The 56818-nt window shown below is 59.2% G+C and overlaps 5 protein-coding genes across 7 annotated transcripts in view; 4 read left to right on the forward strand and 1 right to left on the reverse strand.

Annotated features, from left to right (window-relative positions):
- Positions 1–3349, forward strand: part of ABCD1 (ATP binding cassette subfamily D member 1) — a 16289-nt gene extending 12940 nt beyond the window's left edge. Inside the window, exons 7-11 of one of the 2 annotated variants that reach the window (XM_032846297.1) lie at positions 355–500; positions 1655–1801; positions 2515–2599; positions 2821–2946; positions 3092–3349. In XM_032846297.1, the coding sequence (XP_032702188.1) occupies positions 355–500; positions 1655–1801; positions 2515–2599; positions 2821–2946; positions 3092–3302 (715 nt within the window). In that variant the 3' untranslated portion in view covers positions 3303–3349. The remainder of the gene's footprint in view (positions 1–354; positions 501–1654; positions 1802–2514; positions 2600–2820; positions 2947–3091) is intronic. The other variant, XM_032846298.1, reaches the window with a different exon arrangement.
- Positions 3350–19170: 15821 nt separating this feature from the next.
- On the forward strand, positions 19171–34785 carry PLXNB3 (plexin B3). The gene is made up of 36 exons (XM_032846342.1): positions 19171–19260; positions 20711–20814; positions 22304–23349; positions 23748–23927; positions 24549–24677; positions 24766–24866; positions 25356–25485; positions 25670–25826; positions 25922–26030; positions 26110–26224; positions 26324–26449; positions 26528–26644; positions 26951–27044; positions 27128–27297; positions 27490–27641; positions 27929–28034; positions 28612–28742; positions 29002–29178; positions 29287–29482; positions 29629–29868; positions 29954–30115; positions 30203–30354; positions 30514–30614; positions 30694–30917; positions 31044–31222; positions 31439–31505; positions 31711–32038; positions 32249–32352; positions 32439–32532; positions 32861–33039; positions 33224–33384; positions 33581–33728; positions 33921–33985; positions 34060–34135; positions 34244–34318; positions 34602–34785. The coding sequence occupies exons 3-36, from the start codon at positions 22315–22317 to the stop codon at positions 34704–34706; spliced, it is 5685 nt and encodes a 1894-aa protein (XP_032702233.1). The 5' UTR covers positions 19171–19260; positions 20711–20814; positions 22304–22314; the 3' UTR covers positions 34707–34785.
- Positions 34786–36541: 1756 nt separating this feature from the next.
- SRPK3 (SRSF protein kinase 3) lies at positions 36542–41220 on the forward strand. The gene is made up of 15 exons (XM_032846286.1): positions 36542–36597; positions 36685–36815; positions 36990–37098; positions 37233–37320; positions 37500–37587; positions 37966–38072; positions 38152–38317; positions 38419–38444; positions 39158–39287; positions 39407–39646; positions 39758–39858; positions 40232–40339; positions 40408–40477; positions 40558–40650; positions 40759–41220. Exons 1-15 carry the CDS (start codon positions 36542–36544, stop codon positions 40941–40943), a joined length of 1698 nt encoding a protein of 565 aa, XP_032702177.1. The 3' UTR covers positions 40944–41220.
- Positions 41221–41259: 39 nt separating this feature from the next.
- On the reverse strand, positions 41260–50988 carry IDH3G (isocitrate dehydrogenase (NAD(+)) 3 non-catalytic subunit gamma). Its single transcript, XM_032846287.1, has 13 exons — positions 50839–50988; positions 46533–46571; positions 46177–46188; positions 45850–45947; positions 45283–45395; positions 43964–44024; positions 43737–43869; positions 43465–43598; positions 43026–43128; positions 42790–42936; positions 41866–41960; positions 41723–41783; positions 41260–41458 (listed from the first exon to the last, which is right to left on the reverse strand). Exons 1-13 carry the CDS (start codon positions 50917–50919, stop codon positions 41357–41359), a joined length of 1179 nt encoding a protein of 392 aa, XP_032702178.1. The 5' UTR covers positions 50920–50988; the 3' UTR covers positions 41260–41356.
- Positions 50989–51222: 234 nt separating this feature from the next.
- Positions 51223–55083, forward strand: SSR4 (signal sequence receptor subunit 4). 2 transcript variants are annotated; one of them, XM_032846288.1, is made up of 6 exons: positions 51223–51357; positions 53243–53361; positions 54081–54155; positions 54314–54403; positions 54674–54739; positions 54908–55083. In XM_032846288.1, exons 1-6 carry the CDS (start codon positions 51291–51293, stop codon positions 55010–55012), a joined length of 522 nt encoding a protein of 173 aa, XP_032702179.1. In that variant the 5' UTR covers positions 51223–51290; the 3' UTR covers positions 55013–55083. The 2 variants fall into 2 exon arrangements, with proteins under 2 accessions (XP_032702179.1, XP_032702180.1); XM_032846289.1 differs by having other exon boundaries at positions 51226–51357; positions 53246–53361.
- Positions 55084–56818: the final 1735 nt, after the last annotated feature.

A 56818-nucleotide genomic window follows, 5' to 3' on the forward strand; every position in this document is an offset into this window, starting at 1 on the left:
CCGGAGGGGCCACGCAGCCTCCCCCTGCCCCCGAGCCGTGGCCCTACTTGCCCGTGTGGTGCGTGTGCGCGCAGAAAGGCAGTGTGGTGCGCATGCGCCCGCGGTGGAGCGGTGTGGGTGTGTGTTGGTGCACGTGCGTGTGTCTGAGGTGTGCACACGCCCATACGTGCGGGGATGGGGGGCGTAGCGTGTGCGCAGTGCGTGGTGTGTGTGCAGGGGGGCCGGTGGCGGGGATCGGCGGGCCTTGAGCGGGCCCCACGCCGGGCTCCCGGCCGGTAACCGAGCCCGCCCAGGCGCAAGGGGTCGGGAGGCAGGGCCAGGCCTGCCCTGTCCTGACAGGCGGTGCGCCCGCAGGCCCTACATGCCCGTGGGCTCCTTGCGGGACCAGGTCATCTACCCAGACTCTGTGGAGGACATGCGAAGGAAAGGCTATTCAGAGCGGCACCTGGAAGCCATCCTGGACATTGTGCACCTGAACCACATCCTGCAGCGGGAAGGAGGTAGGGGAGGACGTGGCCCATGTCACTGGTCAGCGCCAGGGAGGGAGCCGTCCCTTGGTTGCCTTCGGTTCCGAGAATGCTGGGGAGCCTGCTGCCACCCCCACCCCCGCCTCCCTCTTGGTCCCCGAGCGATGACGAGAACTCCGACATCCAGGAGTCCAGAGAGCTAGGCGCCCTGGAAAGCACCACCCATTAGGGTGCCCCAGAGCTCACTGGACAAGGCAGGCCCGGCACAGCAGGAGGCATCCAGCAGGGGACGGGGTGGGCGCTCACTTTCCGCTCTGGACGCGCTCTCCAGGCTCGGACTCAGTGGCTGGGAGGGCCCTGTGGGCCAGGCGGGGAGCCCTGGCTTTCCCTGACCGTGAAGGAAGCCTTTGGAAGGCTCTAGGCAGGGAAGTGACGGGTTGGTGTCACATTTTAGCAAGAGGACAGACCCTGGCGTGAGCCAGTCAGCTGCGGAGAAGGTGAGCCCAGGGTGTGTGTGCAGAGGGCCTCTAACACAGGAGGCAGGAGAGAGCTGGAGGGGACGCTTGGGTTTCTGGCTTGAGCCTGGGAGGTGCCATCCCCTGGGAAGGAGACTGCAGGACTGGAGGGACAGGCTGGTAGCAAGAGAAGGCATTGGTCAGGACTTGTCAGCTGTGTCCGCAAATGCTTGCTGTGCCCAGAATGGGGGAGGAGGAGAGGGCAGCCCCGGTGCAGGGGGGAACCAAGGTGGGGCTGCACTCAATTTTTTTAGTGAGATCTGAAAAGCAGGGTTCAGCTTCCTGCCTCCATCACTAGGGGACACTTGACCAGGCACCCTGAGCCCAGGAGCGCACAGCACCCCCCCCCCCAACGCCTGTCTTCACGGGCACCCTGAGTGCCTGTTAGCACTGAGTTCAGCTGGGAGTAACAGAACCCCTTCCCCCCAACACTGGCTCAAATCATTCACGAGTTTATCTTCCTGTGACATCGAAGTCGTGAGGAAAGCAGGCGACAATCGATGGAGGCAGCCCAGCTCTGTGAAGGCCCCTCAGGTTGCTCAGCTCTCTGTGGCCTCCTTTCCTGAAGTCACCTCATGATCTAAAATGGCTCCTTGGGCTGTCACATCGCATGCCAGGCCATGGGATGGAGAAAGGGGGAAAGGCCAAGGGTACCTGCCATCTGTCTTGAAGAAAGTTCCAGAAGCTGGCGCATGTGTAATGTACTTAAACCGTATTGGCCAGAATTCGGTTCCATGGTGACACCTCACCTCAAGACAAGCTACAGAGTAGAGCCTTTTTTGTGGAGAACTTCCAGTCCCGTGGGAAGACAGAGTGGAGGTAGGACCCAAGGAGTCATCTCTGCTCAGACCAAGCCGTGACACAAACACCTGGTCCCTGCGGGCCAGAAGCCTTCTGGGAGACATCAGCCATCCCTGGGGCTCTGCCACACCCGCCGCTGCCCGTGGGTGGAGGCACTGGCTGGCTCTCAGGTCTGGCAAGCATCTGTGAGGCTGCCGCAGCAGGGTAGTGAGCAGCTTAGCCACCTGAAGCGTGCTGCGTCCCCGTGGGAGGAGTCAGCAGGGTCAGTCCCCTCTGACGGCCGTGAGGGATGGAGCCATCCCAGGCCTGGCTGTCTTCTCCCTGTGTCTTCCTGTGGCCTTCCCTCTGTGCGTGTCTGTTTCCAGTTTTCCCCTTTACGTGGGGACGTGGTCCTGGGGGACGGGGACCCCCTCATGACCTTGTGACAACTGTCCCTTTTGTAAAGCCCATGTCTGCAAGTAAGGCTATGTTCTGTGGTCCCAGGCCTCAGGATGCCCATGTGTCTTTTTTTGGAGGGGCCACAATTCTGCTCGCAAGTCAAGATTAAGATCACCTCCAGATAGATAAGTGTCCAGGGTGCGTGGACCCAGCCTTCTCCAGGGTCCCATAGGCCCCCGTGTCCCGTTCTCACTGGTCTCTTCGGGCCCTCCTGCCGGCCCTGGGTCTGGGCCCTGTGCAGGTGCAGCCGCAGCCCTTGCTGAAGCCCACCGAAGCCCTTTGCCCCTGCCTAGGTTGGGAGGCCGAGTGTGACTGGAAGGACGTGCTGTCAGGGGGGGAGAAGCAGAGAATCGGCATGGCCCGCATGTTCTACCACAGGTGAGCTGGGGGCTCCCAGGAAGCCGAGTGGTGGGACAGCCAGGTGCCCTATGGCCCTTAGGGGGCCTCACCCTGGCTTGGGCCCAGCCAGCACTGGGCACAAAAAGCAGAATCAGTGCGCAGATCGGGGTTCCCACAGTGGGCAGTGGCGGGGGGGCAGGCCAAGGCTTCTGTGAAGGAGGGTACACAACCCTAGAGCCTTTGCCCCCACATGCGCCCAGGCCCAAGTATGCCCTCCTGGATGAGTGCACCAGCGCTGTGAGCATTGACGTAGAAGGCGAGATCTTCCAGGCGGCCAAGGATGCCGGCATCGCCCTGCTGTCCATCACCCACCGGCCCTCCCTATGGTAGGTGCCCTCCCTTCCCACCCGGAGTTGAGAGGAGGGAGCACCCCACCTGCTGGGCTGCTGGGGCGCGACGGGAGTAGGGGAGGCCGGGCTGAGTCTCCAGGTCTCCATCTGAGCAGCCTCCGCTCCTCTACCCCCGGCTCAGGAAGTACCACACGCACTTGCTGCAGTTTGACGGGGAGGGCGGCTGGAAGTTCGAGAAGCTGGACTCCGCTGCCCGCCTGAGCCTGACTGAGGAGAAGCAGCGGCTCGAGCAGCAGCTGGCGGGCGTTCCCAAGACGCAGCGGCGCCTCCGCGAGCTCTGCCAGATCCTGGGCCAAGGCCCTGGAGTCCTCCAGGGTGCTCCCCTCCCTTGAGCCCCGGGATCACATGAAGGAAACGGCCTCACTCACCCACCCACCCCTGCGCCCGGCACGCCACTGCCGCGGGCCTACCCCGCATGCCTTTCCCTCTCGGGCCTTCTGGCGGTGGGCCTGCCCTGCCTAGAGGACTGCCAGCAAAACTACGTGCCTCTCGGGGGGCAGGGGGGCTTCCCTGGGTGGGGCAGGTGGTCCTTTCTTGTCTTCCAGGAGGGGCGAGGGGTGGAGTGGAGCCCCCCAGCTCGCACCACCAGCCCAGTCTGTGTGGAGCCTTGCATGGGGAGCTCTGCTGCCCTGACGCCGTAGTCCCCCTTATTCCCTTCAGTCCCTGGAGACCCCACGTGGCTACCACCCAAATGGCCCACCAAGGCTCCCACTCTGTGGGACCCCCTTCCCACTGTAGAAACAGCCAGGCAGGACCTGCAGGCAGGCCGCTTGCGTGCCCCCCTCTTCCCGCCGGTTGTCTCCAGGAGCCCGCGGGAGAAAGGGCGGCACAGCATTTCTGAGCCAGCCATGGTAAGAATGTAGCCCCTGCCCATCTTGGCCCCTAGCCTTCTCTCCTTCCACAAGCTAATTTATTCGGTTCCTGTTTGGAGCCATCTCGATTGCCAATAGGAGCACCCTGCCAGCAAGGGAGAGGCGGCCTGGGCCCTGGTCCTCCCACAGGCGGCCTCGCCCTTGAGCCAATCCCTGGCAGCCTGTGGCCCCGCCAGCCTACACTGCCAGCGCCTCCGTGGGGTGGGGGAGGTACAGGTCCACCAAAGGGGGAAACGGGCGCTGGGGCTGCCGGGCATGAGGGCACCCGTGTGCCCAGCTCAATGCCAAAGAGGGGTCAGTCAGGGGAGCTGTCTCTGCAAAGCCAGCCCCCACCCACGAGGGAGACCCCACCACAGCCACCGCATGTGCCTTTCCAGGTCCTCAGCCCCCTGGCTGGGGAGTGCCCCTCGATCCCTCAGTAAAAGCGTCCTGTGGAAAGTGCAGTCCTGCCTCCTAGCCTCTTTGGTGGGGCTGGGGGGAGGACGGGGAGGGGCGGCAGGTGGCCTGGGGTGGAAGGAGCAACCTCAGCCCCTAACCCCCCCAAAGACAACTCCGCATATTCTCCAGCCCGGTGGGGAGGCGGATTTAACATCTCACGAAAACCTTGGCTGAGTGCCATTAGGACTCAGGACCAATCCCGGGCCCGGTCCCTGCCTGCGGAGAGCCGCCGTGGGGTGAGCAGCAGAGTGGGCTGGGGGACAGGCCCAGAGGAGCAGGAGTCCCAACCCCATGGGGCAAAGGGAAGCAGGGAAGGAGGAGTTGTAGACCTTCTTGGAAGAGGGACTGCTGGCACAAAAGCCCAGCGGCCCCTCAGGAGCAAGACACGAGTCGTCAGTGTGGTGCAGAAGGCAGAGGAAGGGAAGGGCCGGAGCTGTGCCAGGGAGCCAGGACTGACTTAAGAGGCAAGAAGAAGCCGCCGAAGGATGTCGGGCAGGATGGCAACAGCACGCAGTCACGCCTGTGGCCAGCGGTGTGGAGAAGGGTTTGGAGGGAGGCAAGAGCGCACAGTTCGGTCCTCAGTCGGCTGCTGGTGGGAAGGGAGACAGAGCAGCCACGTGAAAGCTAAGCGTGCGGACAGGGAAGGAAGGCCACACACACCGACTTCCCTGGGAGGAAACATCCAGAATAGGCAAATCTATACAGACGTAAAGCAGAGCACTTGTTGCCACGGGCTGGAACTGTAGAGGTGATGCTCACACAACACTGGGAATGTAGTAAATGTCACCGAATTGTGCCCTTTAAAAGGGTTAATTTCATGTTATGTGAATTTCACCTCAAAGAAACAGAGCTATAGATAATCGATGACAGGTACATTGATTGAGTGATTGATTGATGATAGCTAGATGACACATGATTGCTAGATAATAGAGAGATGATACACACAGAGAGGATAGGCGATAGACGCGCAGACGAGAGAACAGCCGCTTAAGGCAGCCCAGGCAAGGTGTGCTGAGGCTTGAAATCCCAGGCATATTAGAAACAAAAAGAAAGGAGGTGTGGGAAGGGGATCAGACTCGGGGGGGATGGAGAGGGATAGTCAGGGTGACCCTCGGGCTCTGGCTTAGGTGGCCAGGTGGGCAATGCAGCGTTAGCTGGAGGAGGGGCCGGTGGTTGTTGAAGTCACAGGGAGACAACCTGGGGAGGACGTGCCCGGTGTTCCATCCGGGGGAAAGACAGTAGCCTACGTTCTACTTGAATTCGGGGTTTAGGATTTGTTTTTGATTCCAGGAGAGGTGGCGAATTCAGAGGGCTAGAAGCTGTTCCTTCTTTTCTTCCCAAGATTGTTGACGTTGTTCTTACCTGATAATAAATCCTTTTTTTTTAACTTACACAGTTAGAGGGGTTCTGTGGTCTGCCACCAAACTGTAAGTGATACAGATGGAAAGACACAGTTGGCAGGTATTTTCCACAAGGAAGTTAGTGGAGAGAAATTAACCTCAGACGAAGTAGACCTCAGGGCACAAATCATTATTAGGAATAAAAGAGGTCACTGCATAATGATTAAAGAAATAATTCATTTGAAAGCATTAACCGTTAATGTGTGCACCTGCCTAATGGTAGAACCTTAAATGTGTGTCAAACAAAAAAGTAGCAGTAAAAAGAAAAATTAATTAATTAGTACATTTGCCGCAATTAGTGACACCGCTTCTCGCTACAGGAAAAACTGAACAAGCTTGATCACCGGACATCCCCGCACTAGAGTCCACACGTTCTTCGAAAGTTAACCTTGAGCATTTAGTAAAACTCACCGTGTCCCAGGCCATGGAACAAATCTCAACAAATACTAAAAGAATGGGTATTGTACAAAACATGTTCTCAAACTGTGATAGAAAAAAATCCGAATTTTAACTAAAATTAAGTCATCTTGTATGTTTGGAAGTTTTAACGTACAAATGTAAATTTTAAAATACACTTCCAAATAAGTGACTGGTGCAAGAGGAATTATAATGAAAATCTAACAACAAAGCTGAACAGTAATTAAAACACCCCATATGAAAATGAATAGGGGCGCCTGGGGGGCCCAGTCAGTGAAGCCTCTGCCTTCGGCTCAGATCATGATCCCAGGGTCTTGGGATCGAGCCCCACATCAGACTCCTTGCTCAACGGGGAGCCTGCTTCTCCCTTTCTCTCTGCCCCCCCAACTCATGCTGTCCCCCTCGTTCTCTCTCTCAAATAAATAAAATCTTTTTTTAAAAAAACCATATAGGATGGAGCTCAAGCAGTGCTTAGGAGGAAATGTATAGCTTTAAAAAGAATAAGACAAGCACCAACTCAGGAAGTTTGAAAACCCACAGCAGAATAAACAGAGAAAGTAGAAAAAAAGGAAATCACAGAGCAGGAAATTAATGAAATGGAAAAAAAAAAGATCAATAGCAGGGGAGCTCAAACACCCGTGTAGTCCTTGCTTCTAAGAGAATGTTTTAGAAGCTGGAAAACAGGTGGAAGAGTAACAAGTGATGTAGGAGACCAGAGCAGGGAGGAAGCGGCGGGGACCTGGGGCTGGCTTGCACCAGAGCTGGAAGTACCAGGTACCTTAGAAGAAAATATGTATGTCTGGCAGTGGTGGGAGGACAGGAGAATTAATTGAAAATCTGATCAAGAAGCTGCTAGATTATACACACACACACACACACACACAGAAGCTGCTAGATGTTCACATCTTGTCCCACGTCTTGCAGAAGACCAGACTGTACTCTCCATCAAGTGAGAACAGAAAGGCCTGTGGAAATGCAGGGACGACTGGGCGGCACAGTCGGTCAACCATCCGACTCTTGATTCTGGCTCAGGTTGTGATCTCAGGGTCGTGGGACTGAGCCCCGTGTCAGGTTCCACGCCCAGTGCAGAGTCTGCTTAAGCTGCTCCCTCTCCTTCTGCCCCTTTCTCTCTGTCGCTTTCTATATGTAACAAAGAAATCTTCAAAGAAAAAAAAAGGTCTGAGGAAATGCAAATCAAGTCGTGGTGAAATGTCCTTTTATTCCCACTGATTGGCAGAAATGAAAAAGTCTGACAATCCCGAGTATCGGCAGTGATATGGAGTCGCAGAAACCAGTACATTGTGGGGGAGGTGGGCACTGCTCTGGAAACTGGTATCACCACTTTGGAAAACAATTTGGCATTATCTAGTAGAGTCGAAGATGTACATGTTTACAACCTAATAGTGTCACTCCTGGGCACATCCTAGAGAAGGTCTTTTACAAATAAACCAGATCACGAGCACAAATAGTTCATGGCAGCATTATTTACAATACACCAAACCTAGAAACAGGCCATCTCCCCTGTATCATTCTGATTTTCGTACCCGGGCTGCCGAAGCAAGCTCTCCGCAGTAAGAGTGGGTCAAATACGTAATGTGGAATTAAAGCAGCAACTTAGAGAAACACACGTCTGGTATGACTCTATTTATACGAAGTTCAAAAGATGCAAAACTAATGTTGTTTAGGGACAATGCCTATTTGGTAAAAGTATAAAGAAAAACAAGGAAAGGGTAGAGTGGCCTCTGTTGACGGGGGAGGAGGGAACACAGAGGCCCCGGAGGCTCTGGAGTGCGGCCGCCCCGCCTACGGCGGGGACACAGGTGCAGTGCACCCAACCCTAGACAATTTGTGGGACTGTTGTGTGCTCTCGTGGATGCGTGTGGTTGAATAAAATGAACCTGCCATTTTTCTAGCTCAAAATAACTGACTATTAAGCAGTTTCACCCACCTTTTGACCTACCAAATTTCGTAATAATCAAATAAGACCAAAAGACTGTAGGCTAATAAATGTAAACTGTGATGAAGTGCGCATGCTCCTAAGAAAATACTGTTTATCAAAACTAACTCAACGGACGTCTGGAGGGCTCAGTGGGTTAAGCGTCTGCCTTAGGCTCAGGTCATGATCCCTGGGTCCTGGGATCAAATCCTGCATCGGGCTCTCTGCTCAGCAGGGAGCCTGCTTACCCCGCTCCCTCTTCCTGCCGCTCCCCCTGCTGTGCTCCCTCTCTCTCTCTCTCTAACAAATAATAAATGAAATCTTAAAAAAAAAACTACTCAAAATAGAAAAACTCATCCAAAAATTCATATGGAATCTCAAGGGACCCCAAATAGCCAAAACAATTCTGAACAGGAAGCACAAAGTTGGAGGAGTCACACTTCCGATTTCCAAACATGTTCCAAAGCTGCAGGAACCAAGACAGTGCAGTACTGGCATGAAGACAGACAAACAGGCCTATAAAACAGAGTAGAGACCCAGGAATAAATCCCGATGTATACAGTCAAATGACATTGGACCAGGATACCGAGACCATTCAATGGTCACATACAGAAGTCAACTCAACACCATTTAAAGGCCTAAACATAAGACTTAAAACTATAGGGGCGCCTGGGTGGCTCAGTCTTGCACGTCTGCCTTCGGCTCCGATCATGATCCCAGGGCCCTGGGATCAAGCCCCAAATTGGGATCCCTGCTCAGCGGGAAGCCTGCTTCTCCCTCTCCCACTCCCCCTGTTGTGTTCCCTCTCTCACTGTCTCTCTCTCTTTCTCTGTCAAATAAGTAAATAATTTAAAAAAAAAAAAGACTTAAAACTATAAAACTCCTAGAAGAAAACATGGGGTGAAGCATCATGACATTGAACTTGGCAATGAATTCCAGGAAAAGACACCAAAAGCCCAGGCAACAACAGCAAAAAGTAGACAAATGGGACCACACCAAACTGAGAAACTTTAGTGCAACCAAGAACTGTGTAACCAACAGAGTGCAAGGCCCCTGTGGAATGGGAGAAGACATCTGCGAATCATACACCTGAGAAGGGCTTAACATCCAGAATACGTAAAGGACTCCTACAACTCAACAACTAAAAAAATGAAATTGCCCAATTAAAAAATGAGCAAAGGACTTGAGTGGACATTATTACTCAGAGATGACTTACAAATGGCCAACAAGTATATGGAAAGATGCTCAATATCACTAATCATCAAGAAATGTACATCAAAACCACAATAAAATACCACTTCACGCCCATTAGGATGATTACTATCAAAAAAAAAAAAAACTGGGGCGCCTGGGTGGGTCAGTGGGTTAAGCCTCTGCCTTCTGCTCAGGTCATGATCCCAGGGTCCTGGGATGGAGCCCCGCATCAGGCTCTCCGCTCAGTGGGGAGCCTGCTTCCCCCAGCCCCCTGCCTGCCTCTCTGCCTACTTGTGATCTCTCTCTGTCAAATAAATAAATAAAATCTTAAAAAACAAAACAAAACAAAAAAAACAGAACGGGGGTGCGGGGGAGGCGCCTAGGGGGCACAGTCAGTTAAGCGTCCAACTCTTGCTTTCAGCTCAGGTCATGGTCTCAGGGTCGTGAGGGAGTCTGCTTGAGGATTCTCTCTCTCTCTGCCCCATGCCTGCTCACTCACTCTCAAATAAATAAATCTGTTTTTAAAAGATTTTTATTTATTTATTTGATAGGCAGAGATCACAAGTAGGCAGAGAGGCAGGCAGAGAGAGAGGAAGGGAAGCAGACTCCCCGATGAGCAGAGAGCCCCATACGCGGCTTGATCCCAAGACCCTGAGATCCTGACCTGAGCCGAAGGCAGAGGCTTTAATTCACTGAGCCACCCAGGCACCCCTCAAATAAATAAATCTTAAAAAAAAAAACACACACACACACACACAGAAAATATCAGGTGTAGGCAAGGATGTAAAGAAGCTGGAAACTTGGGCAGCGTTGGGAATGATAAAAAATGGTATGGGTGCCACAGAAACAGTGTGGAGGTTCCTGAAAAGATTTAAAATAGAACTATCATCTGATCCAGCAATCCTACTTATGGAGATATATTTATCCTAAAGAATTGAAAGCAGAGATATTTGTGGGGTTTTTGGTTTTTTAGATTTTTATTTAAATCCAATTAATTAACATATAGTGTATTATTAGTTTCAGGGGTAGAATTTAGTGATTCATTCATTGCGTATAGCACCAGTGACCATTTCATCAACTACCCTCCTTAATGCCTATCACCCAGTTGTCACTCCTCCCACCCACCTCCCCTCCAGCAACCCTCAGTTTGCTTCCTAGAGTTCAGAGTCTCTTATGGGGGATGCCTGGGTGGTTCCCTCAGTTAAGTGTCTGCCTTCAGCTCAAGTCATGATACCAGGGTCCTGGGAGGCAGCACCACATTGAAATCCTTGCTCAGCAGGAGCCTGCTTCCCCCTCTCCCTCTGCCTGCCATTCCCCCTGCTTGTGTTCTCTCTCTATCTGACAAACAAAATCTTACCCAAAAAAAGTTATCTTATGGTTTGTCTCCCTCTCTGATTTCATCTTGTTTTATTTTCCCCTCCCTTCCCTTATGATCCTCTGTCATGTTTCTTGAATTCCACATATGAGTGAGATCATATGATAATTGTCCTTCTCTGATTAACTTATTTCCCTTAGCGTAACACCTTCTAGTTCCAACCACGTTGTTGCAAATGGAAAGATTTCATTTTTCGATGGCTGAGTATCATATCCTCTTTATCCATTCATCTGTTGAAGGGCATCTTGGCTCTTTCCACGGTTTGGCTATCGTGGACATTGCTGCTATGAACATTGAGGTGCACGTGCCCCCTCACATCACTACATTTGTATGCTTTGGGGTAAATATCCAGTAGTGCGATTGCTAGGTCGTAGCGTAGCTCTATTTTCAACTTTTTCAGGAACCTCCATGCTGTTTTCCGGAGTGGCTGCACCAGCTTGCATCCCCACCAACAGTGCAGGAGGGTGCCCCTTTCTCCGCATCCTTGCCAGCATCTGTCACTTCCTGACTGGTTAATTTTAGCCCTTCTGACTGGTGTGAGGTAGTAGCTCCTTGTGGTTTTGATTTGTATTTCCCTGAAGCTGAGTGATGTTGAGCATTTTTTTCATGTGTCTGTTGGCCATCTGGATGTCTTCTTTGGAGAAGTGTGTCTTCTGTTCCTGTCTTCTGCCCATTTCTTGATTGGATTATTTGTTCTTTGGGTGTTGAGTTTGTTAAGTTCTTTATAGATCTTGGATACTAGCTCTTTAACTGATAAGACATTTGCAAATATCTTCTCCTATTCTGTAGGTTGTCTTTTTGGTTTTATCAACTGCTTTCTTTGTTGTGCAAAAGTTTTTATCTTGAAGTCCCAGTAGTTCCTTTTTGCCTTTGTTTCCCTTGCCTTTGAAGACTAGGCCAGCCAGAAGTTGCTGGGGCCAAGGTCAAAGACATCGCTGCCTGTGTTCTCCTCTAGGATTTTGATGGATTCCTGTCTCACATTGAAGTCTTTCACCTAGTTGGGTTTGTTTCTGTGTGCGGTGTAAGGAAATGATCCAGTTTCATTCTTCTCCATGTGGCTGTCCAATTTTCCCAACACCATTTGTTGAAGAGACTGTCGTTTTTTCATTAGGTACTCTTTCCTGCTTTGTCGAAGATTAGTTAACCATAGAGTTGAGGGTCCATTTCTAGGCTCTCTATTCTGTTCCATTGATCTATGTGTCTGTTTTTGTGTCAGTACCACACTGTCTTGAAAATTTACAGCTTTGTAATAGAGCTTGAAATCTGGCATGCGATGCCTCCAGATTCTGTTTTTTGTTTTGTTTTGTTTTGTTTTGTTTTTTCCAACATTCCTTTGGCTATTCGGGGTCTTTTCTAGTACCATACAAATTTTAGAATTGTTTCAGCTCTGTGAAACATGTTGATGGTGTTTCGATTGGGATGGCATTGAATGTGTAGCTTGAAAGCAGAAACACTTATATATCCAAGTTCACAGCAGTAATATTCGCAAGAGCCAACCTGAGCATCCATCAGTTGATGAATGGTGGAACAAAATGTGGTCTATCCACACAACAGGATGTTATTCTTTCTGAAAAAGGAAGGAAATCCTGCCATACACCCCTATAACATGGAAGAACCCCGAAGACATTATGCCAAGTGAAAAAAGCCAGTCACAAATGACAAATACTGTATGATTCCACTTCTCTGAGCTATCTAAAGTAGTCAAATTCATAAAAATGGAAAAAAAATGATAGGTGCCGAGGGCTGGAGGGAAGGCGCAAAGTAGAGTTGTTTGATGGGTATAGAGTTTCAGGTTTGCAAAATGAAAGTTCTGGAGATCTGTTTCATAACAGTGTAGGCATATTTAACACTACTGAACTGTACACTGAAAATGGTCAGGATGGGAAATTTTATGTGATGAATTTCTTACCACAAAAAAAAATTGACTCAAGAAAAAATAAAAAAAACCTGCACAGTCCTGTAATTATTAAAGAAATTGGATCAGTAGCTTAAAATGTATGGATAGAGGAGCAAGAGACTGCAAAACCACAGTCTGTAGATGAACTCGATCAGATCTTTAAGAAATAACCCCTCTGTCAGATAAATTGTTCCAGTAACAGAAAGGGAAAAAAACACTCTCCCAACACATTTTATGATGTCTCTATACCAAAACTCAGCAAGTGTAATACAAGGCAGAGAGAAAAGGGGGTGGGGGAGAAAGAAAGGAGGGAAGGAAGGAAGGAAAGGAAAGGAAGGACGGAAGGAGGGAGGAGGGAGAAAGAAAGAAAGAAAGCCAATCCAGAACTATATATGAAAAAAATACACCATGACAAGGTTAAGTTTAGCCCAGAAAATGCAAAGGTGGTTTAACATTAGAAAATCAATTAATGTAATTTGCCATATTAATGGATGAAAGGAAGAAATTCCTGTCACCATCTCAATGCACTGGGAAAATGCATTTGATAAAATTCCACACATAGCAAACTGGGACTGACAGGGAAAGTCAGTATCTCATAAAGGTATCTACCAAACACCCGCCCCCCAACAAACACTGTACTTAATGGTTAAACATTGAGAAGATTCCCTTTCCTTTTTTTTTAAAAGATTTTATTTATTTATTTAACAGAGAGAGAGTGAGATCACAAGCAGGCAGAGCAGCAGGCAGAGAGAGAGGGAAACGGGTTCCCCGCTGAGCAGAGAGCCCGATGCAGGGCTCAATCCCAGGACTCTGGGATCATGACCTGAGCCGAAGACACAGGCTTAACCACTGAGCCACCCAGGTGCCCCACCTTTACTTCTTTTTGAAGATTATTTCTGTATTTGTTTGATAAAGAGGAGAGAGAGCACACATGGGGGAAGGGGCAGGGGGAGAGGAAGAAGCAGACTCGCCACTGAGCAGGCCTCCATCCGACGCAGGACTCAAGCTCAGGACCCTGGGATCATGACCTGAGCTGAAAGCAGACACTTAACCCGCTGAGCCACCCAGGCTCCCCTCCCTTTGTTTTAATTCAGTGTTGCACTATCCAGGAAAGCAAAGTGAAAAAAAGAAACTCTAGCTAAGTTCATCAGGGATATTGGTCTGTAATTCTCCTTTTTTATGGGGTCTTTATCTGGTTTTGGGATCAGGGTAATGCTGGTCTCATAGAATGTGTTTGGAAGGGATGCCTGGGTGGCTCAGGCGGTTAAGCCTCTGCCTTCGGCTCAGGCCATGATCCCAGGATCCTGGGATCAAGTCCCACATTGGGTTCCTTGCCCCGCAGGGAGCCTGCTTCTCTCTCTGCCTCTGCCTGCTTATGTGTATTCCTTCTCTCTCTGACAAATAAATAAATCAAAAATCTTAAAAAAAAAAAAAGAATGCGTTTAGAAGCTTTCCTTCTATTTCTATTTTTTGGAATAGCTTCAGTAAAATAAGTTTGATTTCTTCTTTAAATGTTTGGTAGATGGGGCACCTGGGTGGCTCAGTGGGTTAAGCCTCAGCCTTCAGCTCAGGTCGAGATCTCAGGGTCCTGGGATCGAGTCCCACATCGGGCTCTCTGCTCTGCGGGGAGCCTGCTTCCTCCTCTCTCTCTCTCTCTCTCTCTCTTTGCCTGCCTCTCTGCCCACTTGTGATCTCTCTCTGTCAAATAAATAAAATCTTTAAAAAAAAAAAAAAAGTTTGGTAGAATTCCCCTGGGAAGCCGTCTGGTCCTGGATTCCTGTTTTTTGGGAGGTTTCTGAACACTGCTTCAATTTCCTTGCTAACTATTGATCTGTTCAGACTGTCTATTTCTTCCTGTTTCGGTCTTGGTAGTTTATAAGTTTCCAGGAATGCATCCATTTCTTCCAGATTGCCTGGTTTGTTGGCATATAGCTGTTGGTAATAAGTTCTAATAATTGCTGCTATTTCCTTGATATTGGTCATGATTTCTCCCCTTTCATTCATGATTTTATTAATTTGGGTCATTTCTCTTTTCTTTTGGATAAGTCTGGCCAGAGGCTTATTGATCTTATTAATTGTTTCAAAGAACCATCTTCTAGTTTCATTGATCTGTTCTACTGTTCTCCTAGTTTCTATTTCATTGATTTCTGCTCTAACCTTTATTATTTCTCTTCTCCTTCTTGGTTTAGGCTTTATTTGCTGTTTTTTCTCCAGATCCTTTAAGTGTAAGGTTAGCTTGTGCATTTGGGATTTTTCTAATTTTTTGAGAGAGGCTGGAATGACTATGTACTTCCCTCTAAGGACCAACTTTGCAGTATTCCATAAGTTCTGAACAGCTGTGTTTTCATTTTCATAGGTTTGTATGAACTCTTTAAGTTCCTCTTTAATTTCCTGGTTGACCCATTTATTCTTTAGCAGGATGATTTTTAACCTCCAAGTGTTCGCATTCCTTCCAAATTTTTCCTTGTTGTTGAGTTCCAGTTTCAATGCATTGTGGTCTGAAAATATGCAGGGAATAATCTCAGTTTTTTGGTATCAGTTGAGCCCTGATTTGTTACCCAGTATGTGGTCTATTCTGGAGAATGTTCTATGTATACTCAAGAAGAATGAGTATTCTGTTGTTTCAGGATGGAATGTTTTATTTTTATCTACAAAGTCTATCTGGTCCAATGTGTCCTTCAAAGCTCTTGTTTCTTTGTTGATCTTCTGCTTAGATGATCTGTCTATTGCTGTTAGTTGAGTATTGAAGTCTCCTACTATTAATGTTCTTTATCAATATGATTCTTTATTTTGGTTAATCGTTGGTTTATGTAGTTGGCTACTCCCTTGTTGGGAGCATAGACATTTACAATCATTAGATTTTTCTTGTTGGATAGACTCTTTAAGTATGATATAGTGTTCCTCTGCATCTCTTACTACATTCTTGTTTAAAATCTAATTTGTCAGGGCACCTCGGCAACTCAGTGGGCTAAAGCCTATGCCTTCGGCTCAGGTCGTGATCCCAGGGTCCTGGGATAGAGCCCCGCATCGGGCTCCCTGCTCAGTGGGGAGCCTGCTTCCCTTCCTCTCTCTCTGCCTGCCTCTCTGCCTGCTTGTGATCTTTGTCAAATAAATAATAAAATAAAAATCTTTTAAAAAATAAAATCTAATTTGTCTGATATGAGAGGTGCCACCCCAGTTTTCTTTTGAGGTTCATTGGTATGATAAATGGTTCTCCAACCCCTCACTTTCAATCTCGAAGTGACTTTAGGTTCAGAATGAGTCTCTTGTAAACAGCATATGGATGGGTCCTGCTTTTTTTTTAAGATTTTATTTATTTATTCAACAGAGAGAGATCACAAGTAGGCAGAGAGGTAGGCAGAGAGAGAGAGAGGAGGAAGCAGACTCCCCACCAAGGAAAGAGCCCGATGCGGGGCTTGATCCCTGGACCCTGGGATCATGACCTGAGCCGAAGGCAGAGGCTTTAACCCTCTGAGCCACCCAGGCGCCCCTGGGTCCTGCTTTTTTATCCAATCTGCGACCCTCTGCCTTTTGATGGGAGCATTTGGCCTATTCACATTGAGAGTAACTATACACAAAGATAAACTCAAAATGGATGAAAGACCTCAATGTGAGGCAGGAATCCATCAGAATCCTAGAGGAGAACATGGGCAGTAACCTCTTCAATTGGCCACAGTGACTTCTTTCAAGATATGTCTCTAAAGGCAAAGGAAAAAAAAGCAAAATGAACTTCTGAGACTTCATCAAGATAAAAAGCTTCTGCACAGCAAAGGAAACAGTCAACAAAACACTGAGACAACCCATGGAATGGGAGAAGATGTTTGCAAATGACCCTATGGATAAAGAGCTAGTATCCAAGATCTATAAAGAACTTCTCAAACTCAACACCCAAAAAACAAATAATCCAGTCAAGAAATGGGCAGAAGACATGAACAGACACTTCTCCAAAGAAGACATCCAAATGGCCAACAGACACATGAAAAATGTTCAACATCACTGGGCATCAGGGAAATACAAATGAAAGCCACAGTGAGATACTACCTCACACCAGTTAGAATGGCCAAAATGAACAAGACAGAAAGTAACAAGTATTGTTGGCAAGGATGTGGAGAAAGGGGAACCCTCCTGCACTGTTGGTGGGAATGCAAGCTGGTGCAGCCACTTTGGAAAACAGTGTGGAGATTCCTTAAGAAATTACAAATAGAGCTTCCCTATGACCTGGCAATTGCACTAACGGGTATTTGCCCCAAAGATACAGATATAGTGAAAAGAAGGACCATCTCTACCCTCAATGTTCATAGCAACAACGTCCACAATAGCCAAACCGTGGAAAGAGCCAAGATGCCCTTCAACAGACGAATGGATAAGGAAGATGTGGTCCATATACACTATGGAGTATGATGCCTCCATCAGAAAGGATGAAAACCCAACTTTTGTAGCAACATGGACGGGACTGGAGGAGATTATGCTGAGGGAAATAAGTCAAGCAGAGAAAGTCAATTATCTTACAGTTTCACTCATATATGGAACATAAGGAATAGAGCAGAGGACCACAGGGAAAGGCAAGGAAAACTGAATGGGAAGAAATCAGAGATGGCGATGAAGTATGAAAGACTCTGGACTCCAGGAAACAAACTGAAGGTTACAGAAGGGCGGGGGGGTGGGGGGATGGGATCAAGCCCCGCATCGGGCTCTCTGCTCAGCGGGGGGCCTGCTTCCTCCTCTCTCTGGCCTGCCTCTCTGCCTGCTTGTGATCTCTGTCTGTCAAATAAATAAATAAAATCTTAAAAAAAAAGAAGCCCCACCCGCTGGTAGCCCGGGGGATGCCCTTGAGATGCCCAGTGGGACGTCACCATCCCACACCCGCAAAACTGACGGGAAGGACTAAAAAGCCTGAAGCACGCGCGGCAGCCAGGATGGGGTGAACAGAAGTGTCTGTGCGGTGGTTGCTGTGGGACACCAGCTTGGAAAACAAGCCCCCTCCAGGCCCAGCAGACTCCAAGTGCACACGGCCTGGGGACCCCGTGAGCCTCCTTCCAGCGTCTAGGACCCTTGTGCTCGGCAGTCAGGGTCAGCACAGCACCCCGGGGGCTCAGACCAGCGGAGGCCGCCTCCCCGCCTTTCCCAGGGACCCTGATAAATGCGAGATCTGTGGGGATCGTCGCAAATACATCTCCACAGGGCCGTGGGGGAGGAGAAGGATTTCTTTTCTTCAAGGTAGGAAAAATGTTCTCACTGCTGAGCTTGAAGACGTCTGTCTTTCCTAAGGTCACCAGGGACACATGTGTGTTAGGTGTAGAGGTGGATGGACAGATGGGGCTGGGGAGAGAGGGCCAGCTGCCTATGGGGTTGCTGAGGGACAGTCCTTCCGGTCCTATTGTCCGGAGTCCCTCCCCCCGCCTCCCCCACAGCGGCCCTCCTCAACAGTCTGTCCCTCCAGGAGCTTCTAGATCCCTCCTGCGCCTCTTCTTGGCCCCTTGGAGCATGCATGGATGGAGGCAGTCACATCTATGTCCACATTTCCTGAGTCTTCAGGATCTGGGTCATTCACCTCCCTGGACACCCTTGGTCTCCCTTCCAGGTCCCCTCTAGCGACCCACTCTCGTCCCAGTGCTCCAGCCACCCCAGGATGTGCTTTTTATGCTAAGAACACAACAACTCCGTTGGCCATCTCCTCTTGCCTTAGGGACCCCTCGGTCCTCCTGTCCCTCCCTGCGCCACCCACCCCCGCCCCCACCAGCACCCCCACCCCCGCTGCCTCCACCCCACCCAACACTAGGTGTCCAGGATTCGGCCGCCTCCACCCAGGGCCACCAGCTTACACTTGTCCAAATTCAAAGCTATTTACAAGGTCATGGTGACATAAGTCCAGGTTCTCCCTCATTTGCTCACCTCCACACCCACTTCGACCAAGGCTGTGCTCCAGGCGGGGGACACACCCGTGGGCCCATCACCTGCAAGCCCTCTCCTCTCCTGCCCCGCGCCCGCCTTGGTTCATGGTTCAGGGCCACACCACCTGGTGGTTAACTGCAGGGGCCCTGCAGTCGACTCTTAGCCTGGCCACTAATAGGCCGTGCAACTTTGCGCAAGTTTCCCCCAACCTCCCGTGCGTCAGTTTCCCCACCTGCGAACTGGAGGAAATAACTGTACCCCCTCCGGGGTCATCAGAAGGCGTGAATGAGTTCACGTACACAGAACACTTAGACCAGCACTGGTTGTCAGGAAGACATCAGTAGGAGCAGAACTGTGTGGTTCAAGGTCAGCTTAAATCTCACTTCCTCTGTGAAGCTCTCCCTGAGACTTGGCTCCCCTCCTTGGGGCCCCCCTGTGTCCTCCCTCCACAGGTGGGTTCTTCTGGCCATGGAGCCTCATCTGTTGGCAAGCAGGGTTCTGAGACTCTTGGATCAGGTGGCGGTGGGCTGCATCTCTTTGCCACCGCAAGGCACTTAGTGGAAGGCTAGGGAGCGCCCTGCTACCCTACCCGCCCAGCTGGGGGGCGCGGCCCCACTCTCACCTGCCCCAGCCAGGTGCGCATGGCTGCCCCTGCGTCGTGCCCACCATGGCCGGCAGAGGGCAGCAGCGCCCTGCCCTGCACTGTCAGGCAAATGGGCGGGCGGGGAGGGGCTGGGCAGCCCGGCCGGCCCCGCCAGGATAAGTCGGGTTGGGCGCGATTGCATTGTGGGGACGGAGGCCGGGGCTCTGCAGGGACGCACTTCTGGCACTGCCAGCTGCTCTTCAGCCCCTGCCAGCGGCCCACCCAGGTAGGCAGGAGCTGGGGCCGGCGAGGGTGAGGGGTGTGAGGGCCGCTGGATCTTGTGGCGCCGCCTCGGGGCGTGCTGGGACCTGGGAGAAGCCCAGGGTCTGCAGAGCCCACTTGCCCAACTGGGCAAAGGCCCTTAGGCACCAGTCCAAGCCCTGAGACCCCAGCTCCTGATGCCTTAGGGACATGCTCCCCCCTGAGGCTGTGGCCCTGGAGGTGGGAGGGAGGACCCCCAGGCTTTTAACCCCAAATGGGAAAGCTGGCGGGGCTGGGGGCCAGGGGCCGGGCCCAGGGAAGGGAGGAGGCCCGCCTGGCTCCCCACCCCCACAGCCACCCAACCGGCCCAGCCAGGTGGCAGTGAACCCCACAGCTGCCACCACCTCACCCTGGAGCCCAGAGCCTACTGCTGGAGCCTGCTACCGCCATGCACCATGGAGAAAGAAGGGACCCCAACCCAAGTGCACCTGCCCCAGCACCCCAGGCCAGGGCCCCCAGCTCTGCCTGCATCATGTGCAGATGGTGCCCTGGGGGTGGGCAGGACAGCTAGCTGCCACTCGCCACTCCCTTCCCCACCGCCTTCAGCACCCCAGGCAGGGAGGGGAGCCTGAGGCCCATCCTGGGATGGTGTTTCCCCGGGGGCAGGGGGAAGGGAACAGCTGGCAGCCAGTTGCCATGCCTGAGCCAAGCGCAGGGTTTCTGGGGGCTACGCCCCCCATCCCGTCCAGTGCCTTGTCCAGCAGCATCCTCCGGAGCAGGGCCGTACCTGGCACGACTCTCCAAGTCCCCTGAGGTGGGACTGGATGGAGACAGGTCACTTGCTCTCTGGCCAGTCATATTCCGGGCCAAGGATGTGGGATGGGGGGAAGAAGGTCTCCTGGACCGGCTGCCTTTGTCAGCACCTCCCCGCCCCCAGCCCGGACAAAGGCAGGCATTGAGGGCCAGGCACCAAGGCTACTGAGGCTGAGGCTGGCGTTGCAGGGGCTCAGCATCCTGACCTTCCCGGCGGGGGGCCTCAGTGGCCTACCCTGTGCCCTTCACAGGGATGGGGCGGGGGGAGGGAGGGACACAGAGAGGAGCCCGCTGGCTGGCACCGGTTGGGAGTGGGGTGGGGCTGACTGTGTGGGTCTCATTTTTCTGGCTGGAAGAAACCGTGTCCTTTGTCCCCAGGTCCCAGGGGGTGTCTCTCTGGGGGTGGGGAGAGGCAAATAGCCCCCTGGCCAGAAGAGCCCGGGTGGGGTTAAGAGCACCAGATAGTGAGTCCGGGCCTGGGCCTGCGGACAGAGAGGACATTGTCGGGGTGGAGGCAGGGCTGCCTTGGCTCAGCCACCACGGACAAAGCTGCCAGCTGTGGGGGAGCCCAGCCACCCGGCCCTTGGCCCCCCTGGCCTCCCTCCTCCCCCGGGGCCAAGCCTCAGCAGTCTCCCTCCCACTCTGGACAATGCCCCCCACAGCCGTCCTGTGCCTGTCACCAGTGCCCTGGGCCCGCTGAACGGAGAAGCTCCTCTCTTGGTGCCACACTGCCCAGGAGACCCCTCCGTTGCTCCCCTCTGAGGCGGTAAGTGCCCGGGGCCCCTATCTGCAGAGACGCCCCTGGGAGGGGCCAGGCCAGGCCGGCCGGGCAGTCCCAGGGAGCCTGGGGCCCCTGGTGCTATGTACCTCTACCCCCTCAGCCACAACCCCCAGACACTGCCGCCGATATCCCGGGTTGAGAGGAAATGCCCCTGTCCCCAAGCTGGGCCTGACCTTCCTGTCTGTGTTCCCGAGATAAGGGGCCTTGGGGCCTCCGTCTGGGCCTCTGTCAGGGCTCTGCCTCCAGCTGGCACGCCTGCAAAGCTGCGGGGCACTGAGTGACAGCAGGCCTGCTCCTGGCTGGCACGTGCCCATGTGCCCAGCTGGGCAGGACCCTAGCTCTACTGAGGGCCTGGCTTCTGTCCCCTTCTCTGTGGTCCTGTACCCAGGGGCCCTGCCTGGTGTGGGGTGTCTTTCTGTGTTGGTCACCTCTGCAGCCAGCTGGGGCCCAAGGGTGCTGAGCAGGGGCCTTGGCTAATGGCTCCTGGCTGGGAGGTGGCCCACAGGGGCCCCGCTCAAGCCTTCTCAGGAGGTTTGGGGCCCCCACCTGGCCCTCAGCAGATACCTTTAGTCTGAGCTCTGAATGGCTCCACGTGGGGAAGCAGGGGTGCCCATGCCTTGCTCCCTCACCCTGACCGTCCTCTCCTCAGTCAGGCTTCCCCCTCTCTTTTCTCTCCTGCCACCCCATCAACACCCTCAGGGACTGGGGCCCAGGCTTGCCCCTCGCCCTGCACCTTGTGTTGCTTTTCCGTGGCCCCCCCCATTGTCTCCCCCTGCCCCCACTCCGCCTGGCCCTCAGGTCTCCCCCAGCCCCTGCTCTGACCGCCTCCCAGCCCTCTAGCCTACCGTTCTCTGGCTGCCTCAGTTTCTCCCTGGCTGTCTCTCCCTCCCCGGCACTTACTCTCCCCTGTGGCATCAGTCCCTCCTTACAGCTGGCCCTGCCTGCCCAGGGCAAGTTTTCTCTCCCTGCCCTTCACGTCCCTTGTGCTATGGGTGTCCCCCTCCCCTTGCATGGTGGCCTTGCGCTTCTTCATGGTTGTCCTCGTCCTTGTCCTTCCCCCGTCCCCCTCGCCTGGGGGCTGCCCACCCCTCTGTCTCCCCTGTCTCCCCCCATCAGAGCCTCCTGCTTCTCCCCTGTGCTGTCTTCCTCTCCTGCCCTTTCCCGTCTCTGGCACTGCCCCTCTGTCCCTCGGAGTCCTTCTGTTCGTGTTCCCACGGCTCTTCAGGATCTGCCCCCTCCAACAATCTAGACAAATAAAAAGGAGATGGAAGCAATTCTTTCCCTGGGCACCCGTGGGCCCCCCCCACCCCCCCATCCCTTGGACTCCCTCTCTCTGCTCCTTTTCTGTCTCCCTCGGTCTCTTTCTCCATCCTCTCCCTTCCCTTCGGATCTGTTACTCTTCCGGATCGTTCCCTCCCTCCCTCCCGCGTGCTCTCTCCACCCGCTCTTCCCTTGGCTCCGCTCTCCCCCGCAGGTGCCCGCGCGATGACTCCCTGGTGTCCCTTGGGGCCCCGCCTCCTGCGGGTGCTTCTGCTGTGCCTGCCGCTGCCGCCCCCGCCGCGGGCGCACCGCTTCTCGGCCCCCAACACCACGTTCAACCACCTGGCGCTGGCGCCGGGCCGCGGCACGCTCTACGTGGGCGCCGTGAACCGCCTCTTCCAGCTCAGCCCCGAGCTGCGGCTCCAGGCGGTGGCGGTCACCGGGCCGGTCTTCGACAGCCCCGACTGCGTGCCGTTCCGCGACCCGGCCGACTGCCCGCAGGCGCGGCTCACGGACAACACGAACCAGCTGCTGCTGGTGAGCGGCCGCGCGCAGGAGCTGGTGGCCTGCGGCCAGGCGCGCCAGGGCGTGTGCGAGAAGCGCGGCCTGGAGGACGTGGCGCAGGTGCTGTACCAGGCTGAGGACCCCGGCGACGGGCAGTTCGTGGCTGCCAACGCCCCGGGTGTCGCCACAGTGGGCCTGGTGGTGGCCGCACCGGGCCGGGACCTCCTGCTGGTGGCCAGGGGCCTGGCGGGCAAGCTGTCGGGCGGGGTGCCGCCCCTGACCGTGCGCCAGCTGGCCGGGCCGCAGCCGTTCTCCAGCGAGGGCCTGGGCCGCCTCGTGGTGGGCGACTTCTCCGACTACAACAACAGCTACGTGGCGGCCTTCGCTGACGCCCGCTCGGCCTACTTCGTCTTCCGCCGCCGCGGGGCCCGGGCGCAAGCCGAGTACCGCTCGTACGTGGCCCGCGTCTGCCTGGGGGACGCCAACCTCTACTCCTACGTGGAGGTGCCCCTCGCCTGCCGGGGTCAGGGCCTCATCCAGGCCGCCTCCCTCACGCCCGGCGTGCTGCTGGCGGCCTTTGCCGCAGGCCCCGGCGGGGCCCGGCCGGCGCTGTGCGCCTTCCCGCTGGCCGAGCTGGACAGCAGCATGGAGCGCGCGCGGCGCCTGTGCTACACGGCTGGCGGCCGTGGCCCCAGCGGCCTGGAGGAGGCCACGGTGGAGTACGGGGTCACGTCCCGCTGCGTCGCCCTGCCTGCCGTGAGTGGCCCCGCTCACCCTCGGCTCGGCTCCTGCTGTCTCTCTCGGCCTCGTCCAGCCTTGCTTGCCTCTCTGCCCCATCCCTCTGCACCGTGTCTCGCCCCGAGGCAGGGACTGCTATCTGTTAGTCTGGGCTGCAGGGGGCTGGGCACTGTCGGGTGACAATCCTGGTCAGAGGATGTCAAGGAGGAGTGGGCTCTTAGCGGCTCTTTTAGTCTTTCTGCCTCTGCAGTGTCCGCTTGTCCTGCTGTGAGGCTGGGACCCTGACCAATCTGCCCTGCCCCCCACAAGGCTCCCTGGCCCTACCCTCCGGCCTGGGCTTGCTCTGTGCCCCAGGGAAGGTACCTCCTGCCTCCTGCCTCTTGCCGGGATTGATCCTCCCCTCCCTGCCCATCCAGGACTCCCCGGAGTCATACCCCTGCGGCGATGAGCACACCCCCAGCCCCATCGCTGGCCGCCAGCCCCTGGAGGCCAAGCCCGTGCTGCAGCTCGAGCAGCCCATCAGCGCCGTGGCAGGCCTCCAGACAGACGGGCACACGATTGCTTTCCTGGGGGACACCCAGGGTCAGCTGCATAAGGTAAGGTGAGGGGCCTGCCCTGGTCCCAGACCCCAACACCAAGGCCTCTAGGCGCTGGGCAGGGCCCACCCTTGCTGCTTTAACCGGGTGTGCCCGGGCCCTGAGGCGGCTCGGGGAAGCCCCAGGTACCTTGACCTCTCAGGCTGTGTCCCGCCAGCTGGTCGAAAGGCCATGCCGCACATGGGTGGCTGGCTGGGTGCCACCTCCTGGGGCTCCTAGTTGCAGAACTTAGGAAGGCTGCCCGGGCTCCAGCCGATGGTGGGAGCCGACAGTCAAGGTGGGCGGGGATGCCACAGGGTGGGGGTGGACAGTGCCTGGTCCCAGAGCCAGTCTGGCCCCAGAAGTCTCTCTGAGGCCAAGCCTTGCCCCCTCCTGCCCTGCTTAGCTCCCTGCACCTGGCCTCCTGCCCCAGCACTGAGGTCCTTACCCAGAGTGGCTGGGTGATGGTGAATGGGGGAGGGGAGGGGAGCCATGCAGGAGGCCTAGGGGCCTGCCCCACCCTCCGTGGCCCAGCCTGGCCTCCCTGGTATAGCAGGAAGGAGAGCTGGCCCTGTGGCACATACCAAACAAGAGCAGGGCACATACCACAAATCTTAAGAGCAGGCCTTGTCGTCCCTCCAGGTCTTTCTCAATGGCTCCCAAGGCCAAGTGTACCACTCACAGCAAGTGGGGCCTCCAGGCTCAGCCATCAGCCCAGACCTGCTGGTGGACAGCAGTGGCCACCACCTCTATGTCCTGACTGCCCAGCAGGTGAGGCTTGTCCCTAGGGGTGGGGGTGGTGGGCACAGGAGGCCCGAGGCCCAGCGCCTACTACCTCTGCCCCTCGCTGCCCATCCAGGTGGACCGGGTGCCTGTGGCTGCCTGCCCCCAGTTCCCTGACTGTGCCAGCTGCCTGCAGGCTCGAGACCCACTGTGCGGCTGGTGTGTCCTCCAAGGCAGGTGAGCGCAGGGCCTGGGTCCGGACTTGGGCCAACAGGTGGTGTATGCGGGGAGGGCGCCCCTGGAAGCCTCAGGCCTGCCAGGAGGCCAGCTTGGCTTCCAGAGATGGAGGTACGGGGCCACGGCGGAATCCCTCCATCCTTCCCCACACGGCCCAAGCTGCTGTCTTCTCATTACCCAGCCCCACTCCCTGGTCAGGCCCCTGCTGCCTCTCCCAGGTGTTCCCGTCCCACTTCTGCTCCAGGAACCCCTTATGGCAACCCTCTCCTCCACAGCAGCGGCCCCCCTCTTACTCACGGTCAAGGCCAAAGCCTGCACTTTGGCTGCAAGGCCCTATCTGCTTGGCCCATCCCTCATGAGCACTGTCCCTTTCTGTCCCCCATACCTGGGTAACGTACTCCAGCTGGGCCATCCTCCAGGCCCTCTCGCCACCCATTGCCTGGGGAGCCTGAGACCCACATGCCGACCCAACGGCCCCTGGCCCTACAGGTGTACCCCCAAGGGCCAATGTGGGCGGGCAGCCCAGGCCAACCAGTGGCTGTGGAGCTATGAGGATGGCCGCTGCCCGCACGTCCAGAGCTTGCTGCCAGCCCACCGCCCCCGCCAGGAGCAGGGCCAGGTGAGCTGCCCGCCGCTGCCCACCTATGGAGGCTGCCCACAAACTGCCCCCGTTGTCTTCCTCCTCTCCCGCTGCCTCTGCTCCTACCCCTCTGTGCCCGAGCTCCCTCTCCTTTGCTGACACCCACCACATCCCCCTACCGAGGAGCCCCTGACTGCTCTGTTTTCCTTGACGTGTGTCCCAGATCACCTTGTCTGTCCCCCGGCTGCCCACCCTGGCCATGGATGAATACTTCCATTGTGCCTTTGGGGACTATGACAGCTTGGCTCATGTGGAAGGGCCCCACATAGCCTGCGTCACCCCTCCCGAAGACCAGCTGCCGCTGAACCCTCCAGGCACAGGTGAGGAGCCCCTGGGGCCGGGGGCCAGGGGCCGGGGCAGGAGCCAGAGGGGCAGGAGCCCCGTGACCCGCCCTGCCACCACCGTCCCCTCCCAGACCACGTCACCTTGCCCCTGGCTCTGATGTTTGAGGATGTGGCCGTGGCCACCACCAACTTCTCCTTCTACGACTGCAGCGCCGTCCAGGCCTTGGAGGCGGCAGCCCCGTGAGTGCTGGGCCTGGCGGTTGGGGAGGGGCGGCGAGCCCAGAGGGTGCCCCGCCTGAGCATCCCCCTGCCCCTCCAGGTGCCGTGCTTGTGTGGGCAGCCTCTGGCGCTGCCACTGGTGCTCCCAGAGCAGCCGCTGCGTGTACGGGGAGCACTGCCCCGAGGGCGAGGACACCATCTACAGTGTCCAGGAGGTGGGTGGGCCCCGCCCCGCTGCCGCTGCGCACCCACCCCACGTGTGCCCTGCCCAGCCCCCTCTCCTGCCAAAGGGCTAAAGTGTCTCCTTTCCGCAGGTGGACATCCAGGTGCGTGGCCCAGGGGCTTGTCCCTGTGTGGAGGGCCTGGCTGGTCCCCTCCTAGTGCCTGTGGGTTGGGAGAGCCGTTTGGCCCTGCGTGTGCGGAACCTTCAGCATTTCGGAGTGAGCGGGGGATGCAGATGGGGAGGGCTGGTGGGGGGCGCTGACTGTGTCCAGGGTCCTGACAGTGTCCACTCCCAGAGCCTGCCTGCCTCCTACCACTGCTGGCTGGAGCTGCCTGGGGAACTTCGAAGGCTGCCGGCCTCTCTGGAGGAGATGGCGGGGGACGTGGGCCTCATCCACTGCCAGGCCCAGCAGGTGTGTGGCCGCCCAGCAGCCTCTCCTGCCCCCGGCTGCTCTCTGCGGCCCTCATGCCCCCACATCTGTTGCCTCCCAGATTGTTCTTTGCCTTCCGCATCTTGTCGTCCCTCACAAGGCAGGCTCTGTGCAGGCCCTGGGCATGCAGCAGGAACCTGGCACCCCATCCTCTGCCCTAGGCTTGCAGTCCGGTGGGAGACGTGGGCACTGAACAAGGGCACCCATTCTGGGAGGAGTGTCCTGGAGGAGACAGGGGTCAGGGTTGTCCGGAGTTGGGCCCGGCCTGACCCCACACTCTGCCCATAGTTCCGCCCCTCCATGGCGCAGCGGGAGCTCCCGGTGCCCATCTATGTCACCCGGGACAAGGGCCAACGGCTGGACAATGCCCACACTCTCCATGGTGAGCTTGGAGGTGGCAGGGGCAGGTAGGACTTGGTGGGGGGCAGGGGGCGGTGCCTCAGCACCCTGCCTGACCTTCCTCAGTGACCCTGTACGACTGCGCCGTGGACCACCCTGACTGCAGCCGCTGCCAGGCAGCCAATGGGAGTCTGGGCTGCGTGTGGTGCAGCCACGGCCAGCCTGCCTGTCGCTATGGTCCTCTGTGCCCCCCTGGGGCCGTGGAGCTGCTGTGTCCCACTCCCAGCATTGACACAGTGAGCCCCCAGCCTCCTACCTCCTCCCCATCGGCCCCGCCCCTCCCCCTCCCACTGTACTAACCTCACCTGGGTCAGACCCACCCTGCTCAGGCCCCCAAGCCCCGGCAGCTCAGTCCTGCCCCAGGCTGGCTGGTGGGGTACCCCCACGGCAGAGCAGATGTGGGTTTGGGCCACCCTTCCCTGCTGCAGGTCGAGCCCCTAACCGGGCCCCCCGAGGGTGGCTTGGCCCTCACCATCCAGGGCTCCAACCTGGGCCGGGACTTTGCTGAGGTACAAGATGCTGTGAAGGTGGCTGGCCGCCCCTGTAGCCCGGAGCCCTCTCTCTACCGCACCTCTGCACGGTGAGCCATCCGAGCTGCCAGGGGCTGAGGGACGCCCTCCTGGGGAAGCCCTCAGAGGGCGGCTACCCAGAGAGAAGGGGAACTTGCAGCCAAGAAATGTGGGCCTGGGTCAGAAGCACCAAAGGAAGACGAGCGGGGGGAAGGAAGCGGGGGCTGGCAGTGAGAGGGGTGGCAGTGAGGTGGAGGTGGGAGTTCTGGGCGGTGGCTGGCGGGTGGCCCCCGGCTCCTGCTGAAGACGGGCCTGGTCCGTGGGAGCCCTGAGCAGCTCCCAGGCCTCCATTCCCCAGGATTGTGTGTGTGACGGCTCCTGCCCCCAATGGCACCACAGGGCCCATCCAAGTGGCCATTAAGAACCGGCCACCAGGCATCTCGACCCAGCATTTCACCTACCAGGTCAGCACCCACCCCAGGGGGGTTCCCACGCAGGATATAGTAGGAGAGAAGCCTAAGTGAGGATTTCAAAGTTGGCCCCGGGTAGCAGGAAGAGCTGGCATGTGTCCAGAAGGAAAACCAGGTGATCTGTCTGAGTGATCATCCCGGCCACCAAGTGGAGGACGGGCCAGGGACGCCAGTGGGACAGTGGAAGCAGCCAGTGTGGCAGGCGGGTGGGACCGAGGGAGAACGGGGACACCTTGAGGCACTAGCCGAAGCCAGGAAGGGCAGGGGGGAGCAGCGGGAGGCAGAGCAGAGCAGTATCAGGAGTCCGGCAGCACCCCAAGTTGGCGATTGGATCTCAGGATTTAGAGTTCGGGGGGGCCTGGGAAGAGTAAGTTGTGGCAGAGGAAGAGGCCGTCCTGAGGGGCAGAGATGCAGTGAGGAGAGACAAGCCCCTCTCAGGGCAGAGGAGAGCTGTGAGGCTTCTGGGAGGAGGGTATGGTCAACTATGGCCCACGGGAGAAAGCCCTGGCGCCTTGGGGCCCAGAGCCTAAGGGAGCAAGTGTCTGGCACCCCAGCTTGCTCTGTCCCTCAGGACCCCATCCTGCTGAGCCTGAGTCCACAGTGGGGCCCCCAGGCAGGGGGTACCCAGCTCACTATCCACGGGCAGCACCTCCAGACAGGGGGCGACATCAGTGCCTTTGTGGGTGAACAGCCCTGTCCCATGTGAGTATCTCTCCTCCCGGTCCCAAGCTGGGGGCTGTCAGCTGGGGGTATCCTTGGGGGCCTCATTACCCCCTTGTGTATATGGGGGCAGTGGGTTCAGGGCTCCCCAAGGCCCCCGTCAAAGTCCAAGAGGAATGGCCACTGTGCCCTAATGATCTCTGCCCTCACTGAGGGAGGCAATGTGGGTCTCTGGTGGGGTAGCCAGGCCCGGGCTAGAGCTCAAGATGCCAGAGCCGTTCCCCCTCCCCCGCCCCCGCAGCCAGGAGCCGGTGTGTCCTGAGTCCATCGTGTGCCACACCATGTCCCAGGCCAGCCCAGGAGAAGCTGTGGTTCGCGTGGTCTTCGGCCACGCCCAGCGCACGCTGGCCACCAGCCCCTTCCAGTACACGGCCAACCCCCAGCTCGTGGCTGCCGAGCCGAGCGTCAGCTTCCGGGGGTGAGGACGGGGTTGGCGCTCCAGGCGGCCTCTGCTCCTTCCCCGGGGAGGTGGGGCTGGGCCAGGCCGCTTGCCACCGGTGTGGCTGCTGACTGCGACCCGACGCAGGGGCGGGCGGCTGATCCGCGTCAGGGGTACCGGCCTGGACGTGGTGCAGCAGCCCCTGCTGTCCGTGTGGCTGGAGGCGACAGCAGAGGTGCAGGCGCGGGGAGCCCAGCCCCCGGAACCCAGCCCAAGGAGGAGCTGCAGGGCCCCTGCTGCGGCCCCCCAGGCTTGTATCCCGCTCGAGGGGGGCTTGCTGCAGGTGAGCACCCCACCGGCAGGCAGCGGGCCGGTCGCGCCTGGGGGGCGGGGGGGCGGGGTGTGGATGGGGGTCCATTTTGCCCCCCCGGGAGCGAGCGAGGAAGCCCCAGCTCACCCCTCCTCGTCCCGGGCCCCGCTGCCTCGCAGTGCTCCACGGTCTGTTCCATCAACTCGTCCAGCCTCCTGGTGTGCCACAGCCCCGCCGTGCCAGACGGGGCGCACCCGCGGCGGGTCTTCTTCGCCTTGGACAATGTGCACGTAGACTTTGCCAGCGCCAGCGGGGGCCAGGACTTCTTGTACCAGCCCAACCCGCGTCTGGCTCCCCTCAGCCGCGAGGAGCCCGCCCGCCCCTACCGTGTCAAGCCGGGCAACGTCCTGGATGTGGAGGTGAGCTCTTCCGCGGGCCGCCTCTGCGTGGGGACCACGGGCAGGGGACGGGCGCCCTGGCTCAGGCCCCTGCTCTCTGTCTCAGGGCCAGGGACTCAACCTGGGCATCAGCAAGGAGGAAGTGCGCGTGCACATCGGCGACGGCGAGTGCCTGGTGAAGACACTCACACTCACCCACCTGTACTGTGAGCCGCCGCCCCGGGCCCCGCAGCCCACTAACGGCTCGGGGACCCTGCCACAGTTCGTGGTGAGGGGGGGCTCCGGGCGCAGAGGTGGCTGGGCTAGGGCCCCAGAGGCCCTCTCACTCAGGAGCCCTGCCCGCCCCCCGCCCCAGGTTCAGATGGGCAACGTGCGCCTGGCCTTGGGCCCCATCCAGTACGAGACCGAGCCCGCCCTGTCTCCCTTCCCTGTAGAGGCCCAGGTGGGCCTGGGCATGGGCGCCGCAGTGCTCATCGCCGCCGTCCTGCTGCTCAGCCTCATGTACAGGTGAGAGGCTCCTTCCCGTCATGCCTGTGCACACCGCCCTCCTCACTTTCAGAAAGGTGCACCATGGCAGGCCTCCAGGCCACCAGCTACCCTGGCTTGGTGGCCTCGGGCTCCCGGCCGGCTCGGGCCTGTGGCTAACACCTGGTCCCTGGGCCGCAGGCACAAGAGCAAGCAGGCCCTGCGGGACTATCAGAAGGTTCTGGTGCAGCTGGAGAACCTAGAGATCGGTGTGGGCGACCAGTGCCGCAAGGAGTTCACAGGTGGGGAGAGGGCGACAGGGAGGGGGACAGAGGACCCACCTGGGCCTGAGCCCACACATCAGTACCTCCTGGCCCACAGACCTGATGACCGAGATGACCGACCTCAGCAGCGACCTGGAGGCCAGTGGGATCCCATTCCTGGACTACCACACCTATGCCGAGCGCGTCTTCTTTCCAGGGCATGGCAGCTGCCCGCTGCAGCCCACCCTCGAGGGGCCCGGGGAAGAGGCCCGCCGTGTCCCTGTGCGCCAGGGCCTCACACAGCTCTCCAACCTGCTCAACAGCAAGCTCTTCCTCCTCACAGTGAGGGCTGTGCGGGCGGTCGGGGGGCCTGAAGGGGCACAGGCCAGGCCGGGCAGTGGGGCTGGGCGGGCACAAAGGCAGGGCGCTGCGTGGGGCGCCCCTGAGTGCCAGCGCCCTGCCCCCCAGCTCATCCGCACCCTGGAGGGGCAGCCCGGCTTCTCCCAGCGGGACCGCTGCCACGTGGCCTCCCTGCTGTCCCTGGCGCTGCACGGGAAGCTGGAGTACCTGACCGACATCCTGCGGACACTGCTCAGTGACCTGGCCGCCCACTACGTGCACAGGAACCCCAAGCTCATGCTGCGCAGGTCGGCGATCCCGGCCATGCGCTCTGGAAGCAGGGGGTGGGGGGGCTCCCCATGGAGCAAGGGTGGGCGGGGCAGGTGGGAGGGAGGTAGACGGGCCTCCTTACCAGGGACAGGGGGCACGAAGGGCTGACAGGGGGAAAAGCTCAGCCCAGGGCCTGGGGTGGGGGCAGGGGCCCTGCAGCACCCCCTCTCTGACCTGGGGCCCACTCCCTCCAGGACGGAGACCATGGTGGAAAAGCTGCTGACCAACTGGCTGTCCATCTGCCTCTACGCCTTCCTGAAGGTCAGGGTCAGCCCAGCTGACACCTTTTCCCCTTGCTTCCTTTCACAGCCGCCACCTGTTGCCCCGATGACCTGGGCCCCCCATTCCCCCAGGGGCCCTGGGGTGTGAGCCCTCCGGGAGGGCTGGGTGTGATGTTGGGCTGGCCGTCCTCGTCCTCCCTGCGAGCAGCCGACCGCCCTTCCCTGTCCCATCGTGCCCGCTGCAGGAGGTGGCCGGGGAGCCGCTGTACCTGCTCCTGCGGGCCATACAGTACCAGGTGGACAAGGGCCCCGTGGATGCCGTGACAGGCAAGGCCAAACGGACCCTGAACGACAGCCGCCTGCTTCGGGAGGACGTGGACTTCCGGCCCCTGACGCTGATGGTGTTGGTGGGCCCCGGGGCCGGTGGGGCAGCAGGGAGCAGCGCCACGCAGCGCGTGCCCGCGCGGGTGCTCGACACAGACACCATCACCCAGGTCAAAGAGAAGGTGCTGGACCAAGTCTACAAGGGCACCCCCTTCTCCCAGAGGCCCTCAGTGCACGTCCTAGATCTCGGTGAGAGAACCTACCTGCCCATCCCTGCCTGGGGCTGTCACCACCCTCAGGTGCTCAGCCCCGCACTGCCCCGGGCAGGGATGGGGAGGGAGGCTGGGGGGGGGGTGTTGGGGGGAAGGGGGGAGCTTGGGCCCTGTCACCCGGAATGCACCACCAGTGCAGGCTCGGGACACAGGCTGCAGGCTCACTGGCTTCCCCGGGTGCCCCCAGAGTGGCGCTCGGGCCTTGCTGGCCACCTAACCCTGTCCGACGAGGACCTGACCTCAGTGACCCAGAACCGCTGGAAGAGACTTAACACCCTGCAGCACTACAAGGTGCCGGGCGGCGGGGGGCTGGAGGGCTGCCCCCGCCTCCGCATCAGCCAGGGAAGGAGCCCAGCCTCTGCTCGCCTTCCTGCCAGGTCCCAGACGGAGCCACCGTGGGGCTCATCCCCCAGCTGCACAACGGACGAGCCGTCTCCCAGAGCCTGGCCCAGAGCTGCCCCTTGGGGGAGAGTGAGTCTTATGGCCCCAGAGCTCGAAGCAGGCAGGTGGGAGTCCCAGTCCTGCCGTCCGCCTTGCCTGGGTGTCCGCCACACCTTGCCAGGGGGCGAGCACAACCTCTAGGCTGGGCCAGGGACCTGAGGTGGATGAGGGCAGCAGCTCGTCCTGGTTGGGGAGCTCTGGGACCCCAGGGTGTTGAGCTGAGCTCTTTCGCCCCTGCTTTCCGCGTCTCCCGCAGCCCTGCCTCACCTGGCTAGGTGAGCGGGTTGGGCGTTCCCAGCCAGTGGTGTGGGACAGGGGACAGGGGCCGAGGACTGAGGCCAGACTTCTGGGCCGTCAGATGTTCCCATGCTGGAGGATGGTGAGGAGGGTGGGGTCCGCCTCTGGCACCTGGTGAAAGCCACGGAGGAGCCAGAAGGAGCTAAGGATCGGCGAGGCAGCCTGCGGGAGCGGGACAGGGAGCGGGCGCGGGCCAAGGCGATCCCGGAGATCTATCTCACCCGCCTGCTGTCCATGAAGGTTGGTGTGGCTGGGGAGCTGCGCCCCAGGGGAGCCCCCTGGTTGGGAGGGCCCATGGGGGCGGGGGCTGGGACTGAGCTGGGGGGAGGGTGTGGTCCTGAGAGCTAGCATGGTGGCCTGAGTCCCCGGGGGACCGTGGCCCTGGCCCGCACCGGCCTCCCACACCGCGCCCCCTGCCTTCCAGGGCACGCTGCAGAAGTTCGTGGATGACACCTTCCAGGCCATCCTCAGCGTGAACAGGCCCGTGCCCATCGCGGTCAAGTACCTGTTCGACCTCCTGGACGAGCTGGCGGGCAAGCACGGCATCGAGGACCCGGAGACCCTGCACATCTGGAAAACCAACAGGTACTAGCCTGCGCGGAGGACAGGCGGAGCCCGGGAGGGTAAGGGCTGGCCGCGCTGGGGGCGGGGCCACAGGGCCAGGACCCGAGCCCAAGCTTGGTGGCATCCGCCCTGCGTTTCTGACATGGACGTGCCAGACAGCGCCCCGCGGGACTCGGGTCCGCCCCGCCGATGATGCGCGGCGGTCCCGTGTCCCCAGCCTGCTGCTGCGGTTCTGGGTGAACGCCCTGAAGAAGCCACAGCTCATCTTTGACGTGCGGGTGTCGGACAACGTGGACGCGGTCCTCGCCGTCATCGCCCAGACCTTCATCGACTCGTGCACCGTCTCTGAGCATAAAGTGGGCAGGGTAAGCGCAGAGCTGGCATCGACAGCCCGAGGCCCAAGGAGGAAGGGCTCAGGGAGGCAGCCACAGAACTCTCCGTGCGCAGCCCCGAGCCAGGCTGAGGAGGCGCGCCGCGGGGCACTGGCGGTGCGGTCGGGGGGACGGGGCCGGAGCTCCCCCCGCCTCCCCGCTCAGGCCCGCTCCTACCCGGAGCAGGATTCCCCGGTGAACAAACTGCTCTACGCCCGCGAGATCCCTCGCTACAAGCAGATGGTGGAGAGGTGAGTGTGGGGACGGCGGGACTGGGGGCGGGGCTTCCCGCCTGGCCCGCCCCTAACCGGGTCTCCGCCGCCAGATACTACTCCGACATCCGCCAGAGCTCGGCCGCGAGCTATCAGGAGATGAACTCGGCGCTGGCTGAGCTCTCCGGGGTAAGGCGTGGCCCAGGGGGCACAGCCCTCCGCCTCGCGGTGCGCGCGGGGGTGGGGGTGGGCTTTAAGGTCCGGGCTGAGCCTCACCTCTCCATGCGCGGTCCCCAGAACTACGCCCCAGCTCCCCTCTGCCTGGAGGCCCTGCAGGAACTGTACAAGCACATCCACGGGTACTATGACCAGGTGAGGCCCGGCGGCCGGGAGGGGGAGGGGCACGCCCCCCGAGCCCGGAGGGAGGCCCCAGAATCTCCCTGGGGCTGGAAGGAGGTGTCTAGGCCCACGTGGGCAGAGGAGAGGAAGGGCGCGGTTGGGGGAAGAGGGTGGCCCCGGCCCGGATGCCCGGGGCGGCCTGGGGCGGCCCCAGCGACCCCCAAGCCGCTGCTGAGACGGTCCGGGGCTGCCCAGCCCTGGGCTACAGGCCGAGGGCAGAGGTCTCAGGCAGGTCGCCCTTCTGTGCCCTGGGCAGATCATCAGTGCCCTGGAGGAGGACCCCGTGGCTCAGAAGATGCAGCTGGCCTGCCGCCTGCAGCAGGTCGCCGCCCTGGTGGAGAACAAGGTGACTGACCTGTGAGCGCCGAACCCCACGCACACCTGAGGCCCAGCAGCCCCGGCAGGAGCAAGCAGGAGCCCCCACCGCAGTGCCTGAGGACCCCCAGACAGAGCCTGCGGCTGAGGAGGGGCCGGCGAAGAGCGGCCTGGGTGCTGCCGGCCGGGGGTCTCCCTGCAGCCTCCCCGCCACCTGCGCCTCGCCCCGCATTCCCCGACCCGGGCTATTTTCTAATTTATAGTAATCCTCACCTCTTCCCCCCACCTCCCCACTGTATTTATTTGCTTGCTGGAGAATCACATCTGGAAATAAAATAGAAATACATCTTTTTAGAAAAAGCCCAGTCCCCAGCCCCTGCTTTTTTGCCTGCGCAGCGCTCCCTTGCTTGGTCCTCCCCTCAGTCCCAGGGCTATGACTTGTGCCTGAGGAAGAGGAGTCATCAGGCACTCCCAGGCCTTGCTCTCCCCTCTCCCATCTCCTCCCGCAGCTCCCCCCCCCCCCCATGTATGCCCACCCGACCCTACCAATTCTTTCCTGGCCCAGGGCTGACAGAACCAAGCATCTCCTACCTTGGGCTAACCACAGTCACTGCTGAGGCCCCTCTGCTTCTGACTCCCTGACAGTCCCCAGCTGGCCTCCTCTCTCCACACTGTGCCCTCCGTTCCCTCCTGGCCACAGCCAGAATGCTCTTTCTAAAGAGAAAAGTGCCCCTCAGCCTTCATGGGACTCTCACACCACTGCTGATGGGCGCTGGGTAGGACCCTCAGCTGCCCAAGGCCTCCCCATCTCTCCCCCAACCCCAGCCACTCCGGCCCAAGAGGTCTCTGGTCCATCAGGCTATAGGCCTTGCACCAGCCACGCCCTGTGCCACCCCAGAAGCTCACCCACCCCTTTCTGGGGAGCCGAGTCTTCCTGGGCCCATGTTAGAGCTGTGGGCTTGTTGGGTCCCCGAGGACAGGGCCAGGGTGCATGGTTCCCCGTGCCTTCCACAAGGAGGTGGAAGGGAGGCTGCACGGTGTCAGCGCTAGGGTCCTGAGCGGGCAGGTTCCCAGGCTTTGACACTGTCCAGGCACCTCTGCTGGGAGGGACCAGCTGCCTTCAGCTCATGTCCCTGACTCATTCATCCAGAATCCCCAGTGACAGCATGTTCAGGGAGAAGAGGGCTCCTGCCTGTCTAATGGGTCAATGAGCCGTGGGAGAAGTGGGAACCCCACTGAGAGGGGGCAGGGAATGGGGTACGCATGGGAATGGGAAGAGTCACCTCTGGAAAGGCTACCACAAGGGCCAAGCAAGAAGCCAGATACTGTTCCAAAAGTATTACTGGTGCTGTAGGGCATATGCAGGGCAGGCCAGGGAGGGCTCCCCCTGAGGACCAGGTTTTCCACTGCTCCCCTCAGCCGACTCCAGCTCTGGAGTGTGGGGACTCGGCCTGGGAAGCACGTTGCTGAGACGTCCCCACTCAGCGGGCCCCCTCTGCCACCTCTGGGCCACAGGGGCTTAGCCTAGGGACTGGGTTACTACATCCTCGAGTGGGTGTCCCCCTAGGGACCGTAGGGGGTCCCCCTTGGTGCGGGGCCTGAGCTGGAGGCTGGGTTGTACTCGTCCCCACCATGGCCCCCTAGGCCAGCCCTGGGGCGGGGGCGGCTGGGAGGCGGCTGGTCCTGGGGGCCAGGTTCTCCCGGGCCATGGTGGCCGCACCGCCTCCTCCCCGCCGCATACCTTGCCCACAGCCGAGCAGCTGGGAGGCTATTTATAAAGGCGGGTGAGATCAGCAGCCGAGGCTATAAATGTGCGGCCGCAGCCGGGCCCCACAGGAGCAGCCGCCTGGGGCACGGGAGCTGCGGGACCGCGCAGCCGGGATGAGCGCCAGCGCGGGTGGCGGCGGCGGCGGCAGAGACAGCGGCAGCAGCAGCAGGTAGGGCTCGGCCCAGGCGCCCGGGGCGGAGGGTGGTAGGGGGGATCGGCGCCTTGGCTGCTTGCCGCCCGCTCACCCCACCCGCAGCTCACAGGCCTCCTGCGGGCCTGAGTCCTCGGGCTCCGAACTCGCCCCCGCCGCGCCGGCGCCGCGGATGTTGCAGGGGCTGCTGGGCTCCGATGACGAGGAGCAGGAGGACCCCAAGGACTACTGCAAGGGTGAGGCCTGGCCTTGAGCGGCAGGCTGCCGGACACAGGGCAGCCCGGGAGGAGGAGGGTGCTGAGGCCGGCCCACGTGGGCCAGGGAGCCGGCGGGGCTGGGCTCTTCCGGGCCACCCCCCTCAACCAGGCAGGCGCCACCGCCCACCCTGCCGTCCGGACTCCCTTCCCCAGGCGGCTACTACCCCGTGAAGATCGGGGACCTGTTCAATGGGCGGTACCACGTGGTGCGCAAGCTGGGCTGGGGCCACTTCTCCACAGTCTGGCTCTGCTGGGACATCCAGTAAGTGGCCCCTCCGCCCCCCGCCCTCAGGGCCCAGGGCCCGCTGGGAGCCTGCCCCTGGGCTTGGTTGGGGCCACCACGATGCCCCACGGATCCCGCCGGGGCGGCAGCCGACACAGGGCTTGGTGTCGCAGGCGCAAGCGCTTCGTGGCGCTGAAAGTGGTGAAGAGCGCGGGGCACTACACCGAGACGGCGGTGGATGAGATCAAGCTCCTGAAATGTGTGAGGCGCCGCCCTCCGGGCAGGGCGGAGCTCCCGCCGGGCAGGCTCCAGCTGGCGCCGCCCGGGAGGACCCGCAGCAGGCCAGGGAGGGGGAGAGGCGGGCGGGAGCGCCCCGGGGGTGCCGAAGGGAGCAGCCGCTGATGGGCAGCTTGGAGCCATTCAGGGACCCTTTGCTCCAGGTCCGAGACAGTGACCCCAGTGACCCCAAGAGAGAGACCATTGTCCAGCTCATCGATGACTTCCGGATCTCAGGGGTGAACGGAGTCCGTATCCTTCGTACGATGGACGGGTTGTGCAGCAGCAAGAGCGCGGGCTCCTGCCGTCCCTGCCACTAGGGCCTCTGTCCCCCTGACCTGCACGAGGGGGGCTTGCGCCTCCCAGGGACACTAGTCTACAAAAGCCCGCCGCTTTGGGGGCCTGTGTTTATGTGGCTGGGGGGAACGGGGGCTGGATGACCAGGCTGACACTGGTTACCCGTGGGGCCGCCGCCGCTGCGGTGTCCTCTCAGAGATGAGCACGGGAGGCAGCATCCCAACGGGCACATCTGAGAGGGACAGGGACACTGTGCTGACACCAGAGCCTCGGGTGGGTGGGGCCCACACCGCAGCTGTGGACCTGCCAGCCACCCTTCACTCCTAGCCTCAGATGTGTGCATGGTGCTGGAGGTCCTGGGCCACCAACTCCTCAAGTGGATCATCAAGTCCAACTACCAGGGCCTGCCCGTGCCATGCGTGAAGAGCATCGTGAGGCAGGTGAGCGCCAAGGGCTCCACAGAGGCGGGGTGTGACGCCACCCGCCCGGCCGCTGAGGTGCGGGAGGGGCTCTCCCCAGGTGCTGCACGGCCTGGACTACCTGCACACCAAGTGCAAGATCATCCACACGGACATCAAGCCCGAGAACATCCTGCTGTGCGTGGGCGACGCCTACATCAGGCGCCTGGCCACAGAGGCCACGGAGTGGCAGCAGGCGGGGGCCCCGCCCCCATCCCGCTCCACAGGTAGCAGCAGCCCAGCATGGGCGAGGGGTGGGCTGTGGGCCTCCGCCCCTGCCTGAAAATCTGTTCCTTTCTCTCCCCCAACACTCCACCTGCCCCCGCAGTCAGCACTGCCCCCCAAGAGGTCTTGGTAAGTTGGGGTGCCCCTCTTTCCCTGGGCCTCATCTCCCCATCTCCTCAGAGCTTCCTCCTCGGCCTCTCTGGTCCTGCCGCCTCCCTACCAACCTGCCCCCTCAGGGATGCAGGTGATGAGAGGGGTGGGTCACAGGCCCTGAACTGCCGCTGGGGGCTGTTGGGCTTGTCACTGCCTCGGTACAAAGACACAGTGTCAGCCAGAAAGGGCCCAGGCTGCCCCCAGGAGAGGCCAGTGCCCAGCCAGAGGGAGGTCCCTCGGCTCCTCCCCAAACTTGAGCTCTGGGGAGCAGAGTGGGGGCAGGGAGACAGGAGGCAGACGAAGGGCTAGTGCCAAGGGGTGGGCTGGAGTTGGGTGTCACCACGTGTGGTCATCCCAAGTAGTCCTGGGGGGGGGGACCTGGGGGGCTCAGTCGTTGGGCGTCCGTCTTCCGCTCGGATCATGACCCCCGGGTCCTGGGATGGAGCCCCACATCGGGCTGCCTGCTGGGGGGGGAAGCGTGCTTCTCCCTCTCCCCCTCCCTGCTCATGTTCCTGCTCTGTCTCTGTCAAATAAATAAATAAACCAAATCTTTAAAAACAAAGTAGCTCTGGGGCATGGAAGCCTGGGCCCCTGTGAGGCAGGCAGGCCACAGGCAGAGGCTTGGGCTGCTCAAGGGACCCGCGGGGAGCAGGGGCCGGGGGCCAGGGTGACCCTGGCTCTACTGGCAGACCGGTAAGCTGTCGAAAAACAAGAGGAAGAAGATGCGGCGCAAACGGAGGCAGCAGAAGCGGTTGCTGGAGGAGCGGCTGCGGGACCTGCAGAGGCTGGAGGCCTTGGAAGCGGCAGCCCAGTCGGAGGGTGAGCTGGCAGGGTGGGGGGGAAGCGGGAATCGCGTCGGGCCAGCGCAGTCCCCCCACCGGGGGCAGGCAGGCCACGGGGACCATCAGCTCACACAGTGCCTCTGCCCCTCTCTGCAGATGCAGGCTCGAGGCTAGAGGGGGGCAGCGGCTCCACCTCCTCTTCTGGCTGCCACCCCGGAGGGGCCAGGGCCAGCCTGTCCCCTGCCTCCTCCTCCCCTGCTGCAGGGGGAGAGCGCAGCCTCAGCCCAGGCTCCCAGACCTCAGGCTTCTCGGGCTCGCTTTTCTCGCCTGCCTCATGCTCCATCCTCTCAGGCTCCTCCAACCAGCGGGAGACCGGGGGCCTCCTGTCGCCCAGCAGTAAGTTGGGTAGGGCCTGCAGCCGGCTCCGTGGGGGGGGGCAGGCAGCTGGCAGGCAGGGTAGTGGTGCCTGGCCAGCTCAGTCTCTCCCCACTTCTCTTCCTTCTCCAGCACCATTTGGTGCCTCGAACCTCCTGGTGAATCCCCTAGAGCCCCAAAATGCAGACAAGATCAAGATCAAGATCGCAGACCTAGGCAACGCCTGCTGGGTGGTATGAGCTGGCCTAGAGAACAGAGCTGGGCACCCTGCTGTGAGGGCAGGGGCACGGGCCAGCCCCCAAGGAGCCTGTTGCGGCCTGCAGTGCCACTCAACTGACCCCAGGGTCTGCCTCGTGACACAGACCCAGGACTGAGCCCAGACCAGCATTGGTCCCATCCAGTTGGCAGAACTGGACCCATGGCAAGGGGCGGGACCACTGGGAAGAGGCCGGTCCCTCTCGGGACCTCTGGGGACCCTGAGGCTCAGAGCAAACCTCACTGAGCTCCCTGGGTACATGGCCCAGAGACGGTAGGAGGTGGTGGGGGCCGGCGGGGGACAGGCCAGCTGTGGCCCCAGCTCCTCCCCAGGGCTGCCCTTGCCTCCAGCACAAGCACTTCACTGAGGACATCCAGACTCGCCAGTACCGGGCGGTGGAGGTGCTGATCGGAGCGGAGTACGGGCCCCCGGCCGACATCTGGAGCACAGCGTGCATGGTACGCCCCAGCTGCTCCAGCCTTGGGCCGGCCCGCCGGCCGGCAGCCTCACCTTCTCCCCCTTCCAGGCCTTCGAGCTTGCCACCGGCGACTACCTATTTGAGCCTCACTCTGGAGAGGACTACAGTCGAGATGAGGGTAGGCGGAGGCCAGCTCTGGGGTCATCCTCGGGGCCTCCCGGCTGCCCAGCCGCCTCCCAGCCGCCTCTCTGTCCACAGACCACATCGCCCACATTGTGGAGCTTCTGGGAGACATCCCCCCAGCCTTTGCCCTCTCGGGCCGCTACTCCCGGGAGTTCTTCAACCGGAGAGGTAGGGCCGAGCAGGGAGCACAGGCCCCCGAGCGGAGGGAGGACTGCATCCCAGGGCCGGAGGCCTTCCCGGCAGAGCCTAACCTGCAGCCCGTGGACCCACCCCCAGGACAGCTGCGGCACATCCAGAACCTCAAGCACTGGGGCCTATACGAGGTGCTCATGGAGAAGTACGAGTGGCCCCTGGAGCAGGCCACACAGTTCAGCGCCTTCCTGCTGCCCATGATGGAGTACATCCCCGAGAAGCGGGCCAGCGCCGCCGACTGCCTCCAGCACCCTTGGCTCAACCCCTAGGCCCCACGGGCACCATGTGCGGCTTGAGGCAGGCCGGGCTCACCCTCAAGCCCCTCCCAGTGCCTTCAGGGAAAGCGGGACACCTCCTGCCCCCCCCCAACTGCCCTCCTCCCCCCTACTGGGCGTCAGCTTCCTCCCAGCCCCACGGCAGGGCAGAGAGATGCTGGGGCCAGGCCCATGGTTCGGAACTCATTCTGCCCCTAACCCTCACCAAGGACCCCCAGTGGGAAGCGTGCGCATTTCTTTTCTTAATAAAGTGTGAACTGAAACGTCGGCATCCTGGAGTGACAGGAGCACACCAGCCGAGGCCGAGAACGGGGACGGAAGCGGATTTATTCCGGGGCTGCCCACCAAACCAGCGAATGGGCTGCGAGCGGGAAGGGGGATGCGCAGAGGCGGTCCCGGGGGACGGCCTAGGCGTCCACGGTGCGGCCATTGATGATGCGGATGTGGCGGATGATGTCCTGGATGGCCTCTGATGTGGTGCCCTGCCCCCCAATGTCTGGGGTGTGCATCTGTGGGGCACACGCAAGCTGGCGCACATGCCAGGGCCGCCCATGGTCTCCCATAGCTTGCGGGGGCTAAACTGCCAGCGGGAGGGCGGCAGCGGTACCAGCTCCGGCCCAGAAAGCCTGACCTGCCCTGGTCCCACCCTCCTCTTGGGGGCAGCGGGAAGTGCCAGGCCCCCGCCTCCAGCCCCTCCGGGGACACAGCGGCCCAACCCCCACCGGGGCCAGGGCTCGGGCGGAAGGCAGGGGAGGGGAGAAGAGGAGCCTCACGTTTTCGTTGTCCATGGACGCCAACACGGCCTTACGGATGGATGTGGCATAGGAATGGAGCCTAGAGAGGGAGAGCAGCTCTCAGGCCCTGCTTCCGAGGGCCTGGCCGGGCGCCAGCGGCCGGGCACCCAGAAGCTACTTACTTGAGGTGGTCGAGCATCATGCAACTCGCCAGCAGCGTGGCTGTGGGGTTGGCGATGTTCTTGTTGGCGATGCTCTTGCCCGTGTTCCTTGTGGCCTAGAAGGGGCAAGACAAAGGCAGGGGAAGGTCCAAATGGAGGGTATGTGAGGCCATTGGTATAACCCAGAGAGACGGAGAGCGGAGCAGTGGGGGCCAGAGGATGGGGCTGGGGCCGGGAGTGCTTGCTAATGTGGCCAGGGTCCCCTCTTGGGGCGCCAGAAATGCTCTGGAACTAGACAGAAGCAATGGTTCCACAGCACTGTGCGTGCACCTAATACCCCTAAATCGCTCATTTTAAGTGGTTTCATTGTTATGTAAATTTGCCTCACTTTTTGAAGAAAAGAACTAAAAACAGACACTAACCGATAGGTAACAAAATGTGGTCTCTCCATATGATGAAATACTATTCAGACATAAAAGGAACGAAGCTCTGAGTTGTTCTACAGTGTGGGTGAGCCTTAAAGATACCACACTGGGGTAAAAAAACAAAGAAATAAGAAACAGAGACAAAAACGAAACCCAACTCCGCCAAGCTAAAGCAGCTCATCATAAAAGCCCACACGGGGTGCCTGGGAGGCTCAGGTGGTGAAGCCTCGGCCTCCAGCCCCGCTCATGATCCATCCCAGGGTCCTGGGATGGAGCCCCCCATCGTGCTAAGGGGGGGACAGAAGGAGGGGGAAGCAGAGTCCGTGCTGAGCATGGAGGGACAACGAGCAAGTATAGGGTTTTCTTTTGGGGGGGATGACAACACTCGGGAGTGAGACAGCGGTGACGGCTGCACAACTCTGACCTAAACCACAGAAGTCCTCCACCTTCGGGGACCCGATGGCATGCGCACTACACAGCACGGAGGGGCCGGGAGCCCTGGCCCGCCGGGGCCACTCACCGTCTCAAACACAGCATACACGTGGCCATAGTTGGCCCCGGCCACAAGGCCAGGGCCCCCGACCAGTCCTGCGCAGACATTGTTGACAATGTTCCCGTAGAGATTGGGCATCACCATGACATCGAACTGCTGGGGTCGGGACACCAGCTACGGGACAAGGACACAGATAGGAGCCTGAGCACCGGAAGCCCACAGCGCCTGAGGCAGGTGGCCGGGGAGCCCAGCAGGCTGGCTACCTGCATGGTGGTGTTGTCCACGATCATATTTTCAAAGGTGATCTGCGGATAGCGGGCTGCTACCTCCTTGCAGCACTGGAGGAAGAGCCCGTCGCCCAGTTTCCTAGTGGGGGGGCATAAGACACCAGTTTGGCCATTGTCATAGTCAGCTGGAGGAATGGGGCATGCAGATGGCCACGGAAGCCGGGTCATAGCCTCTAACCGGCCCCCGTCTATAAGACAGGCACAGTCCCCCTCTACCCCGCCCCCAAAGTGTGCACTGTGGTAAACCCGCATCTGGGAAACAGGCAAGGGGGCGCAGCCCTGAGCATGGCCCCTCGGTGGGCGGCCGGGGTTGTGGGCCCCAAGTCCCTAAGAGCAGGCCCAAGGAGGGTGTTCGGTTCGGCTGTTTCACGACTGCTTGCAGCACGGGCAGGAGCACAGCAGGGCTGGGGCATACATGATGTTGGCCTTGTGCACGGCTGTCACTTTCTTGCGCCCGCTTTCCTGGGCCAGTTTGAAGGCGTATTCAGCGATGCGCAGGGACTTCGCCTTGGTGATGATCTTGAGGCTCTCCACCACTCCAGCCACACTCTGGGATAGGGACAGGGAGAAGAGACCCTCAGGCACAGGTTTTTCTTTGGGTCTGGTCTTCTTTACTGTAGACCCTGGCCAGGCTCATCATGGCCCCATGACCCAAGGGGACAAGAGGACAGTCCGGATCTCACCCACCTCATGTTCTAGGCTGCTGTACTCGCCCTCTGTGTTTTCCCGGACAATGAGGATATCTATGTCCCTGTGACGGGTCACCACCCCTGGCAGGCTCTTACAGTGGATGACATTGGCATAGAGGTCCAGGCTGGTGCTGGGGACACAGAGAAAAGAGGAGCCGACCAATGCCGCCACTGCTGGCGCACCCCACCTGCACGGAGCCCCGACGCCGTGCCCCGGCTGCTCACCGAAGGATGTTGTTTCGGGATTTGTGAGACGGAGGCAGGTTGTGATTGGTTTCGATGTTGCCTGCAAGACAGAAAGAAGACAGGCTGGAGAGGGGACCCCAGGCTCAGCCGTGCCACCATGTTCCCCTTCTTGAGCAAGGAAAACGCGTGCCGAAGGCGGCTCCGACCCGGGGAGAAGACGGCTTCCGGCAGCAGAAAGGCCCCACAGAGTGGCTGAGTGGCTGAGCGTAGCTTCCACTTTAAGCCCCGTGAGGGCGGGTGGGGTGGCGGGGGTGCACGTGCGTTTGGTTCCCTGACGGCTTCCGAGGACCTGCAACAGCACCTGGCATGTAGCAGGCACTTGACAGATACTGATTGATGGACTGACGGACTAAACGAACAAATGAATGAACAAGGGCTGGCAGCTGGCCAGGAGAGCTTGCCAGCCCCTGGGGAGGAAACGGCAAGATCAGGGTCTGTCTGGATAGAAAGTGACGACTCCTGCTTGCTAAGGGGCAGGCCAGCCAGGCTGGCGCCAGCAATGTGACCTTGGCCAGCGTCACTGTTAGGCCTCGCGTCGAGGTGCCACATGAGCCCTGGCTCGGGGGCAGGTGTGGGCCGCCTGGAAAAGACTATAGCTTGGCCTGGGCTGGACCCAGGGCAAAAAGAACAGGTACAGCAGGGGCCAGCAGTCACCGGGAAAAGGCAGTCCGTCCAAGGGTGCCAAGTAGAGCAGGCCTATCTCCGGGCCCACCGGGGCCATCGCCCCTCCGAGTCACACCCTGCCCACACCGCCTTCACCCAGTGCCTCAGGCACCTTGCAGCTGCCACGTCTGCTCCTCCTCTTGCCTGCCAGGGCCTGGGGCTCTAGCCGGGGTCAGCTCTGCTCACAGACAGTGGGCAATACAAAGAGTTAAAGAACGTGTACAAAACCAAGGCAAACTCGGGAAGGGTTAGAATTCCTTCCGTGACACCCACAGCTGTGCTGGCTGGAGCCAAGGCAGCAGGCAGAGGGCTAAAACTGTGACATCTCTGTGACGTCTGGCTTGTGAAAAAGGTTCTGAGGGTCAAAGCTGACCCCAGCAGAGAGGGCTGCCCCAGGAGAGAAGCGGGTGGGAGGAAGCCCTTTACTGAACAAGCTCCCACACAGCCTACTGCCACCAAGATCTCAGAATCGCAGCACACACAGGACCCCAGAAGCTTCTGTTCACTCTCTAAGCACAAGGATCCTCCCTACCCAGAAAAGGCCTGAAGTCAGAGTTGGGTGGCCCCAGGGACAAGTGCCAGTTGGAAGGAAAAGGAATCGTGTACGGTGTCCCATTCTGGGCCCCTGAACGCACCCTTCAGGGCCACACGGTTCCGCCGGATGGCCATGATGGCATTGCGGACGTCCTCCTCATCAGCATTGGAGCTCACGTGCACCTCTTCAAAGTCCACTGGCACACATGCATGCCTGCGGCAGAACTGGGTCAAAGTGGCTGGCCCCAGGCATCCCCCATGGAAGGGGTGCCTCTAGGGGCCTCTAGGAGCCTCTAGGAAGCCCGGCTAGACCACTGGGTGCAGAGGCGCCCCCACTGCTGCTGCCCACCCTGACCTGGGTCTGGCTGACAGGAGACTGGGACCACCTGCGCCAACTAATGGGGTGGTACTTAAACTCTACAACAGTTAGCAGGACTGGCAGCACCTTCCCCACATCCAGGCCAGTCTGGCAGGATCCCAGGCACTGGGATGCAAAGCCTGGGCTTACAACCCTCCTGCTGCTGGCGCACTGGGTACTCAGGCAAAGCCCCAGCCAGCGGGCTTCTGGGCTTCCTGCCCCTCTTGGCACAGTTCTCAAGCCGCCCTCCAAGGGTGGGCCTGGGGTACCTCCCCTAGGGGTATAGGAGGTGGGCCGAGGGGCTGTGTACCTGAACACAGACTTGACGTGCAACATGAGCTCTGGCCCGATGCCATCCCCCGGGATCATGGTGACTGTGTGCCGCCCGCCATACTTAGCCGACGGGGGCTGGAAGGAGGGGAGAGTGCAAATGGGCTCGGTAGGCCGGCCAATCATGAGAGGCCCGCTTGGGGTACCTTACCGCATCACCCCACCCCACCCCACCCCAGACAGGGCTGCTCCTGGGGGCTCCTGATTCAGGAGCCCAGCAGCCATCCCCACCCCTGCCTGGACTTGGGTCAATCCCAAAGCAACTAAAAGCCCCAAAACCCGATAGGTGGATGAGAAGAATACTCACAATTGTTTGTTGCTAGAGGGGAACAGGAAGGAAGAAGACACCCATCAGCCAAGGCTGGAGAACAAGGTTGTGCCCAGGGAATGGGGCCTTGTCCCTGGGGACAGCATGCAGTACAGCTCGGGTAAGGAGCAGGGGAGGGCCATCTCTGCAGACCGTGCCAGAGGGCAGGACTCGGGGGGCCAGGGAACAAAGGCACAGCGCACACGCATCCACATATGCACAAACATACGCGCCTCTGCACACACACATGCTCGTACACACATACACATGCACCTACAGGCTACACGTGCAGACAGAGCTGACACACGTGCAAGCACCCACAGACATGCGCACACGATGCTCGGGCAGGTACTTACTGAGATGCTCCTCCGGGGGGCCTCATGGGCACCGAGAACCTGGCAAAGAGAACCCAGATGCCAACGGCTGCTGTCCAGCCAACCCGGCAAAAGCCAGCTGAAGTCCTGGCAGGGGAGAGGGACCATCCCTACCATACCCGGACCGGTCCCAAGTGTCATCCCCTCAAAGCCACTGTACGCCACCACGTGGGGAGGAGCACACAGTGCGTGCCTCCACTCCCTGAGGACCAGCTAGTCAGAGCACCATGCAGGGCGGCCGCAAGCGCCACAGTCAGCGGCTGAAGAAACGTTCGTCTCCCTCCCCCTTCTTTGTTGTTTGATTCTTCTTCTTTTTTTTTAAAGACTTTATTTATTTATGTGACAGACAGGGATCACAAGTAGGCAGAGAGCCAGGCAGAGAGAGGGGGAAGCAGGCTCCCTGCTGAGCAGAGAGCGTGATGCGGGGCTCGATCCCAGGACCCCAAGATCATGACCCGAGCTGAAGGCAGGGGCTTAACCCACTGAGCCACCCAGGCGCCCCTGTTGTCTGATTCTTTTTCAGCCAATTATTCCTACTCTGAGGTGTAACTTTTTTTTTTTTTTTAAAGATTTTATTTATTTATTTGATAGACAGAGATCACAAGTAGGCAGAGAGGCAGGCAGAGAGAGAGGAGGAAGCAGGCTCCCTGCTGAGCAGAGAGCCCGATGCGGGGCTCGATCCCAGGACCCTGAGATCATGACCTGAGCCGAAGGCAGAGGCTTAACCCACTGAGCCACCCAGGCGCCCTCTGAGGTGTAACTTTTATAACTAACTTGCGATTATGTAAAAGTCTTTGACACCGTGAACGTGGCACAACAGAGAACTCATCATAACAAACCACAGGGCCGTCACAACAATCATTTTATTGTTTTCTAAATCTTTTTTCCTTATTGCAAAAGCAGCATACAGTCCTAACACGGAGATCAGAAGAAAATGACAGCCCCCAGGTCCCTGCCCACCCAGAGGCAGTCACTGCTGGCATGGCGGGGAACGGCCCTCTGGAATCACAAGCCCGAAGCAAATGTCGCAAGGAAAATCCAACCATTTTAAAAAGAGAAACAGGCACTGATCTCTTGGAAGGTTTTCATGAGGTATTGCAAAAGTGCCTTGTGGCCTGCATGGGAGATGAGTGTCCCCAACCCCGACTCAGAAACAGCCACATTTGGCCACACCAAAGCCACGTCTGACAGCTTCAGAGTAAAAGCTGTTCGAGCCAAAGGGGACCAGCGTTGAGAAGTGATCCATCCAGAGCCCCCACGCTATCTGGGAGGTAAAAGCCTGTGTCCAAGGCGCCACTGCAGTGGGGCTGCAGGTCCTCACACTTTCCTCCCTGCTACACCCCACCTGGAAACACACCCAGGTGTCCCTCAACCCAAAGAGGAAGGGACAGAACCAAGTTCCTTTTTGTCCCTTGGAGATGCCCTGCCACTTGCCTACCGGGACGGGAGCAGAGTGGTCCAGCCAAGAGCACCGTCACCGTGACTGTTTGGCGAAGAGCCACACCTTCCTGCTAGAAGTCTAGACAGAGACTGACCACCCATTGGTGGTCTCCGTGGCTGGTACTCACGAGGCACCCGCCCGCACAAGCTCAGGCAGCACTGGTGTGCCGGTCACCTGCCCAAGCCAGGGGGCGGAGGGTGGGGAGGGCTGACCACTAGGACAAAAGGCTCCAGGTTTCAGCTCATCCTTGTGGCCCCTGGATCCATGGCGACAGGCCCACCCACTTGTGGCTTTCCTATTTTTCTTTCCGGCACTTGTCAGTATCTGGATTCATCTTATTTGTAGGTCCTTGGTACAACTTGTGGAAGGAGGCTTCCACTGGCCTTCTTCCAGGAAGCCTTCTGTGATGCCTTAAAGGCTGAACTGTGGATCCCCCTGGGCTCCCAAAGCCCTACTTACTCCCTCCACCACCAACCACAAGCTCCTTAGGCTGCCCCTAGCAACTGCCTCGCTTCCTATCCCACCCCAAACTCCTGAGAGTGGAAGCCTTGTCTGTCCAGCTCCCTGCTGTCATCGCGAGACCCGGCAGGATCTCTGGTCCAGAGCTTGGACATAAGAAACATTTCCCGCATTAGTGAGCACATCAGAAAATGGAGGAAGGGATGGTGGGTTTGGGGGCCAGGGAGGCCTCGGTCCAAATCCACCATCCACTATTTTTGGTAGCAAACAGCTCAAGCTTGCTAAGCTTCTTGTCCTCATGTAAAAAACCCATGGAATCGAGATACGCACTTTCTGTGGCTGCTGGGAGGAGGAAGCAAACCATTTGGTCCCCAGCAAGGCACACCCACCCACACACCACCCCTGGTCCCACCAGCTCCTTACGCAAGTATTTGATACTGGGTAGACCCCTACAGCTCTGAGGAGTCATTCCTCCTGGGAATCCACTGGCCCTAGGCAAGTACCTCGGCCGTGGTGGTGAGCCACCGCCTGCACTAGCTCTGTATCTGGGCACCCACCCCAACCCCTCCCTCGGAACACATCATCACCTGAGCTAAACCTCTCCACCACCCGGTCCCTGTGCAAGAGGTTTCTTCAGGCTTTAGTCAAAGACCCAGAGACCTCTCAAGATAGACTTACTTCCCTACCTTGCTCTGGACAGACACAGGCACGTTCTTCCTTCAGGGGGTTACAAGGGTTCTGCCTCACACCTAGGCTGCCCTGTGAAGCCACCCATCAAAGCCCTGTTTAAAGCAGGGTAGGATACACGCACAGGCCTACTGCTTATTCCTTAAGCAGGAGGGTAGACTATCAGTCATCCTTTGATAGTACCACAGAAAGAAAGGAGTCCACAGTGGTATGTGTTCCTGCCAAAGGATTCCCACACTCCAAACCTTAGTGAGGCTTCTTTCATCAGCGTGTTCTGTTAGGTCAAGTGCCAATGGTGGCTGCATGTTTTCCCACAGGGACCAAAGATCTGGGGTTCATCTCTAAAGCTTCCCATACCCAGGACAACCAGTCTCAGGGCAAAGCACTGCCCAGCTACCAAATGTCCCCTGCGCCCATCCCCACCCCAACATGGACACGAGCACACACAGAAGAGGTTAGGGAGGAGACAAATGTCTTCACCGAGACCCCATGGGAGCCTAGCTGCCAGAGCCGCTGGGCCTCTGGAAAGCCCCTAATCAGCAAGCTCGGAGAAATGAGAATTTCATAAAGCTGCCACAGGGTAGACTTCCTGAGGAGTCAGAGAGCAGAAGCATATCAGATGCGTCTACAAGTAGTGTCAGCAAAGTCACAGGTTTCTGGAAGGTCAGGGTTGGCTAGACCCTTTGAGACAGAGGGGAAACTGGAGCCCAGAACAGGAGGGTGGCCATTCTGTGGATCAGTCGGGAAAGCCAGGCCTGGAGGTCATACCTCTCGACTCCTAGAGAAAGTCCCGGCTCTCTAATGCTTCGGATGGCTTCCCATCCACCCAGGGACTAAATTATCCTCGCTTAAGTGTGTAAAGAAAGAGGAATGAGACCTGAATAACCAAGATCCTGAACGGAGAACTGAGAAAGCAAGGTCCCCACGGCCCCCCACCTCACCAGTCTCAGGAAATCAAGCACTGTCCCATTCCAGAAGGCTGCAAGGAAAAGGCATCTGGAGCTATAAAAACCTTTGAGGCTGGGGTGTGGTATCGGGGGTACTGGCGAACTGGTTCTCCAGCTCCACTGGGATAAGTGACAAAGCGGTCCGCCATAGAAAAACCCGAGGACGAATGGGGGCTGGGAACCAGAGTCCTGAGGCGGCAAGAACGAGGCGGGCCGGGACACGTGACCGCCTCAGAAGGGCTCCCACAATGACACTAGGGAGGTGACACTCGGCCCGCTGCTGCCCACTCACCCCGCCTGTCCGGAGCTCCCCCCGCCCGCTCAAGATGCAGACCCCTGGGACGCCTGGGTGGCTCAGTTGGTTAAGCAGCTGCCTTCGGCTCAGGTCATGATCCCAGCGTCCTGGGATCGAGTCCCACATCGGGCTCCTTGCTCTGCAGGGAACCTGCTTCTCCCTCTGCCTCTGCCTGCCATTCTGTCTGCCTGTGCTTGCTCTCTCTCTCATAAATAAATAAAATCTTTAAAAAAAAAAAAAAAAAAAGATGCAGACCCCTGGTGAAGTCGGACGAGAGTCAACTTTAGCCAAGCCCTTCACTGACAGCGGAGGGAGCCAATCAACTCCGCCGCGTAGCCCACTCCCCGCCCCTCGCGGGGCCCACAGCCAATCGGGCTCCAAGACGCTCCGCAAGCCCGCTGTCTCCGGACTGGCCCAGCGAGCGCTGCGGCTGTCCCGCTGCCCACTGCCCCTTCTCACCTCCCAAGGACGGCAGAGGAGGGCCGGTCTGAGCACCGCCTTTGCAGCGCCACCGACGACCGCTGCCACCTTCAGCGCCATGACGGAAAGTGAGAACAGCCGCACGTCCAGAAACGCAGACACCGCTCTCGCGAGAGTTAGGCAGGGTGCGAAGTGCCGGAAGCGGGCACGGCCCCGGCAGTGCGCACGCGCACGGCCGCGCCGGTTCCCACGCCCTTTTCCGGCGCGGAGAGCGCTGCCGCCGCCGCCGCCGCCGCCATCTTGATGGGGCGGCCACCTGGGCCACTGGTCTGGGGAGGGGACACGTCAGTGCAGCCAGCGACGTCACATGCCCGCCCGGCACGCCCGTCGGCGCCTGATTGGCTGCCACTGCTGCTTACGCGTCGCGCTTCCTCCTCTGCCCCTCGTGTTCAGGGGAGTCGCTCTCTTTTTCCCTCGGCAGAGAAGAGGCGATGGCGGCGCTGGCATCTTTCGGCGCCCTGGCGCTACTCCTGCTGTCCAGGCTCTCCTGCTGCTCAGGTAGCGGCCTGGCCGGAGCTCCTTTCTGGCGAGCCTCTCTCCCACGACTGGTGGTGCGTGGGGGGAGGAGGGGTGCGGGCGAAGCAGGGTTCTGGGCCTTCTTTCTCCGAGAGGCAGGTGGCCTCGGGGTGCGGCGGCCGAGGCCACCACGCGCTCCTGCACCACACACGTTTACCCAGCAGCCAGGCTGCTGGAAGAAATAGCCGAAGCTTTTCTCTGTCTGCTCCCGCGAGGAAGATCCCCAGAGTCTGCCCTGTGCACCAGCTTCCCAGCTCCAGCAGGGAGAGTAACACCCGTCCCTGCTCCCACTCCGGAGCTCCCAGGCCCGGAGGGCGAGGAGGGGGGTCGGACAAGAGCAAAACTGTGCAGTTCGGGGCGATAGGAGTGAGAAACTAGGCTGGTGGGAGAGCAGGCACCTGACCCGCTGAGGTGGGACCAGGCCTCCCCAGGCAGGGAGCTGTAAATGAACAGGGGAAGCAGCGTTGTGCCAGGCAGAGGGACCATGAGCTCTGGCAAGTTAGACAGGAGCAGAAGAAGAGGCGGGGGTGGGGGGGTGAAAGGGGTTGAGAGCAGGGGAGGGCTTGGGTGCCAGGCCCGACTGTTCACCTTTTCCCTGAGGCCCCGGGGTATTCTTAAGGGGCTTTTCAGGAGAGCTGAACCACAGTCAGATAGTGAACATTCTTGCAAGATTCTCAACACCTGGTGGCAGGGTTGAGCTCAAACTGGAGTCCAGAAGTGTGTTTAGGAGGAGGTCCTTGCCAGAACCAGCGGTAGGCTTCGGGGGCCTGGAGTGGGTCTGGGATCCCGTCTATACATTCACTTTACCTGCCTTGCTCAGATTAGAGCCCCTGGTGCCTGGAGTGTTGCATCAGCCTAACTGGGTTTCTTGCCTGCACCCTTTTCACCTGCCCTTTGGGAATTAGTCACAGTGTAGCCAGTGAGGTCTGGAAAGGACAAACCTGGCAGTAAAATGCTTTGGTGCTCCACAGGGTCCATAGGACAGTGGCCAAGCTTAGTGAGACACAGATGTGGCTCCTGAGAACCAGCCCCCACTGATGTTCCCAGGCTGCTTCCTCCTGCTGCCCAGACCCAAAGCTTCTCTGTCTCGGTCTAACACGTGGCTGTACCAGGACACATTCGGAGAGCAGTTGCCAAAGAACTTTCCCACTGGTAGCATCTGCTTGGCACCCTATGATTTAGGCAGCGTGCTTCCTATAACCTATAGGAGTTAGGTCTTCAGCAGTGTGGAGGTGGCTGAGGCAGCATCCTTTCTGTCCAGGCAGCCCTGTTAATTGGGACAAGATGTGCCGATTTCCTTCCCTTGGGCAACACTGGGTCCAATCTTGGCCTTCTGTCAGCTGTGGCTGGAGGCAGAGACCCCTTCATCTCAAGGCCTCATGCGTTGCAAGCATGTGGTTGCAGAGAGTCCCTTCTGTCAACTGTCCAGGGCAGCCCCAAATCATTGCACGGCTTCCCTGTCGCAGGTCCGGGCACACGTAGCAGTTGTGCAGTGAACTCATCCCTTTGCTGCTGCCCCTCCCCCCAGTAAACACACACACACACATGCTCTTTTTGTGTCTCTCCCTCCGTCCCTCTCCCCTGCTCTTCTTTTGCCTTCACATTTAGGTTCCACCTATACAAAGCCTTTCTATCCACCCCACCTCCCCAGCCTTCCTTCAAGGCCATCCCACCCTGCCTCCCCTTACCGCTGTATTTCTGACTAAGCATTTGGATCCGTCTCCCACCTCCCCACCTGACAGGTTGCAAAGTGCCCTTTGTGTCAGCTGACAAGGTCTGGGAAGTGGGTCTGGGTGGCCCCTTCTGGCCCCTAGCCCAGCACACACAAGTTAGGCTTTACGTAGACCTGTCTACCTCCTCCCCACAGCAGAGGCCTGTGTGGAGCCCCAGATCACCCCTTCCTACTACACCACCTCGGATGCTGTCATTTCCACTGAGACTGTTTTCATCGTGGAGATCTCCCTGACGTGCAAGAACAGGGTCCAGGTGAGGCAGCGGGGGTTCAGCCAGGAAGTGCTGGGGCAGGAAGTAGGCAGCGAGCCTGAGGCCTGGGGCAGCTGTTCCTCACCGGCAGTTAATGGGGTCAGAGCCACATACCCACGCAGGTGGAGGGAGAGTGAGGATTCCGACTTACGGGTGTAGGAGAGAGAGGTCAGGGTACAGCCAGGCCAAACCGTTTAAAGCAGGTGTTACACAAACATTTTCTTAGTCTGCTCTGCCTAGGTGTGAAACCATGAGCAGACGTCTTGCTGTGCCTGGTAAGAGCGTATACCGAAGTGAGAAATAGCAGGGCTGTAGCCCCTGGGCTCCTGTGTCCCTTCTCTGGTTGTTGTCTGCCATGGTGTGGCCTTTCTGGTCTGAGTGCAACACTCCTTGGGCGGCTCATTGGACAACCCTGGACCCCAGTGCCCGCTTCTGGGCTCAGAGACATAATGACTACACTCGAGTTAGCCTGCCTCTGTCCACAGTTAACAGGCTTGCTGTGGGTTAGGGAGGCTAGGCCACAGAGGGGATGTGCCTCCCCCGACATGCGGAGACACGCAGAGAGGCAGTGACCGCATCAGTGGGTGTTGGCTTCATGGCATGGCCCTGGTTCTCCCGTCGTGCCCCCTGCAGACACACCACAGTCCCTTTGGGCAGCACAGTGGGGCTTCTGCTGGCCTCCAGAGAGTGGGGAAGGTGACTATCTTTGTCCCCTCTCCCAGAACATGGCTCTTTACGCTGATGTCAGTGGAAAGCAGTTTCCTGTCACCCGGGGCCAGGACGTGGGGCGCTATCAGGTAAGGGACGCTGCGTTGCCGTTTGAGTGGAGGTCACCTGCTGACTAGGACTCCGAAGCCCTGGGGGTGGCCCAGTGGAGGAGCACTGAGGTGCTATGGCGTGGCCGGCTGGTGGTGGCACTGTCAGCTCCAGCCAGGGCCGAACGTCCCCAACCCAGGTGTCCTGGAGCGTAGACCACAAGAGCGCCCGCGCAGGCACCTACGAGGTCAGATTCTTTGATGAGGAGTCCTACAGCCTCCTGAGGAAGGTGAGGGTCGGTCTCCTGCAGCCCTGCCCGGGCCTCCGGGAGGGAGGGTGCGCCCCACTTCACAGCTGCCTCTGCCCTGCAGCCCCCCTCACCACGGCTCCAGGCCAATAGGGACCTCGAGTTCTGGGAGCAAAGCGGCCTGGTGGGGACGTCCCGTGTTCCTCTCTCGCCTGATTCTCCTCTTCCACAACCCAGGCCAGAGTTCCTGCCTGCCCAACCCCCTCCCTGCCCTACCTGGCAGCACCCGTCACCCCAGCCTCCCCTTTGCAGGCTCAGAGAAATAATGAGGATATTTCCATCATCCCGCCCCTGTTCACAGTCCGCGTGGACCACCGGGTGAGTGTGCTGAAGACCCCGTCCCGGCTCAGCAAGCCTCACCCTTTCCGAAAGATGGGATTAAGCCACAGTGGGCCAGTGCCTTTGCACGCTGGAGGGAGAGTGACCAGGGCTGACTGGCTTCCCGCCGGCTCGCCCCTGACCTGATTTTGGTCTCCTTTCTTGCAGGGCACCTGGAACGGGCCCTGGGTCTCTACCGAGGTGTTGGCTGCTGCCATCGGCCTGGTGATCTACTACCTGGCCTTCAGTGCCAAGAGTCACATCCAGGCCTGAAGGCGGCACCCGGGGGCTGTGGCTACTTTCAATAAACAGCTGCTGGCTCTGACCGGCATTCAGGATGTGGGCTTCTAATGTTTTCTGTGCACGGGCAGAGCCGGGCAGCCGGCACCCGTACCCACGCAGACAGTGTAGGGTTAGTGTTTGCTCCACGCTCTGCCATCGCAGGTTCTCCTTCCTTGGCCCCCAGGTTCAGCCTTCCCTGCCTGCTGCCCCCCCCACCCGCCGTGTCTGTCTTCTGTCCCTCCCAGCTGTATGATCTTCTCTGGGTGGCTGCCCTATCAGCAGACAGAGATGACTGCCCCGGGCACAGACATGGGCAAGATGACATGCGCTCTCCCGCCCCACCTCTGAGGAGCCAGCTGCCATCCTCTTCCAGTTCCGGCCTCGCACCTTCTCTGTCGCCTTGCCCTGAGCACCAAGAGGGGCCGGGCATGTGCAGGGTGGCTAGTGACCTGGTCCTGCCTGGAGACCTCCTCCAGAGTGGGGAACACCAGTCTCTCCCTGTGCCTTGTCCCTCACTCCTCTGGACGTGAGTGGAGATGTAAAGACTGGTGAGCCCTGGGAGGCCCTCGGAAGAGCCAGCTCCTGACTGCCAAGGGCGGGGCTCCAGCCAGAGACTTGTGGCCAGTTCCCTGAGGATCAGACCAGGCTGGGACTACTAGTGGGTGGGCTTTCTGGGTTTCAGAGAAAGACCCATGGTGGGAGTTCAAGCGCTGCCCGCTGCTCCCCCTCACTGCGAAGGAGTGAAGGGAGATGGGTCCCCATGTCCTGCCAACAGTCTGCAGGGCGGGCAGGGTGGACAGTGGCAGCTGTTGGCCGAGTGGCTCTTGGTTCTGCTCAACAGCAGTAGGACCCAAACATGAAGTCATTGTTCCAGGGCAGTGGCAGCTAAGGGTTGCTGACCTTCCTGGTAGCACCTCTCCCAGTGTTGACTTCTGCGGAGCAAGGGATACCAGTTGATGGGCCGGTCTTGGCCCACATCCAAAGAGCACTGGGCCTCTAGCTCTCCTCTCTGCCCCAGGGCAAGGTTGGAGTGCCTATAGTGCCCACAAAGTGAGCTCCAGCCCCCAGCGACTAGAGAGCGTCGCCCAGAGACAGTTAGCCTTGGTCTCCAACTGATCTCCAGCCAGTTTCTGCACCAGGGACTGGGTCCTTGGATCCACATCCTTCTCCACAGGGCCCGCTTGGGGCCCAGGTGTCCTCTCCAGAGGAAGAGATGTGCCCCGTGCTGGACTCCAGGGTCCCTGGAGGGCAGAGGCAGCTGATGGCTCCAGAAGGAGCCCCAGCCCCTTGAGCTCCCATGTGTTTCTCACCACCAAGCGCTTTCCTGCCTTCCCGCTTGCTGGTGTTCCAGGGCTGCCTTGCGATGTGCTGGGCCTTCCCTCCCGGCTGCTCAGACAACAGTTCACGTATGGGTCCAGCCTTCCCTGCAGAGCAGCCGGCTTCTGGAACACTCGCTCTGATTTCTCGCTCATGCCTATCACTGCAAATTAAGGAGATCAGCAACAGGACTATGCTGATGTTTCTCGGTAGAATCTTCACGCATCCTCGCTCGCTCCAGCTGCGTGTCACGAGACCGCTCCTTCGCTGCTGTACTGCCCACCCCAGGGGGCGACACTTGCGCACACACCCCAGGGCTCCACCCAGCACTTAGCGTGCTTCCTGGCACTTAGCAGATGCCCCACGGTTTGCAGCCAAATGCTCGAGGTTCCATTCAGTGCAGCAAACCACAGGGCATCTGCTAAGTGGCGAAGGAGGGCAGAACCCGCTTCTCAAGGGTTCCACTAGACCACATGGCAG

Source organism: Lontra canadensis, unplaced genomic scaffold (genome assembly GCF_010015895.1).
Source record: "Lontra canadensis isolate GAN:19392208 unplaced genomic scaffold, GSC_riverotter_1.0 scaffold174, whole genome shotgun sequence".
NCBI lineage: Eukaryota > Metazoa > Chordata > Mammalia > Carnivora > Mustelidae > Lontra > Lontra canadensis.

Excerpts from the sequence above, each read along its gene's own strand:
- PLXNB3 (XM_032846342.1), top strand. The coding sequence starts at position 22,315 with ATGACTCCCTGGTGTCCCTTGGGGCCCCGCCTCCTGCGGGTGCTTCTG. Across the intron at positions 32,533-32,860 it reads GAGCTGCCCCTTGGGGGAGA|ATGTTCCCATGCTGGAGGAT; the intron begins GTGAGTCTTATG and ends CTGGGCCGTCAG. Across the intron at positions 33,385-33,580 it reads CACATCTGGAAAACCAACAG|CCTGCTGCTGCGGTTCTGGG; the intron begins GTACTAGCCTGC and ends CCGTGTCCCCAG.
- SRPK3 (XM_032846286.1), top strand. The coding sequence starts at position 36,542 with ATGAGCGCCAGCGCGGGTGGCGGCGGCGGCGGCAGAGACAGCGGCAGC. Across the intron at positions 38,445-39,157 it reads CTGCCCCCCAAGAGGTCTTG|ACCGGTAAGCTGTCGAAAAA; the intron begins GTAAGTTGGGGT and ends CTCTACTGGCAG. Across the intron at positions 39,647-39,757 it reads GGGCCTCCTGTCGCCCAGCA|CACCATTTGGTGCCTCGAAC; the intron begins GTAAGTTGGGTA and ends TTCCTTCTCCAG.
- SSR4 (XM_032846288.1), top strand. The coding sequence starts at position 51,291 with ATGGCGGCGCTGGCATCTTTCGGCGCCCTGGCGCTACTCCTGCTGTCC. Across the intron at positions 53,362-54,080 it reads CGTGCAAGAACAGGGTCCAG|AACATGGCTCTTTACGCTGA; the intron begins GTGAGGCAGCGG and ends CCCCTCTCCCAG. Across the intron at positions 54,156-54,313 it reads AGGACGTGGGGCGCTATCAG|GTGTCCTGGAGCGTAGACCA; the intron begins GTAAGGGACGCT and ends TCCCCAACCCAG.
- IDH3G (XM_032846287.1), bottom strand. The coding sequence starts at position 50,919 with ATGGCGCTGAAGGTGGCAGCGGTCGTCGGTGGCGCTGCAAAGGCGGTG. Across the intron at positions 46,572-50,838 it reads TCCTCTGCCGTCCTTGGGAG|GTTCTCGGTGCCCATGAGGC; the intron begins GTGAGAAGGGGC and ends TCTCTTTGCCAG. Across the intron at positions 43,129-43,464 it reads GTGCACAAGGCCAACATCAT|GAAACTGGGCGACGGGCTCT; the intron begins GTATGCCCCAGC and ends CCCCCCCACTAG.